Here is a 72,089-nt window from a genome sequence, read left to right on the forward strand (position 1 = left end):
GGGGATGCAAAGGAGCAAAACAGCCAAAAAGAAAAGATGGCCTCAGAGGAAACAGATCAGATGGGTGGGAGGAAAAGGGACATAAGGATATCTTCAAAGATTTTCAAAAAGATACTGCTTCTCTCAAAAGGCAGCAGAAAACAAGAAGAATCTTGTGAAAATGAATTTAGAGTATCAAAATGAAAGAAAAGCTTAAAGATAAGTTTGAGAAATTCATCTTGAATTTTTAATAAAATATAAAAATATGAAGAAGATAAAAGGTAAAGGAGACAGCAGATTTCTATCCAAGGACCTCCCAGAACTGAAAAATGCAATTAATTTTAATACTTTCATTAGAAAACAATTAAATTTTCTAAAAATAAATTGTATATGCTTTAGCAACTAAACATATTTTGGATTCATTTTTCAAGTATAAATATATATTTTTAATGTAAAATAATTGCAAATCTATCATCTATCTATCGTCTATTTATCTATCATCTATCTTTCTCTATCTGCTTGTTTATTTACCTCATCCATTAATCTACCATCCACCCATCTATCTGTCCATTTGTCCAAGCATTCAGCCATGCATCCCTCCATCTACCTGTCTACCCATGTAATGCATGGATCTTCTGTTTAGGCGACTTTTAGAAAATGTTTATTATTCCAGAATTATATATTCCAGAAATATAATATATATAAATATACATATATTCCAGAAATATAATATGTCAATACATTATACTGCAAGTATACAGTATACAGTATACTGCAAATATACTTGCAGTATAATGTATTGACACCTCTATTTTTGTTATGTTTTTGTTCATATCTGTTACTTATGCATAACAAACTATTAATCAGTGCATAAAATAGAGAGCATTTGTTTACTTCACATTTCTGTAGGTTTCAACTTTAGACTGATCTCCAATGGCTAGTACTTCTGATCACAACAGAGCTCCTTCATGTGTGTGCATTAATCCGAAGGCCTCCCAGTTGGCTCTGCTTCTGAGCATATTCTGGCTGTCTGCTGGACAATCTCACTTGTTCATATAACGAAGACCAAGCTTGTTCACATGGCAACAACAGAATTTAAAAGAGAAAGCAGAAGCCAGTAAGATTGGTTGATCACTATGATCAAAACTGGTATACTATCACTTTATGTCAGACATACATTGGTCAAGCAAGTATCAAAGCCAGCCAAGTCTCTATTGGTGAAGAAATACACTAATTTTTAATGAGATGATCTTCAAAGTCATATTTCAAAGGATGCGTGTTGGCTGTTTTTGCCATCTCAATTATTCCAATTACTATCTTATCTTGACTTTGTTACTGACTTAGAAAAGTTTAACAGGTTACCTTATAAGAGTGCTAAATTGCATTTCCTACCTTATGAAAGTGATTAATTGTTTTTTTCTGTTTTGTTCCTTATTTTTTTTAAGATTTTATTTATTTATTTGAGAGTGAGAGAGAGAGAGCATGAGATGGGGCGGGGAGGCGGGGAGTAAGTGGGCATAGGAAGAGGGTGAAGCAGACTCCCAGCTAATGGGAGTCCCAGAGCAGGTTGCAATCCCAGGACCCTGAGCCAAAGGCAGACACTTAGTGGATTGAGACACCCAGGTACTGCCTCTGTTCTATTTCTGCTTTGGTTTGAGTACACACTTCATAATGATTTCAGTAGTGCCTTGTTTCTTGCAATTGGTGCCCAGGGTTTCTGCGTTTATGTATAGTGTGTGTGTGTGTGTGTGTGTGTGTGTGTGTGCATACATCATAGCTGGATTATTTTAAAATTATGGGTAATAGCAAACTTCTTAAAAGTAATGTTTCCAACATATTCAAAATCTGGTGCAGAATCCAATTTATTACTTTATGTCTAAATTTTAAATAAATATACAATAAATCTCATATAATAAATATTTAATATATATATTTAAAACCAAATCTATGTCTCAAGAACATTATACATATATAAATACATATACTTTTATAAAATAAATGCATTCATGTGAGATATATAAGATAATATACATAACAATATACTATATAATATAAAAATACATATATTTGTTTGTTTAAACAATTCCCGTTCAGTTTAGATAGTAATGCAAATGAGTTACCTTAATTATAAAATGGAAAAAATAAAAAGCAATTCTTAAAAATAATATAAAATAAAATTTTTAAATATTAAGTCTATATGAGATGAAAAGGTTAAGTAAGCTGCCCACTGAAATAAGTTTATTTCCTCTGAATTTCATGACTTGCAGGAAGTGACATTGATTCTCATTTTCCTAGCCAAGATGCATAATCAAGCTAAATGTTTAAAAATAACCTAGAAGGTGTACCTTGGGGGATTTAGTTTAATCATGCATATATTAATTTTTTATATAATAAGAAGTTAGTTATGATCAGGAAATTGATATATTTTCATACAGAAAGGATAAGTGCATATTGAATTAAATAGTGATGACATAAAAACTCAGAATTAAGTGACTAGTATTACACTTCTATTTTCTATCCCTAGACGTCAGAGATAAAACAATATATAGCAATATATATATATATTTTTAATATATGTATGTATATATATATATATATATGAATATATATATATCACAAAATATATGAAGCTTCCAATTAAAAAACATGAAAGTAACAAAAAAAACCCCACTAATTCTTCTAATTGGGTTATAAGGACAATCTTATAGCTCAGTAAGTGCTGTTATCTCTATTAAAAACATACATTTATATTTAAGTTAATTATGGTTACTCTCTTATGGCAGTATAATTTTTTTTTTTTTTAAGAGAGAGGAAGGGGAGAGGGGAGAGAAGCCCAAGCAGGTTCCACGGCCAGTGCAAAGCCCCACGTGCGGCTAGATCTTATACCTCTGAGCCGAAATCAGGACGCTTAACTGACTTGTGGCGGGATAATTTTGAAAACAAAATGTCTATTAATAAATAAACTTGCAAATTATAGAGTTTTATAGAGTTTTTATTATATTTATTTATATACTGATTTTTAGAGCAGTTTTAGGTTAAATAAAACTTGATTGGGGAGTACAGGGAGTTTCTGTATACCTCCTTAAGCTTTCCCCATTTCCCTTATAATTTATATCTCATATTAGTGTGCCACATTTCTTACAGTTGGTGAGCCAATATTGATAAGCTGTCATTAGTTAAAATCCACAGATTTCATTTGGATTCACTCTTTGGGTGGTACATTGTGTGGGTTTTAAAAGTATATGATGACATGTCTCCAGCATGATAGTATCATCAGAGTATTTTCAATACTCTAAAAATCTCCAGCAGTCCACCTATTTATCTCTCCCTCCCTCCCCACAAACCCCTGGAAACCCCTGATGTTTTTGCTTTCTCCATAGTTTTGACTTTTCCAATATGTTATACAGTTGGAATCAGACCACCGCCTTTTCAGTTGACCATATGTTTTCAAGTTCTCCCTTGTTTTTTGTGGCTTTACTGCTCATATCTTTTTGTGTGTGATCAATATTCCTTTTGATAAATGCACCACAGTGTGTTTGTCCCCTCACCCATGCAAGGCCATTTTGGTTGCTCCTGAGATGTGATGATGATAAGTATACCTGTTATAAAGACCCTTGTGTAGGTTTTTGTTTGGGCATGTTTCAACTGTTTTGCATAAATATAAAAAAGTGTGGTAGCTGGATCCTATGAAAGAGTATGTTTAGTTTTCTAAGAAACTGTCAAACTGTCTAAGTGGCTGCACTACTTTGCATTCTCACCAGTGATGAAGCAAAGTTCCTATTGCTTCAGATCCTTTCTAGCGTTTGTCAGTGTTCTGCAATTTTGTCATTCTTATAGGTGTGTAGTGATGGTTGTTTTAATTTGCAATTCCCTAATGACATGGGATGTTGAGCATCTTTTTATATGTTTATTTGCTGTCTACAGATCTTCTTTGGTGAGATGTCAGTTGAAATATTCTGCCTATTTTTAAATTGAGTTGTTCATTTTCTTATTGTTGAGTTAATAAAGATTCTTTGGATATTTTGGGTAACCGTTGTTTATCAGATAAGCCATTTTTAAAATATTTGCTTCTAGTCTGTGGCTTGCCTTCTCATTCTCTTGACAGTGTCTTTTGCAGAGCAGATATTTTTAATTTAATTAATTAATTTAACATTTTGTGAAAATTAACTTATTTATTTGAAAGAGAGTGAGCATGATCAGGGGGAGGGGAAGAGGGAGAGAGAGAATCTTAAGTAGGCTCCATGGAGCCTGACAGACGACTTGATCTCACAACCCTGAGATCATAACCTGAGCTGAAACTGAGAGTCAGATGCTTAGCTGACTGAGTCACCCAGGTACCCCAGATAATTTTAATTTTAATGAAATCCAATATATCTGTTATTTCTTTCATGGATCATGATTTGGCATTGAATCTGAAAGTCATCACCAAACACAAGGACACCTACACTTCTATTTCTTCTAGGAGTTTTACATGTACCTTTATTATCCACTTTGCATTAATATTTTTGTGAAAGGTATAAAGTCTATGTCTAGGTTTATTTTTTATTTAAACTGCTTATGTGTTTTTGCATATGTATGCCCAGGTGTTCCAGTACCATTTGTCGAAAAGACCATAGTTTGCTTTTTGAATTTTATATAATCATCAAAACCTCACATTAATGAACTCTATATGCTTTCTATAGGGAATAAATGTCATAAGTAAGTTCCCTCTAGCTATTGGACTTATATAGTCTTAAGCTAATAATTCCTTAAAATAGGGAGTCAGAAAATTTGTAATAATAAAACAAGTGGGGAAGATAAAAATACCTTTGTAGTGACATACAAACATTAACTTTAGCCTCAGAAGCTTATTGTTAATGAACTTGATTTGTTCCATTGCTGAAATCCATTCTATTAACCCCTCAGGAATCCTTTAAGTGTTACTTAAGTGAAGTGGATCTGGGATTCTTGGGCATAGACAAACAAACAAAAAACTGTAGGACAACGTTCTCAGTCCATTTTCTATGTGTTTATGATGAGCACATACTCTATCACAAGCCTGAGGAAAAGCATCTCTTTGTGGTCCATTCAGCCCGTTTACAGCTCCTTTCTGCCTTTGTGCATTGCTGTGAGGGTGAGGACTGGATTAGGTCACCCCTCTGTGTTGCATGTAATGTAGATATCATTCACATGATTTTTGTGGGTTGAGAAGTCCCAAGATCTGCCGTTCACCAAGCTGGAGACCCAGAGGAGCCAACCGTGAGTGTAGTTTTGGTCTGAGTCCGAAGACCTGAAAGCCAGAAGCACTGGAGAGTTACTATCTGAAAACCACAAGTTCAAGACCTGAGAGGAATTGAATTTATGCTTCAGTTCAAGTCTGAAGTCAGGAAAAGAACAATGTGCCAGCTCCTGTCGGGAAAGAGGTAAGGTCCTCTTAGCCTTTTTGTTTTATTCAGGTCTTCATAGGTTTGGCTGAGGCCCTCTCACATGAAGGAGGGCAATACGCTTTACCCTGTGTACTGAGTGATTTAAACATTGATCTCACCCAGAATCACTCCCATAGACACACCCATAATAATGTTTAACCAAAAGTCTGAGAACTCCAAGGCCCTGGGAGATTGCCATGCAAAATTAATTACCAGAATGGGCAAACAGTGAAGTCACATGAAGCATATACATAAAGAAGGAATTTCTCATTCCTTTTTATTTTTTAATCTTTTTAAATTTTCAACATAACAGCATTCATTGTTTTTGTACCACACCCAGTGCTCCATGCAATCCGTGCCCTCTCTAATACTCACCACCTGGTTCCCCCAACCTCCCACCCCCCCACCTCTTCAAACCCTTCAGATTGTTTTTCAGAGTCCATAGTCTCTCATTGTTCACCTCCCCTTCCAATTTCCCCCAACTCCCTTCTCCTAACTCCCCATGTCCTCCATGCTATTTGTTGTGCTCTACAAATAAGTGAAGCCATATGATAATTGACTCTCTCTGCTTGACTTATTTCACTCAGCATAATCTCTTCCACGCCCATCCATGTTGCTACAAAAGTTAAAATTTGCTTAGGAATTTCTCATTCCCAAGCAAATTTTCTTGTTTTATCAAATAGAGATGATAAAATCGGCATTAAAGTTTTTATAAGTATTGAAATCACAAAAAAACTAGATATGTATTAGCATTTGGCACAGAGTGGTAGAAAATATATCTATAAATTTCTAAGAATTTGAATATTCAATAAGTTTCTGAGTCTATGAAATGTATGAAGTATTGGTCTCTTAATAGGACTCAAGATAATGGCTCTGGATTATTTCTCTCCATTAAACATATACAGACATCTCACAGCAATGAGTTTATCACTTTACTTTCATCATATGTAGAGATATGTTTTTGTAAAAAGCAACATTGTATTTATCTTATTTTATTAATTTACATAAACATTAATCTCATCTTATTTCAAGAAATTGAGGTAGCTATATCCTAGCATAATTCATTTTGTTATTACTCAATAAGGTTTTTATTTGCAAATAATATGTAGTTAAAGCCACATGACCCCTTTAAAGCCATAATCTCACAAGTTAGAATTTTTAAAAGCTAGAAGGACCTTTCTAAGTCCCAAGTGTATTATTCAGTATAATGAGTGCTAATTTCCTATATACTACCCAAGTGGCCTAAAAGAGCACAAAAATGCTTTTAGCCTCCCTGATGTGGTTTACACAGTGAGAAAATACAGTAAATTATGTCGTAAATTTACATTATAGTATAGAACACAATGGTTGCAATTATATTTTGATGTTTTAAACTAAGTAATTTTAAAGGAATGTATTTCTAATAATCGAATAAAATCCACATGCTGATAATGCAATTTTAAAAGAACATTTTCCATTTTCATGAGTTTTACCAATAATGTTTCTGTTAATCATGAACCAATATTTATACTACTTTTAGGACATGAATGAGTATCAGGAAATAAGGACCGTATCAGGGCAAATTTCTTTAGTGCACATGGAATAATGATTTCCTGTCTTCTGTTGCTCTCTGAGGCCTTTTCCAACTCAGCAAACTGATATTTTGTTCTTTTAAAGCTTGAACAACAAATGCAACATCTTATTTGGCCCAGCGAAATTTGATGCCGACAAGTCTTTGTTGTCTTGCATAACCATTTCTAACTTTCTTAGTGAAAATATCCCTATAAAATCATCCCCTGCGCCGTAAAGAAAACTATGATTTATTTGATTGATAGGTAACCAATAGTTGAATACTGGTTGTGCAAAATATGTTTCTATCATATCACACACATTAGCCCAGTTTCAGCCCTTCAATAGTAATGATATCTTCTTCGCAATAGAGAAAAATCTCTTTTCTCGTGCATTTTCTTTCTTCTTTTCTGCTTAACCTGAGTAACATATGAATTGTTAAGGTTATAGTCCCATTTAAACCATATTTGGAGGTGCCTGAGTGACCATTAAGCCTCTGACTCTTGGCTTTAGCTTAGGTGGTGATATCAGGGTCATGGTATCGAGCTCAGGTGGGGCCCCCGTGTTCAGTGAGGAGTCTGCTGGAGGTTCTCTCTCCCTCTCCCTCTTCCTCTCCTGCGTGTGCTTTCTCTCTCTCAAGAAAGAAAAAATAAATTAAAAAAAAACACTATTTAGAAGTTAGTAATAAATAATATATATAATTTAATTTATAATATTATATTTCCATAAAGGAAATTTTTAGAAGTAGATCAAAAACTGGTCATTCTTCATAGAATTTGGAGATGAGTAGGCAGGAAACTCCTTCCTTTTTTTTTTTTTTTTAACTTTTAAAATCCCACAAACGTTTTCCTACTCACAAGGTCATTAGGAAATACAGGTTGGAAAAATTGGTTCAAGAAAGGATAAACATGCACGCTGTTATGTAGTATGGACCAGTGCCTCTCAAACTGTAGTATGTATGTGGTTCACCTAAAGCTCTTGTTTAAGATACAGATTCTGACTCGTTAGGTCTGGATGGGGAATGAAATACTGCACTTTTAACAGGCTTCCAGGTAAAGCTAATGCTGCTGGTATGTATATTTCATATATAATAAAATGTATATTATATTTAAAAAAATAAACATATATAATAACAGTTATATTTCTAAGAGTTCCAATTAATTGATTAAGTAACAAAATGTATAGATTATTTTATATTAAGTATATATCTTCCAAGTGTTGCTTTGGATATAACGTATACAAGAAGTAGGCTACCTGCTTCACTGGCCTCTGGAGCAGGAAGGACTGCTATGTTCCCATTCTCCACACCCTGTTATGTAGCTGGAGACTGCAAAACATAGAAATGTTTTTAGAGTTTTTGCTATCTTGGAATGTTTCTGCGAAATACTCTGGCTTTAGTCTTTCTAGTTTACTCCACTTTCTTTCTTTCTTTTTTTTTTTTTAAGATTTTATTTGTTTATTTGACAGAGAAAGGTAGCAAAAGAGTGCAAGTGGGGGAGCAGCAGAGGGAGAGGGAGAAGGGGGCTCAGCCAACGTGGGATTTGATCATGACCTGAGCCAAAGGCAGACCCTTAACTGGCTGAGCCACTCAGACACCCTAATTAACTTCACTTTCTAAAAAGCTGTTTTTGTGTATCTTATTAATTTAATTTACTGAGCTACATAGTCAGTATTGGCATATATGACTAGTATGTGACATTGGCAGGTTGATTCCATTCTAAGTCTTGTTACTGATCCTATCCTAATGTCATAAATTTTGCATGGATGCCAATGGTGGTGATAAAGTGGCACCAAAAAAGCCTGATTTCAGTGGGTCTGAGTCTTAGAACTTTAGCTCTGCCATTGATATCCATCCTTCACTCTGTATCATCTGTATCTATATCTCTATATCTCCTTGGTTTCAGTAGAATTCAATAGCATATCTGTAGCACGAAATTTACTCCTATCTTAAGAGACATGGTAGCATTCTCTGGTTTGCTGGTTTTAGAGTTAAATATATTTTCATGAGCGAGGGAAAAGCACAGACTGATTATTTTAAGACAACAATTTCCTGTGAAAATTCCATCTTAGTGCTCAGTTCCCTCTCCCTGGTTAGTGACATCAAACCTTCTTTTACATGGTCATCCAAAGCATAGCACTGAATCAACACATTAATTCAGAGCTATTGTCATTTCCTTGTGCGACTGTCTCATTTTTTCCCATTATGTAATGATCCAGATGGCAACAAGATCTTCTGAGATAAATAATACAACATAATTTGGACAAGATCATACATGATTATATCTATGCTACTGGGAAAATGAAGGTGGTGGGATGTATTGTGGTAGAACTTAAACTTTTGGACACATCAGTTCTTTTTCCAACTTTGAATTGGTTGTGGTGTCAATTACTACTTTTTTTGTTGTCGAGCAGATTTGTGCATCTAGAGTTTGGATCTGGAGTCTCATCGGTAATATAGGAACAATAAGAGTTACCTCTAATGGTTTTTTAAAACCTAGGGAAAGGGCGCCTGGGTGGCTCAGGTGGGTTAAGCCACTGCCTTCAGCTCAGGTCATGATCTCAGGGTCCTGGGATCGAGTCCCACATCGGGCTCTCTGCTCAGCAAGAAGCCTGCCTTCCCTCTCTCTCTCTCTCTGCCTTCCTCTCCGTCTACTTGTGATCTCTCTCTGTCAAATAAATAAATAAAATCTTTAAAAAAAAATAAAATAAAATAAAACCTAGGGAAAATATATATAAAATGTCTGCCTTGCAATTTATACTCCATTAATTAAAGTTTTTTTTTTTTTTTATTATTATTACGGTCTTAAAGTAAAACCAGTAACGTTATCATACTAATCATCATAATGTACAACTATATATGTATATATATGCATGTGATTTTAAGATAGTCAACATGACTTAAGTGCTTCAGGTTTTGGGAGGAAAACAGTTTTTCCTCATACATGTTTTCTAGAAAGTTGACCTGCTACTTCATCATGACCTCAGGTATAACCCCTCTCTACCCCCTCCTTCCAGAGTTTTCCCAGGTAATGTTAATAAGGCTGTGGATTTTACTCTGTCTCCTGCCCATCAGTTACATTCCTGCTGGCCTTCAACCTCGGCGTTCCTGGACAGTGCAGCTTCCTGTGGTCAGAGTTCTTTCTGATAAAGCTCTCATCATCCACGATCCACATCTGCACAGGCTTCATCACCACAGATGACAAAGTTCTGGCAGGCCATCTACAAATGTGACCTGGACTGAAATCTTAAACTACTTCCCTCAGACTTGTTTGGCTTCTCTATATACACCTTCATTCTATGATAAGAAGAAAAAAAATGCATTCAATTCTGGGAGCTTAGCAATCCGTTTATGTAGCTTCCAAAAGAAAAACTCCAATCACAGTCCATAAAAGCTGTCTTTAAGGGAGTTCAATTATAGCATGTGAAATAGTTGGCCCATAAAGGCCACCCCAACATATTCTTACATTTCTTTGCTGATATCTTGTGGCCTGACCTGTCTGTCTGTCCTGCGGAGAGAGTGCCGGAAGCAGTTTATGAGGTTTCCTCTACGTCTCCTCTGCATGATTGCTTTCACACATTTGTTTCTTTTTTTTTTTTTTTAAGATTTTATTTATTTATTTGACAGAGAGAGATCACAAGCAGGCAGAGAGGCAGGCAGAGAGAGAGAGGGGAGGAAGCAGGCTCCCCGCTGAGCAGAGAGCCCCATGCGGGGCTTGAACCCAGGACCCTGGGATCACGACCTGAGCCGAAGGCAGCGGCTTTAACCCACTGAGCCACCCAGGCGCCCCACACACATTTGTTTCATCTGAGAGAGCAACCATTGCAGTTTACATATTGCTGCTTCTTGGCTATCATGAGAAGACAAGAACAAGGAAATTTACTTTAAAAGGTGACATTCACTGGGAGAAATGGAAGTGTATACTTTGGTGTGGAAATATAAACAAGTCAGTAATTTTAACAGATACAGTTGGACTTTATTACAGGGTGTTCAAAGAAACAACATCTTCCAAACATTCACGTTGTCAGTACGGGTCATCATCTCGATGTTTAGAAGCTAAAATGAATCTTTAGACAATTCAGATGAATTTATGCCAAATGAACAAATGATGTTTATCAACTTTGAGTTAGTTTGACCAAATTGGGTAAAATTAAACTTTAGCTACATTGGTGACTAAGGTGCCAGAAAAGTAAGTTGATTAATTGAAAGGTTTACCATTTATTCAGAGGAATAAGACATGTACTCTATACTGTAAGTCAGGAAGCCAAAACCTTAAAACTTCTTGCTCCCCAAAACTCTCTCTCTCTTTATTTCTCTCTCTTTCTCTCTCTCATACACACGTATACTTTTCCAACTTCTTGTAGAAATTGAAATTTACATATTAGAGTGAATAAAATCAGTTCTTGAGGATAGACATAGGAAAACATATATTAAAGATTAGAGCTTTTATGGAAGACATACATGACAATCTTATATAAAAGTGGTCTGGAACAGGTGCATTCCTACATTCTTTGCTTTTAGTAATAAGGTGTGATATTTTTCATTATGCTCCATGCCATAGGGAACACGTATGAACATTCACAGACACATACATGTGCATCTAAACACACACACATATCGTTTTTTGTTCTCCTTGTGCTGCTTCTTCTCCATCTGAGTACTTAGCAGTGAAAACCAACTTCATGGCCAGGAAAAAAGAAAGAAAATCACTCTTTTCTAAAGCTTGGCCCCTGGGGCGGCCTGGGTGCTCAGTGGGTTAAGCCGCTGCCTTCGGCTCAGGTCATGATCCCAGGTCCTGGGTTCGAGCCCCACATCGGGCTCTCTGCTCAGCGGGGAGCCTGCTTCCTCCTCTCTCTCTGCCTGCCTCTCTGCTTACTTGTGATTTCTCTCTGTCAAATAAATAAATAAAATCTTTAAAAAAAAAAAAATAAGTTTAAAGCTTGGCCCCCAACTCCTGTCTTCCACTCCCCTGGGTACTTTATCCTCTATAGTTTCTCCGAACCCAATATTGCAATGGGTCCTGTTGGTTGAATTTTCAAAATTCTCAGTATGAGTTTAACATTTGTTAACTATGGGATGGTGAGTGATTTAGGAGGAAATGTTCAATTTTATAGGCTCAAAACTAACATCAACATCCCTTAAAAAACATTTCTTCTAATCATCTATCATTTAGTTTAGTAAGCTAGAATCTTAGCAACATGGTCTCCTTTTTTTTTTCCCCCCTTACTCTCAGTGGTGGAGTATGTTTTTCAGACATAGCTTCAGAATCCTTAGAATCCCCAATTTTCTATCACTTATCATCCACTTCTGATATATTGCTTTCCTGTTGCAACTGCTCCTGTGTCAAGAAGTGGTCCTTACCACAATGAAGATGTTGGGGGCTCTTTTCTCAATATCTCTAAACAGCCAACCTCATTCACAACTCCAATATGATTTTAGGTCTATAAATTCCAGGGTAGGGAGACCCATTCCCCTACCCATCCTGTACCACACTATTAGTTGGGGAAAAACAATTCAGCATCTACATTTTTAAGGGCACATTTTATTAATGAAATTATGAGGCTATTCTATGAGGACCAAATGACCATCCTGATGAACCTGTGCTATATCTCAATTGTGCTTAGTTATTTTTTTTTTTTTAAACTTCTTATTCTCCCAATCAGCTCAAGGTGAAGGGACTAAGGCTTTCAGCCCTAATCAATGCAGACTCACTTAACCTAGGGTGGTTGAAGGATGTTTAGTGACTCACAGTGAATTTCTGAGCTTTCTTGGCTGTCATCATATCCAGGGGTCCAAGACCATCTTCCAGTAGTGCATAGTCAACTGTTGTTGAGGAGAATCTAATCAGAGATCAGAATCCAAAACACCCACATCTTAGGGTGCCCAAGTGGTTCAGTCGATTAAGGGTCGGCCTTTGGTTCAAGTCACAGTCATGGAGTGCCAGGATTGAGTCCAGGATTGAGTCCTACACTGGGCTCCCTGCTCAGTCTTCTTCTCCCTCTGCCTCCTACCCTGCTCTCATGCTCTCTCTCTCTCAAATAAATAAATCAAATCTAAAAAAAAAAGAAAAGAAAGAAACAAAACAAAACAAAACCCAACCACATCTAATAGCAATGCAGGTACCCATTGCAGGTGTTACTGTTTCAAAAACATTCCTGGATGTGGTGGATTCATTTTTTTTTTTTTTTCTTTTGCAGATGGTCTTCTTACAGAACATACTAAGCTTCAGATTAATAGGGACAATTCCACCTGTTACTGGGGATGATGAGGACAGTGTATGTACTGTTCAGCCAGTGAAAGGCAGTCTTCAGCCATCTCTGACCTTCTGCTGGTGTTTGCTGAATTGAAGCTCAAGTTCTGTCTTCTTCATTATGAACCATCATATACTGGAATCAGATGTCAAAACCTGTGTTCATGCGATGGCCTCCACTCCTTAGGACCATGTGAACTGCAGCCTTTTTCCACCTGACAGTAGGATCTTCAGGCTTCTTTTCTTTGCTGACCTTTGGGCTGCCCATCTGAAGTTCACAGGTGTGTGTGAGACTACCAGAAAGCCTTTTTGTGTCCACTTCTAATTTGGCTATCACTCATTACTTCCTATTGAGGTTGGGCATTTTGTTAGATGTTCAGTTACCCCAAGTGAGTCTTTTGAATGTAAATATAATGTTTTCTATTCTCTAACATCCCCAGTTTATGCCTGGACTTTAGTCTGGAGTCGGGTCTCTTTCACCCTCCTCAGGCACTCAGGTTTCATAAATTACTTCTTTTATCTTCTGTCTTTTCCTAGTGGAAGGAAAACTTAGTTTTCACATATTCTTCCATTGCTTCCCACTCTATGGTTTATGGTATACACTCTAGGCTGTCAGTCTTTCAGGATTGTAGCACTATTGTGTGAAAATCAATCTCCAAAACAGCCTAGCTTTCATAATAAAATTGTATCTGCTGTAAGATTAATATTTCTGTGAAACATGAAAAGAAAGCTATTTAGAAATCTGCTATTCTCCTGAAGCAATGAATGCCACAGATTGATTGGTTTGAGGGACACCAGAAAATATGAGAAATTCAGGATATACCATTTTCAGATACTATATACATTTTACTGTATTTTTGCCTGCAAGTAACAGGAATTTTGCCACAAATTGTTGTCATCAATAATAAAACATATGCTCCTAGATGGAGGGATGTAAGCTGGGATAGACTTCAGTGGTGGTTCTGCCAACAGTTCATCAGCATCACTAAGGACCCAGATCTTTCTACCTGCCTCTCTTCTGTAAGTTCATTCTCAGGCTGGTAGTAAGATGGCTGTATTCACTCCAGTGGTCACATCCCCAGGCACAAACATAGCCTGAAGAAAATGAAGACTTCTTGTAGTCTTTTTTCAAAGTGAAAAAACTTTTCCTGAAGTTTCTGAGTCCCCTGCCGCTAGTTATGGTAATAGGATGATAGCCTGCTCCTGCAACAGTCGCTGGCCAAATATTGGAGATTACCCCACAATCAATTAAGCCACTGGATTCGGCTTCCCCTGAGGCATAAGGGGAGAGGAACAGCAATTTATCTGCAATAAACTGGGGTCTACTGGGAATTCTATTGGTGAATGGCATGAATGCTTACTGGGTAGGCAAATGATAATGTGAGCAACAATCTTAAAACAACATTATTCCTCAACATACACATGCATTGAATTTCAAGACGTCCTTGTTTCCCATGATAAAGATTTTAACATGAAGTATTTCAGCACAAAGCCATAAGATGACCATGTTTTCATTAAAAGGATAATCTTTGCAAAAATATGGAAATGTGGAGTTAAAGTATGGTGCTTGTGTTAGGTACGTGTGTACCTATTGGGGAAAGCTACACACAGCCCGAAAAGTTTTGTTACTGTTTTTAAATGAAGAGAAGTGGCACAAATACAGAGTGAGGAGAGAAAACAGAAGTGAATATATTACTATTTTTTTCCTACTGTACCTTCATTTAGAGGAAGCAGTTTCTGCCTGGAGTTGCCTCTTCAGGGACAAGCTTCTGTATGCGAGTGGGCTGCCTTGTGACTGAGGAATGGAGAAAGGTCAAATAAAGTGTAAGTCCCAGAGAGCATGGACGTGAGAAGCAAAGAGTTTCAAACACAATAGCCACATAGACAGGAAGAAAGCAACAACTGGATTTAAATAGAAGTTTCAACAATGATAGGCAAATTGAATGGAGCCTAAGAGAGATGTGCTTGGACAGAATCCAGACCGGTTCAGATCACATACCTTTAGATCCCTTTTTTGACTTTCAGTTGAGGATGTTAGTAAAGAGCTTAGACTTTGGGATTAGCCTGACCTAGGCTTTCATCTTGTCACTGGTAGTTAAATGTGGGAATACCCTGTTATCTCAAAAGATGTTTTTAGCACGGACTTGGGTTTCAACCCTCTCCCTGTTCCTGCTGGCATGTCACAGCCCAGTGATTTAGACCATGGATACGGGAGAAACACTGCCAAGGTTTTATTGCAGTTTCACCGCTGAGGGGTTACGACCGTGAGGAAGATGTTCGACTTCCCTGTATATCTTCATTTTCTTATCTGTAAAATGAGAATAATGATAGTACCTACAACGCCAGGTTGTGTGGATTAAATACGAGATATACTTTACTTGTGCTTGTTTATACTCCATGAATTTCTTCTTCCTTTTTTTAATTTTAGAGTTGCCTCCTGGTCAGTGTGGAAAGATAATTATATATTTAATGATCTATTAAAAAAATTATGACAGTTACAAAAAAATGAGGAAGATTACCATACCTATGATAATTTAGGTGTTATGGGGCCTTTAATGCCTTTTTTTTGGTTCATTTATATTCCATATCACCACATTAAATTACTGTGGATGGGTGGCCTTGTCATATGAGTTTTTATAAAGTATGAAAAGAGGCTATTAGTTCATGATATACACACACACACACACACAGAAACACACAGTGGGTTATACTTGGTGATCTATGAATATGACTTGAAATAAATTGAAGTTTTTAAATGATATTTAACTTTTTGAGGTCTCTTTTTAAAATCTAGTGGGTTAAAATATATATCAATATATAAATACGTACATGCATCACTGAAAATGTGCTATGTACTAGCAACACTGATGTACCATTAATCTAAGAATACTTTTTGCACGTATTCACTTACAAAGTTTTTACTTAAGAAATAAACTTATTTATGTATTTCTTTTTTATGGTCTATTCAGATTAAAAAATAAAATGTAAATGAAGGTTTATGTCCCCCCACCCCCACCCCAAGATTAGGAAACCTTTCCCTTGAGGCACCTGGGTGGCTTAGTGCCTTCAGCTCAGGTCATGATCCCCAGGGTCCTGGGATGGAGTCCAGCAACAGGCTCCTTGTTCATCAAGGAGCCCGCTTCTCCCTCTCTATCTTCCTGCTACTCTCCCTGCTTGTGCTCTTTTGCTCTCTTTCTCTCTGTTAAACAAATAAATAAAATCTTCAAAAAAAAAAAAAGGGAAACCTTTCCCTTGTCCCCTCTCCTGTGCTCTTTCCGATTTCTTCAGGCCCTGTTCAACTCTCTGAAAGTTGCCTAACAATACAGAGTTGATGACACCAATTACACTGTTACCAGTCACAGATAAAAATCCCAGTTTCTACACATCCTTAGCAATATTTGTTACAAGTATATTTTAACTTAGGTTTTTATCATTTTTTTAAATATGCAATTTGGGCCTTAGTTATTTTCTTATTTTTTTTTTAAAGATTTTATTTATTTGAGAGAGAGACAGTGAAAGAGAACATGAGCAAGGAGAAGGTCAGAGGGAGAAGCAGACTCCCCATGGAGCAGCAGACTCCCCATGGAGCTGGGGGCCCGATGCAGGACTCGATCCCGGGACTCCGGGATCATGACCTGAGCTGAAGGCAGTCGTCCAACCAACTGAGCCACCCAGGCGTCCCTATTTTCTTGATTTTAATGAGCTAAGACACATTTCCATATATTTATGGTCAATTCATGTTTCTACTCTGTAAAATACCTCTTCAAAATTTCTCATCTTTTTAACACCTGATTATTGGATCTATTGTAATGACCCGTAGGTCTTCTTTATATTCAGAGTAAAAATTCTTTGTTTGGGTACAGTATTTTCCTGACGTATGGAGTTTTTCTCTTCAACACATATTTATTTTAAAGTTTAATATAGTTCATGTTATTAAATATTTCCATTAGGGCGCCTGGGTGGCTCAGTGGGTTAAGCCGCTGCCTTCAGCTCAGGTCATGATCTCAGGGTCCTGGGATCGAGGCCCGCATCGGGCTCTCTGCTCGGCAGGGAGCCTGCTTCCCTCTCTCTCTCTCTCTGCCTGCCTCTCTGTCTACTTGTGATCTCTCTCTGTCAAATAAATAAATAAAATCTTTAAAAAAAAAAATATTTCCATTATAGTTTGCATTTCTTTCCTTGCCAGCAAACCTTCCCTGTGAAGAGTGTAAAGGTCTTCTTCTGCATTATCTTCTGAAAGTTTCATAGTTTCATCTTTCTAATTACTTTAAGCAATGAAACTGAGTTTTGAACACACTATGAGGTAGTGTCTGGTTTCAGTCTCTTCTATATGGAGAACTAAGTGTCCCAACAGCACTTATTGCCTTTATATTATTTTTTGTACAATAAACAACATCATTTCCAAATTACATAATTAACTGTTAGGATCATACTCCTATAACTTCATAGATAATTAAACATTTCCAAATTATCAGAAATACCTGTTTTGGAAAAAGTCGTTTCCCACATGTTCTTCTTTTTGTTTTTTTTTTTTAAGATTTTATTTATTTAATTGAGGGAGATCACAAGTAGGCAGAGAGGCAGGCAGAGAGTGAGCAGAAGCAGGCTCCCCGCTGAGCGGAGATGTGGGTCTTGATCCCAGGATGACCTGAGCCAAAGGCAGAGACTTTAACCCACTGAGCCACCCAAGCACCCCTCCCACATATTCTTTAATGTGATCCTGGGCTCACGTTTTTAAAACCAATGCCTATGTTTACATAAATATCGCAGAAATTACTAAAATTACCAAATAATAGTAAAAATCCCTAGCATTTCTATCATCTGTGTGAGTAATTGATACAGAAGATATGACTGTCTTGTTCTTTTCTCACATTCTAATTCTTGGTTATTCTTTCCTTCATTTTCTTCATTTTTTGCATAAACACAAACATCCTGCTGTGATTTTTCTTTTAATTGTATTGAACCTAATGGTCATTTAGAAAAGAACTGTCCTCATCTTCCTCTTAAAAATCTTTTCTCTACAAGAACATGTTATATCTTTCTTTCTCTCTGCATTTATTTAGGTATTTTAATATCTTTGAACAAATATTGGAACTTTCACCATTGAGTCCAATTTCACCTTAAGATTTTCTGCAAATGTCTCTCTCTCTTTTTTAAAAGATTTTGTTTATTTATTTGACAGACAGAGATCACAGGTAGGCAGAGAGGCAGGCAGAGAGAGAGGGGAAACAGGCTCCCCGCTGAGCAGAGAGCCCGATGCAGGGCTCGATCCCAGGACCCCGGGATCATGACCCGAGCTGAAGGCAGAGGCTTTAACCCACTGAGCCACCCAGGCGCCCCTGCAAATGTCTCTTATAAGATCATCTACACTGATAGATGCTATTAAATGTTATATGATTTGTATGTTAATTTTAAGGACAATCCTATTTTCCTCTGTTAATCTCTTTTATTATAGGAAATCACATTAATCAGTTGGTTGATACTAAACCAATCCTGCACTCATGATATTCACTCAAATGAATCTTTCTGTATGAACACTTTTTCATGCATTACTGAACTCAGTTTACTAATATTTATATTAGATACGTGAATCCATTGTTATGACTGAGGTAAACAGACAATTCCCTTTCTTCCACTTTTTTGTTTGTTTTTTGTATCAAGATTATTTAATACTTACATAATAAATTTTTATTGTATGTATATATAATAACCTTAAAGAAAAAAATTAATTACTGACTCATTTTTTTTAAGTTTTGGAACTATTTAGGTGTTCAGTATCTTCTGGAATAAAGATTTCTTCCATTTTGTTATATCATATTCTTCTAGGAATTTATCAATTAATCTGAATTTTCCATTGAACCCATGTTTTAACAGTTTATGTCTGTAGCAGCTCATTTTATGTCTCCTTTCCATTCCAATCATGTGTTATATTATTCTGTTTTCTCAGTAATTAGTAATTAGTCAGAGGTTTCTTTAATTTGTTAGGTTTTTTAAAAAGGAATAAATTTTTAGCAGGGCAATTTTTGTTATCAAAATATGTTTGCCTACTTCATTAATTTTTGCTCTGACCTTTATTTTCTTCTTTTTCCTTAATTTGGGTGTACTCTGCTGTTTTGTTGTTGCTGCTGTTTGAATTCCCTAATGCCCTAATTTGGAAGCTTACCTTAATGCTCTGCAGCCTTTGGAAATGCCTCACTATACTATATCATAATCTTAAATGCAATTTGATAACATATATATGCTCAAAATTTTGTAACGTTTATTTCACATTGGAACACATAAATCTTAATGTTAATAAGTGTTGTAAATACTGATAATATACCTGATTGTCTAAGAAAGCATCCTATTTCTGCCTGAAAAACAACCCTGACTTACTGTTATTTACCCTGTAATGTCAAACACAAGAGGGAAATGGAATGTTATTCTGTCTGTCAGAGATGCGGTAGATGTTCACTCAGCTGACTGAGTGAACCCCAGAAACATGTATTTAAGCATGTCTGAGACTACAGAGACACTTTGGTTACATGCATCACTTCTTCACTGGCCCTCCCCTAGTGTCCACATGAAGTTAATCATATCAAATAAAAACGTACAATTCTGGGCCCCCTGGGTGGCTCATTTGGTTAAGCATCCAACTCTTGATTCCAGCTCAGGTCATGATCTCAGTATTGTGGGATCCAACCCTGAGTAAGCTCTGGGCTCAGTGGGGTGCCTGCTGGAGATTGTGTCTCTCTCTATATATCCCTCTGCCCTTCCCTCTGCTCTCTCTTTCTAAAATAAACAAATAAATCTTAAAAAATATGGTTATCTCCATGCATAGTATGAAGTTACTTTTTTCTTGTCCACTGAATTGATGATGAACTAGCGGAGGGACAGATATTCGAATTAAAATAAAAACTAACTAGATTTATTTTTAGAGGGAAAGAGCCATTTTCCTAAATGAAACTATGTTCAAGACTCACTAAAAAGCAGAGGAAGCAGAAAAGTCTTTATGATGCAGACGCTCAAGCCCCTGAAATGATAAAGCTGCAAGAAGCTTGAAAATTGAAGGAATATGTAATTAGGTAAGAATTTGCTGATTACTTGGGCACCTTTTTTATTAAAAGAAAATACATTGGAGGATACATCTTCTTCCAACTGATATATCTATATCTTTATCTATATCTATATATACACACATATACTTTCATATATATGAAAGATTTTATTTATATATCTTTATATATAAATTTATATATATGAAAGATTTTTAAAATTTATTTGAAAAATATTTTATTTATGTATTTGAGAGAGAGAGAGAAAGAGAGAAAGTGAACAGGAGCAGTGGGGGTGGGGCAGAGTGAGAGGGAGAAGCAGACTCCATGCTAAGCAGGGAGTCCGATGTGGGGCTTGATCTCAAGACCCCAGGATCATGACCTGAGCCCAAGACAGATGCTTGACTGACTAAGCCACCCAGGTGCCCCACAACTGACTTAATTTGAAAGGATTGAATAAAACAATATCCCTGCGATTTGGAAAATTTGGTCTTTTTAGTTAAGTATTTCACTCTTCTTAATGTTAAGTACTTCAAAAATAAATTGTTTGGCCCATTCATTCATATCACAGTTAAGATGAAATAAATACATTTTGAATTTTCATTACTGTATATTTATAATTTTTTTAAAAGATTTTATTTATTTATTTGGCAGACAGAGATCACAAGTAGGTAGAGAGGCAGGCAGAGAGAGAGGAAGGGAAGCATGCTCCCTGCTGAGCAGACAGCCCGATGTGGGGCTCGATCCCAGGACGCTGAGATCATGACCTGAGCTGAAGGCAGAGGCTTAACCCACTGAGGCACCCGGGCGCCCCTATTTATAATATTTTTTATTTTGCCACTAATATTATAAGAATATGGTCCCCATGGCCCTGTGGGCTTTTTGTAACATGCGAGTATTGTTAGATTATTTACTATTACTGTTAAAAAAGTAAACACTGGAACTTATTAGGTTAATGTGTAATTCAAAAGCTATTATATATGTATTTGTGTATGTATATGTATATACTCATATACGAGTGAAATGGAATCTTTTAGACCCCAGATTTTTTACCTTTCGTTGAAATCCCTGGATCTCATCCCAGGAACATAAAATAACTTTACAGTTGTCCAATAACTTTCCAATGATGAGCTGGAATTAAAACCTCAGTCTCCTGCCCCTTTAACTGGTGACATTTCATGACTGCCATATAGGAAGAAAGAAACTTGAAATTGAAGCCAATGGGCTCAGATTCCAGTATCACTCCTGTTTCTTTCTCTCTTTTTTTTTTTTTTATCTTTTTTTTAATTTATTTACAACATAAGAGTATTCATTGTTTTTGTACCACACCCAGTGCTCCATGCAATCCGTGCCCTCTCTAACACCCACCACCTGGTTCCCCCAACCTCCCACCCCCCCACCTCTTCAAACCTTTCCGATTGTTTTTCAGAGTCCATAGTCTCTCATTGTTCACCTCCCCTTCCAACATGGACGGGACTAGAAGAGATTATGCTGAGTGAAATAAGTCACTCCCGTTTCTTAATATATTTGTGACTTTGGGAAGGTCCTTCACATTTTCAAATTTCACCTTTCTCATTGGCTTTGTGAAGCCTATAATAATTTAGATTTTCATGGAGATCCATTGGTATAATATATATATATAAAATTGTTTTTTTGAACTGCTCTAGTGTTATTCAGTATCAGTTATTTCAATACCATGAACAATTTTTTTATTGGAGGTATTTCTAATATAAAGTTACAAATATGGAGATACTGCTCTGTGCCTCATTAAGTAATGTTATTTCTATTTTAGATGTATCCATGTAAGGGTACAACATATGATCTATATTTAGTCTCAAAATCTTAGCCATGGGGCTTAAAACTCAACTGTATATTGGGAAGATGGAAACAATGTATCTTATCTAATCTAGACAAGATCATGGCCAACTCTTACCTCTTTGCTTCTCTTTATGCACCAGATTGTCAGCTCAGAGTGTTAGAAAACTGTACTTGTAAAGATAGGAACGTCTGGGTGAATCCATTTCACAAGTCTTTCTTAACATTAGTCTATGTTTCAGTGAGGGTGACTGGGTAGTGTCAGATACGAATAAGATTGCCTCAGACTTGTGTGCCCCCAGGTTCAGGCCCTCTGCATTAAAGCTCTCCCCACCGCGGCGTCTTGCAGGGAAGGTAAAAACCACAGCCTCACACTGTGGGTGGGGGGGGGGGTCCAATTGAGCCTGCAAAGCTGGTCCCCCCACGGAGTTCACTCACTGTTGGTTTTTCCCTGTGGCTTGTTTCTTACTTGTACAACACATAATCAACTATTAGAAAATAATGAAGAAAACAGCTCCTCTCATGTGGGAGGGAAAATCTTCCTGCATAAAAGAAGAAAATGAAATTGAAAAATAAGGCAGCATAAACTTGCAGGAGCAGTCAATGAGCAAAACAGCTGCAACCAAGCTGGTAATAAGAGAGAAAGCATAATTAAACCAGATGTTTTAAAACATGTAATTTTAAATGATCTACAACACTGATTTAAAATATAAGTGTAAATAAAAGTGGATGGATTGGAAGCATAATTAAAACTGAGAGAAACAAAAATAAACTTGGTGAAAACTGAATTAGAATGATAGACAATAACTGACTTTGCTTAGCCAACAAAATATTAGCTAGGGAGGAAGATTTTTCTTGATTTTAATTTTAGTGCTGTTTAATCAAACATGCATCTAACAGGGTCTCAGTAGGCATTTTCAATGATGATGAACTTCAAAGAAAATGAAACGAGGCAAATGTGCCTTCTTAACATTTTAAAATACAATTCAAGTTACTGTATTTAATGTCTGCAAAAAAAATATGCTATCCTGGGTACTAGGGGGCTCTCGATAATGAGACTAATTTGAGAACATTAATTTCAACCCCAATTTTCTCTATAGCCTCACCTTACCCCCAAATTCTCTTCTCACCGGGACTAGAAATTTCCTTTCATCCTGAAACTAGATCTAGTTCTATTACCTGGGCAACCACAGGTCCCTACCTGTCTGCTGTTGATCTCATTTCTCCCACAATTTTTTTTCAGTGTCATTCCCTACTTGCACTTTATTGCGTTCCTGCTATCAAGTCTGGGGATTGTGGCGCTTCCTTGGGTATTGCAAAGCTGTCCACTTCAGGGACTGTCATTCAGGCAAGGAGCAGCGACTGAACTCACTGGGAGAAGAAAGGGAACACACTGGGAGAGGAGAGGTGGTGGGAAAGCTGGGCTTGCTTCAAAGGAAAAATGTGAGTGCACCCAGAGGAGGAGTGTGCATTCCACAACCTGGGGATAGCCAGGGACCCCTGAGGAGGGAGTAATTTCTTGCACAGATTTTCTTATTAGGCATATGATGTTTGAATTAGCTTCAATCTCAGAATATATAAGCTCTTTTCCAAAATAGCAATTTTTATTAGGCATGAAATTTTAGCAAAACCAATTCAGCCCCAGTCATATCTCCAGGAGAATGTGATACAATATTAGCTGTAACACAATTTAGAATAATCCAAATCAAGAGAATGCTGAAAACTGTATTATATTGTTAAAGCTGAACAAATATATTATACAGAGCCTAGGTAGTGAGAAAGCCACTGGTAAGCTGTCACTGCAAATGTAGGGACAATGGAGTGACACAATAGACCTGTTCTCAAATTGCACCTACGTTTAATTTGTGGAGATATGTTGATTGTTGACATGCAGAGGCCAATGACATTGAAAGGATTTATTTGAGTTGTATGACATATTTGAAAGTAAGGGAAGGGCACCTGGGTGCTTCAGTCGGTTAAGCAACTGACTCGATCTCATGGGTTATGGGATCCAGCCCCTCATTGGGCTCTGTGCTCAGCTCGGCAGGGAGTTTATTTGAGATTCTCTCCCTCTCCCTTTGCTGCCCCCTCCCCCCCTCTAATTAATAAATCTAAAAAAAAATACTAAGAGATTAGATCCTAAGAGTACTCATATCAAGGAAAAAATATTCAAATGTATATTTTTTATCTATGTGATAATGGATGTTAATTTATTGTGGTAATCATTTCACAATGCATGTAAGTGAAATCATTATATGGTACACCTCAAGCTTATACAGCATTGCATGTCAATTATATCCCAATAAAACTGAGAGGAAAAAAGAATTTATTACTTAGATTTCTTGGAGACAAGACATGTACACCATACAGGGAGATGGGGAAAAGTCCCGATGGTCAAAGACAGAAGACATGATCAAGAGGAAAATCTCAGTCAGAGCCTTTATTGAGGTTTCAGTGGGAAAGTCAAGGCAAGTCTTTGGGACTTTGGGTTATTCCTAGCTATCTGATACTGGACCCTCTCATGTTGAGAGCCAGGGAAATACTGGCTTGGTGTGTAAAGTTGAGATGAAGAGGTAATATATAAAAGATTTGCTCATAGGCAAGTTGTAATTATCTCATCTTTAGGAATTAGAGAGCCCTGGGAAGGACAGTTTCTCCTTGGATTTGTATTTTCCCAAATCCCAGAGTATCAAAAACATAGAAAATAACAAAATATAGTTAATAACAGTTGGCCTTGTGGTAAATAGATGCCAAATAGACAAAAAATCTGCATAAACAGAGCAAGAACATTCCCCTGACAGTCTCTACCTGAATAGTAACTGGTTTCCTCTTTCCCGTAAGTGATTAAGTTCAAACAAGACACAGGGATCCTGAGGTCTCCCTTGCAGAGTCTGGTGAAGTGAGCATATTAGAGACAAGGGTTCACAGAGAACAGTGGCCATCTGGAACTCAAGGTCTACTCCACAGAGTGATATAACTGGGACATTGGTGATTGCGATGTTCTTGGTAAAGAATTGACGTTGGTGAAGTTTTCAGGACATGTCACACTGTCTGCCTACTCCTCCCCTTAATCTTTCAGGTTTCTTAGTTCACAAAGAGAAGCCTGCATGATCATTCACTTCCAACTGGCCACTTCACAAAGGGTGAAACCTCCCCAAGGATGGTTGGAGCTTTCCATTGTGCTAAGACAATATCAAGGGAGAGATTTGAATTAATTTCAGTGACCCACACAGTATCCATGTTTGTTCCACAGGCTGCAGATACTGACCAAACTACAAATTCATTTAACATTTGAGCATGTACCAAAAAAAAAAAAAAAAAAAAAAAAAAAAAGTTATGGGGCAAGCTAAAAGAATTAAAGCAGAAAGAACCAAAAAAATGATAGAAATTTTAATATGAGGAAAATAATTTAAAACCAAGTACAGTTGAGCCTTGAATAACTTGGTGGTTAGGGACACTGATCCCCTCACAGAGTTGAAAATTTGTATATAACTTTTGACTCCCCCAAAACTTAACTACTAACAGCCTACTGTTGACTGGAAGCCTTACTCATGACAGAGACAGCCAATTAACACATATTTTGTATGTTATATGCATTATATACTGTATTCTTACAATAATACCTAACTTTTTCTTATTTTTTTTTTTTTTTTAGTATTTTTAGGCTACATGTTTTGTCTGCAAGTGTTTTCAAATTAAAAAAAAATTCCAATATATTTATTGGAAAAAAATTCATGCAGTGGACCCATATTATGTAAGGGTCCTGTAATTGTTTTATCAGTAATATTTCTAAACTGAATTGAGGTTTGAAAGAAAAATACTTTGCTACAAAAAGGAATAATGAAAGAAAAAGCAAAAGAATCCTTTAAATTAAAAAATAGTAGTAATGACAAATAGCACAACAGATGTTGCTGAAATCTAGTTTGGCAATTTAGAAGGCCAACTCTTGGAACTAAGAAGTTCATTCCCCTACTATTTGTTAGGACTGAAAATAATTCACAAATTGTTTTCAGTGATTAATATAGTTAGGACCACATGAACAACATCTGCCCTGATGGACAAAAATATTTTTGTGTCATTACCACAGAAAAGGAAATTCAAGTTATCTTGGAAGCTTCTCTTAGGTGGGCTCTTCCTTGACCCAAGATCTGGGTCACATCTGGGTCAAATTTGTTATAGTGTTATTGCACGTAAGCTAACTTGACCTTCTATTAGCCACATGATCTTGGATCAGTTTCTTAGCTTATTATGTTTCAGGTTCCTCAGTTAGAAATGGCAACAACTGTACCTAAAACATTGTGTTTTGTGAGGGTTATATGAGTTAATAGACATAAAACATTTAAAATAACATCTAGGGGATAACAGATAATAGATGATTTAGCTTTTAGCTTTTTTATAGTTATTGTTTTCAAATATTTAATCCATCCACAATTTATTTTTGTATTCCTTTTGTAACTAAGACCTAATATTGTCCCCATATATTTCCTGCTATGGGCAAAATGTTAACTGATTCATATCCCAAATGTGTATGTGCGCGTGTGTATTCTGAAGTTCATTTTATAGGGTACTTTATTATTTGCTTTTAGCATATATATATATATATATATATATATATACACACACACATATATATATCTGTGTGTGTATGTGTGTATATATTTGATATACATACAAGCACATGCACACACATGCTGTCATTTATTTTGATAATCTCTATTGGGTTATGCTAATCTGTTTTCCTAATCATGAGCAGCTTTATTTTTGATTAAATTAAGATAACAGCACAGTACAATAAAATCAGATAAGGTAATTTCTGCAAACAACTATTTATGCACTTTTTTAAATAAAAGGATTTATCCTGTTTTGATTCTTTAAACTTAATCTTAAAATCACTGTTACTTCTTGTTTGCCAGAAGAAAAAAAGGCCTGTGGTGTCTTGAATTGTATATATATGCCCATGTATGTGAAGAATTCGCTTCTTTGTGATAAATATTTACACAACATAAAGCTAGTTATTTCTCTCCTTATGTCTTATCTAATATACAGCATTAGATGCATTATGTTTTTTGTTTAGGAGTTTTAATTCTAATGACTTCTCAGGAATCTTTTATTCTGTAAGTGGTAGCACTTTATTTCATAAACCCTTATGTAGTATTCTTTGCACTTAACAAACAGTAATTTATTTAATTCTTCTTACAACTTCATGAGTCACGGACTGTTGTCATCTTTACTTAACAGAAGAGGAATGAAAGAAAGCCACAGAGGAAGAGAAGTACATCGCCCAAGGTCACATGGCTGGTAAGTGGGAGATCTGAAATCTGAGCTCGGATTGCCACTCCAGACTGCCTTTTCATTTTTTTTTTTTTAAGATGGTACACTAAATAACCTTTATTAAATTAATTAACTAATTAATTAGTGTTTTTTTAAATGAAACACCTACATAATATTCATTATGTGCTTGGAGTTCACATATACCAACTCTTCAGTTCCCATGACAACCTTATTAGTCAGGTACCAAAATCTTGTGAGGATAGTACTGAATTTAACTGTCTAGTAACTCTACTATCCATCTCCCTAGTTCCTTCAGTGACTAGCTACAAAGTTGTTACAAATGTTCCCTAAACTTTAAAAGGTGGTTATTTCTTGAGGTTTTGTGGTGGGGGATGTGGGACTAGAATGACAGGAGGATTTCATCTTTTTAAATATGTGTACACGTATGCATACATTTTTATGTGTACATTCATATACATATAATAAACAATTATAACATTTATAACAAGAGTGCCTTTCAAAATACATAAAGTCACGAAAATGATCTATTTAGTTTTGTGACTCTTTGAAATTTTACTGCATTACTTGTCTTTCCCTGTCTCCTTTGGCTCTGAGCAAATCACCTTGGCCAATGGTACAATGATCTCAGTGGGATTCCTGTTATCTCTCATGCTCAGAAGCAGACCATTCTTAAATTGTCTACTAACTGCCAAGCTATGGTGTGAAGTACAGTTAATACTCTTTTTCAAGGAAAATACAGACTTTAATTTTAAGGTCTCTTCCTGTGTGTAAAAAAAAATGAAACAAGAATTATGACCAATAAATTGGCAGAACATTTTTCTAATCTCAAAAGAAAGGATTTTATATTTGTTTGCTGTTATGTGCATTTTCTCCTACCTAAATGAATTTAAGCATAGTGTTTCACAGATGATCCAATGGAAAAGGAAAATGTCTTGAAAGGATATGCTTCCATGAGCCCTTTGAGGTAGTATCTAAATTGGAGGTTTTAGAGGAAATAGGAGATGGGATCCTATTTGTGACTGTATGGCAGAATAACATACAAGATATTTAAATAAAATAGAAACATAAAAAAATAATGCTTCTTGTATATTGGTGTACCACTTTCTTTAAAATTCATCTAAAATGGTTCAAATGGAAGAATGAGAACGGTCTTAAATTACAACAGCTATATCTGAGAATTCTGGTGTATCATAGAATAATTTGAGAATAAATACTATTACTCTGCAATGGTGTGACATCACCCACAAGTAGTTATTTATATGGAAACTGAAACATTATGAAAAACTTAGCTAACGCATTTCAAACAGTAATTTATAAACCACATGTCATATTCTCACTCCCTCTCTCTCTCCCTCTCTCTCCTCTCCAACTAATTAAAGACACATTTTTACTAACTCAAAAAATTGTTAGTTATTTGTTTTGTTATCACTAATTATAAAAGGGGAAGTATATGTTGATGATATAAATGCTAATTACTGTTTTAGGGTTTATTCATTGCTGTTTTCTGATTTTAAAATTGAGAATTAATGCAATGTTCCAAAGTGTATGTTAGAAAATGGTCATATGTAAGGCATAAAATTTCTATGTATTGTAGCAAATGGCACAAATCTATGAAATCCCTGTGCATTGAAATGATTATTCTCTTTCAGTATGCTCTGGTGAATGCAAACTGCACAGGCTTATTGGTCAGGAATAGTTCTTTTCTTGGACAGTGCAGCTCTGTTTTAATTCTGTGGGAATATATTCTGCTGCTTTGATATTTGTAAGAAGAGAAATTACATTTCTTCATTAAAAAAGATATTCTTATTTTGGGTGGAAGTTAAGAATTTGGGGATACTTCTGCCTTTAAGAATCCCATATTTCTTTTAGCTAAAAAATCTTATGATTTATTTATTTATTTTTAAAAAATATTTTATTTATTTATTTAACAGAGAGAGAGAGAGAGAGATCACAAGTAGGCAGAGAGGCAGGCAGAGAGAGAGAGAGGAGGAAGCAGGCTCCCTGCTGAACAGAGAGCCCGATCCCAGGTCCTTGGGATCATGACCTGAGCCGAAGGCAGAGGCTTTAACCCACTGAGACATTCAGGCACCCCTATGATTTATTTTTTAATCCAGTTGTTAAAGTTCTTTTCACTGTATTTGAACATTAATCTATATTTTGTGATGTCTGTGTACATAGTTATATTGTGCAAAGTTATTCTGGCATTTCATTATTCTCAATCCTTAGACTCAATGTGATTTCACTTAACGCTTGTTTCTGGCACCAGAGATCCCCAAAATATAGCGATGTTGTATTTTCAACATCTTACAATCTATCAGTTCAAATATGTTGTACTTGGTGTTTTTGACCTTGGCTGATATGAAGGTATTTTGAGAGGTTTGCTTACCAACTAATGACTTAGTGATCAAACTGTACAGTACTTTGTACATTCTAGATTTTAAAAGTTTTTTTTTTAATGTGTTATATCATCTCTGCCACTGTATGAGTAGAAATTTAAGGCTTTCTATAGTTTTTATATGTTGTAGTATTCCTTCAAATAAATTTCTCTTATAAGTAAAAAAAAAAACAGAGAGAGAGAGAGAGAGATCCTTTAGACTCAAATCAAAGTTCTGTCCAAAATTAAGCTATTGAAACATGTGTATGCTTTCTGACTAATTATTAAATGTGCCATACCCTAGCTATCCACTGAAGTTAGTGGTATGGTTAAATCATTGGTCAAGTTGGTTTCTTAAGATAATTGTATCCCATTAGATCAACAAGTGATCTGGGTTTTGGTGGAGATTATTTCTGTATTCTCTAAATTAAATATCACTTTCTAATACTGTCTGGTGCCTGGTTTCAATCCATGTACATGATAACAAAGGGGGAAGATGGAGGGTCCAAGCATGTAAACATATAGACAAACGGAAGACTTCATCTGTCAATTGTTGTTCTCCTTATAATTTGTAGATAAGTGATATAAGGCTGTACAAAGGACACACTACTTACTTATTTCTCTGCATGGAGGGGAGAGTTGTGTCTTTAAGAATCTGCTACAATCAAATAGCTCTTTCTTTTATTTTCTTTTACATTTTTATTTATTTAATTTTAGTGATACAGAAAAGTGAGAAAGATTAGGGACATAGGAGGAGGTACTGACATTTACTGTGGGATCGCTACCTCTGGTTTATATGTAGGAATACTGGGGCCGCATGAATTACTTTGTCTAAGGGCACAAAAATAGAAATAAAACTGGAATTGAAACATAAATCTTTCTGATTCCAAAGTCCATGCTATTGATAAATCTGTGCTATTATTTCAAAAATATTATTTTAGACAAAAATTAATATATCTTAATAATATCTCATTAGCTTAGCTAATATTTTATTATACAATGTTATTAACTTAGACCATATTTTAAATTTCTCTTTAAATACTTACAATCTTATTATATTTCAAGAATATTTCATTTAAAACAAGATGAATATATAATTTTATTCTTAAAATCAAGACTATTATGGGCATAACTTTTTAATTTTTTAAATATTTATTTATTTTACAGATAGAGCGAGCATGAGCATGAGGAGAGCAGAGAGAATCCAAGCAGACTCCTGACTGAGCACAGAGCCAATGCCATCCCAGGACCCTGAGATCCTGACCTGAGCTGAAATCAAGAGTCCAATGCTTAACCAACTGAGTAACCCAGACACCCCATAGGCATAATTATTTAAATAGTTTGCGTTTTTAAAGAAAACCATTCAGGGGCGCCTGGGTGGCTCAGTGGGTTAAGCCGCTGCCTTCGGCTCAGGTCATGATCTCAGGGTCCTGGGATCGAGCCCCGCATTGGGCTCTCTGCTCAGCAAGGAGCCTGCTTCCTCCTCTCTCTCTGCTTGCCTCTCTGCCTGCTTGTGATCTCTGTCTGTCAAATAAATAAATAAAATCTTAAAAAAAAAAAAAAAGAAAACCATTCAATGATCTTTTTATTCTACTTTGTTTTACAAAGGCATTTGCCAAAAAACAAAACAAAGCATTTGCCATAATTTCAACATTTCATTGAGAAACTAATGATCTACACATCAAATATGGTCATTCAGTAGCACAGCAAAAGATCTTGACTCATAAAGGATCACAGTGATTTAAATTCAATTATAGATTTTTCATGTCTACATAAGAAATATTCAATTTTTTTTTAAAGATTTATTTATTTATTTGAGAGAGACAGAGAGCAAGTGCAGGGTGGGGAGGGGCAGAGAGACAGGGAGAAGGATCCAACCAGACTCCACGCTCAACAGGGAGCCCCAGTTGGGACTCAGTATCTGGAGCCTGAAGTCATGACCTGAGTCAAAACCAAGAGTGGTTGCCTAACAGACTGTGACACCCAGGCATTCCAATAGATGCTCAATTTGCATAAGACTATGACATTTTTCTAAGGATCAAAGAAAACTATAGCTAAGACTACAGCAATATGACAAGGAAGCAACCCATTATTTCCCCCCAATTCCAATCTAATCTATGTAATTCCTTTAGTTTAGCTGTTTATGTGTCCTAGAGTGGGAAGTACTCTAGGTTTTGCTTTGGTCAAGGAAAAGGAGGCCAGTATAGAAATGTTCTTCTCCAGATGAGAGGAGGAGCTAGAAAGAGTTCTGAAGAAGTTTCCAGAGAGACCCGGATTGCTGAGTCCTCCAGAATTAGGTTCCTTAGAATTATGGGTGGATGCCGCCTGCTTCAGTATGTTTTTAAAAAACAGATCATCTTTGTTAAAAGAAAGTTAACAAATCATTACAGGAAAATTCTCGAAATGAACTAAGGAGATGCTCAATGTTGAGAGTTGGGTAAGGGGGATGGGAATCAAGCAGAAGAAATGATTTGGAGTAAACATACAATGAGTGGCAGTGATTTAGGGGAAAAAGAAAGAATTAGAGGATAAATATTAAAGGTGTGATATGTGAGTAATGGAAGGTGAAGAAGTGTAAGAAGAACCAAATGGAAAGAGATTATAGTTTTTGTTTTGTTTTGTGGGTTTTTTTTTTTTTTTTTTTATGCTCTAAGATTTACTCTCTGAGCTGAAGAATAGACTTAAATATTCAGACTGAAAGGGTTTACTGAGGTTAAGGCAGAGCTACTCAGGGGAAAAAAAAATCACATTTAATCTTATTTAGCAAAATCCAACACAACAAAAATTACATTTAAAATTTTCAAACAAGTTAGTGGAGGAAACTGGCTAGCAACTGATCCTAGTTAATTGTGTGTTCTGCTTAGAGATGACTAAGGATCAGGTGCTTTGCAGAATACTTCTTATAACTCTTACTTAAGGAATTCAAGATAAGTGAGAATTTGCCTTATGCACCTATAAACTTGTGCCCATTTATGAGATTTTTTCTAAATCAAGAAATGCATTGTGAATAGTAAATAAGATACAGCTGTGCCAAAAAACTGGATCTAATCAGTATTTCTGAGAGACTTCATAACTAGCTAGGTTTGAAATCCAAATGGTTCCTCGAGTTTATGGCTTGCCTCTCTATATTGGTGTTCTTGGTATGCACTCAGGTTTCTCTTGTGACCTATGGGTCTGAACCTCAGTGATTTAGGGACATTTGGAAGCTCTTTTTGGAAATTACAAGAATTCCAATATACTATTGATGTGAATGCTGCATTTTTTTCCTGTATTTTATGCTTTCATACAATTAAAAACTGTTGGGGCACCTGGGTGGCTCAGCTGGTTGAGCGACCTGCTCTTGGGTCAGGGAGTGATATCAAGGTCCTGAGACTGAGTCCTGAATCAAGCCTCAGGTAGGGCTCTACACTCAGCAGGGAGTCTGCTTCTCTCCGTGCCTCTGCCCTATGCAGAGAGAAGCTTGCATGCTCTCTGTCTCTCTCTCTCAAATAAGTAAGTAAATCTTGAAAGAAAGAAAGAAAGAAAGAAAGAAAGAAAGAAAGAAAGAAAGAAAGAAAGAAAAAAAGGAGCACTGCATGAAGCCTGTTTTGTCCAGACAATTTGATCATCAGTTTGATCTAAAGACTGCTGGTACTTATAGAGTGAGAGCATGATACAGAGTGGGGTGAGAAGCAGGAACAGTTCTCACATTCTCATATCAATAAGTCAGAGGCAGCCTTGACTAAGTGAAAGCTTGAAGAGGGAAGTTCAGTTAAGACTTTGATGGAAGAATGGGGTGCCTGTGTGCCTCAGTGGGTTAAGGCCTCTGCTTTCAGCTCAGGTCATGATCCCAGGGTCCTGGGATCGAGCCCCACATCGGGTTCTCTGTTCAGTGGGGAGCCTGCTTCCCCCCCCCCCCCCGCCTGCCTCTCTGCCTACTTGTGATCTCTGTCTGTCAAATAAATAAATAAAATCTTTAAAAAAAAAGACTTTGATGAAAGAATATTTGATAAAGTACTGTTGGTTTGATGTGATGAAAGTTTTGTCAATGATTCCTGGAGCTAAATATTAAAAGTGGAATTTGGATAAGACAACTGCTGGTCCTCAGCAGAGGAGTCCAGTTGCATCTATAATAAATAAAATTGAATGTCTGAGGCAGATACACAGAGTCCTTTGGGATAATTAGGAATTAGCACACAGTGAACTGTATTCCTTATAGGAGGATAAAAGAACAGTAATGGAAGATTGAAAGTAAAATTTGAAGGTACAGTATTTGTGTAATGGGAGGTAATATAATTATTATAAAAGAACCTTTGTAAAATCAGGAAAAATAGCTATATGTCAGTGCATAATTGAAATAGATATATTATAGGAATAGAGAACATAACTGTTCTTTGGTTAGAAAGTGGACATTTACATCTTTTGCTAACTTTTATTGATCACATTAATTAGGGAGCTTTAGAATTGTCCCACATCTTCTCTGTGGTGAATATCAAACACTAGTCATAAGATAAATGTTTGAAAGAGGGGATTCAATTGTCAACAACACCCTGTAAAACAGACTTGCTAGACTTAGGGTGAAAAATGCAGACGGTTCCCACATAGCTTTTAGGACTTGAATAATCTGGTTCCACCGACAGCCTCTGCTTCACCATGTATGGTGAAACTGTTCATGATGTTTAATAGTTCATGTTGACTGATACAGGGTGTAAGGAAAACCTCAAAGACTGCCTCAATCTGGAGTAATGGGAAGTTTCCCACCTACTCGTCTTCTTCAGGTAAGATCCCCTGTAAAACAGCCCTTCTCATCAAAAGACTCAGGCAGAGTTTCAGCTGATCACTGAGTAGTGTTTATAGGTTTCTACAAAAAAGCGTGGAATATCTGCTCTGCGAGGACGTGCAGACTGGAGGCAGTGGCAGAACAGTCCTGTCATGCAGCTTCCAGCGGGATTTTGGACTGACAACTTTCCTTATGCCACGGTTCGCTAGAATCCTCTTGAGAGTAAATTGCTAGCCTGTGACATAGCTTTGGTAAAGACAGCTCAATTACTGAGAGACATGAAATAATTCTGAGATTCACGGTGTGCTACCTGCGCTGTTGCACACAGCACCGTGTTCAGAAGAGCTCCATGTTTTATGTTCTGCTGACATTGTCTTGAAACTCTTAATATATTTGGATCAAAAGGCCCCGTATTTTGGGGACCTGTATTATTTTGCCCTGGGGCTCATGAATGATGTAGCCAACCTGGATTCAAAATTTCCAATATATCAAGAGTCACGTCAATGTGCTATTCCACTAAGGATGGAACAGCTTGGCAAAGTTCAAAGATAAAATCAAAATGGTATATATAGAAGTAAATCATTACCACTGGTTCTGGTTGAGAACATCATAACCATGATCAGATCTTTATTCGGAACTTACACTAAAACCCTCAGAAGAACCGATGGCATCTATTGATAAATTATCTGAAACTGACCAACTTTCTCCTCTGCCAGTGAAGTGGATGTATTTCTGCTGGCATTCACCCTGTAGAGGGTAAAGTTCAGTAGGCAAGAATAAGTCTATACATTGGACAGAACAGACAATATAGCTGATGTTATAGGAAGGATTGGGCTCTCAATTCCAAAGTGATGTTTACAAATGTATGGCTTTGTTTTAAAATCACATTTTACAAAGTGATGTTTTCAAATGTACAGTGAGGCATATGACCCCTAGGTTGTCAGGTGGCAGGATATTAATGTGCAGGGCAATAAATTATGAATATTCCATGAGAATTCCAAAAAAGAATTAAAGTGTGCCATGCTTATGCCTACTAGAAAAAGCTAGTTATTTACTCAGAAAAGCAAAAGCAACACACACACACACACACACACACACACAACTGGGATGTAAAAACAGACACCTTATTCTGGTCCATGGATTTTCCTACATAGGAAGATATTGTGATTGGTCCTTGAGACTGTAAGTTATGTATTTTTACACTGAAAAATGATATATTTCCTGGTTGCTCACTGAGATGGTTAATTTGGTTAAAATGTTTGTAGAATTCTAGCAGGAAATAAAACAGCTAAAGATGGCACTGGGTAAGGAGTATTCAAGACTGAGTCAGCTCTCCCCCCAAAAGCAGTAAATTACATAAGAGCTTTTGAAGTAGTTCCTGTTAGCTTTAAATAAATCCTGATATGAATAGACATATTCTACTTACAGTTTCCATTGTGACTAAAGACACTGCTGAGAACTCCTTTAAATGTAACAACATATTGTGTCTTAATTTTGTACTTGAGGCTACATTTCATCAGACCATTTCATTTCAAAGCTTACAGTGTACAAAAACAAACTTAAAAATGCAAACTTATGGGGCGCCTGGGTGGCTCAGTGGGTTAAAGCCTCTGCCTTCGGCTCAGGTCATGATCCCAGGGTCCTGGGATCGAGCCCCGCATCGGGCTCTCTGCTCTGCAGGGAGCCTGCTTCCTCCTCTCTCTCTCTCTGCCTGCCTCTCTGCCTACTTGTGATCCCTCTCTGTCAAATAAATAAAATCTTTAAAAAAAAAAATGCAAACTTATGTGGGTTTATCATAAGTTTTACCACCCATGCAGAGCTGGCTTGATTGAGAATTTAATGAATGAGAGCTGGCCAGGTACCAGTGAGAGCTAAGTTATTAACAATAAGCAAAAGCTAGGAAAACTTAGAAAGGTTTCTCTAACTACATGACTCATGCCCACTCAATCTGCATGTGTGTGTATGTGTTGTGTGTGATCACATAGATACCAAATACAGAGTGGCTAGGATAGCTGAAGCTTGGCCCTTAAGTCCTAAGATCTCACTCTGCTGACCTATATTCTTTTATAAACCTAAGTAGGTATGGTGGTGGGTGAGGTACATTGTGTTTATGAGTTTAGTTCAGTAGTTAACCTGAATCTGAGTTTGTTGGTATTAGTTGAACAGAGCAAGTGATGCAATTATGTCATATATATTTGGGGGGACTAATGAGATACCATATGTGAAGTCCTTACTACAATGATTAACACATATTTAATCCTACATAAATTATTTTGTTTGTTGTTGGCACACATGCTTTCCACTTATTCTTGGAGTTATCATATTTGTCAAATTCCAAGTTACAAACTCATTGGACAAATGCAAATATTGAGTCAAGTTTAAAATGTGCCTTGTTATAAAATTTTTATTTTAAGTGTGAATTAATACTATTTTAATTTTCTTTCTTTTTTTTAAGATATTATTTATTTGACAGACAGAGATCACAAGTAGGCAGAGAGGCAGGCAGAGAGAGAGGAGGAAGCAGGCTCCCTGCTGAACAGAGAGCCCTATGTGGGGCTCGATCCCAGGACCCTAGGATCAAGACCTGAGCTGAAGGCAGAGGCTTTAACCCATTGAGCCACCCTGGCTCCCCCTATTTTAATTTTCTAAAAAATAGCTTAAACCGGTGCCTGGTTGGTTCAGTCAGTTAAGTGTCCAACTCTTGGTTTCGGCTCAGATTATAATCTCAGGGTCATGAGATTGAGCCCTGTGTTGGGCTCAGTGCAGAATCGGCTTGATATTGTCTATCATTTTTCCTCTGCCCCTACCGCCACTCACATTCTTTCTCTTTTAAAATATAGAAAATCTTGAAAAAGAAGTAAAAATACATCGAAATAGCAAAAGTTTAAAAAGTCTATCACTCTTTGGCATTTAATACCACTTCTGCCACTAGGAGACTATGAAATACCTCTGTTAGAAACCTTACATTGGCCTTTCAATTTTCTTTAGCCTTTATGATATACTTGGGCAGGTATTCAACACTGTAGTTTCTATAAATGTGACCACTTCACTGTCTATGATACCAGCCCATAAAAATTAAACAATTTTAGGACCTCTGAAATGTGTATTTTGCTGTTCTTCATAGAGAGAGCCCTTTAATAGCCTGTAATACTTGATACTAATTTAGCTTCTAAAGATTCACTGTGGTATCAAGAACACATATGTGCATTTTCATATGTGCATATGAACAACATGTGTGTATGTATAATGATGTACATATACATATATGTACTGTTTTATTATGCATTGCCTAGTACACACACAATGTTTATTTAATGTGTTTTATATTTATAATATAATGAATATTATATTGTACATATATTACATATTATATTTATACTTATGTATATATTTATACACACAAATTTTAGAGGAGCTAGGGAGTAATCACCTTTATTATCCCCATTATCTGTTCCTTAATGCACATTTCTTGTAGAATTTGAGTGATTTATCCCCGTGATTTTTTTTAGCTGTAACAGTATTTAGAAATACTGTTCTAGAAATACTATTCATAGAAATATTTTAGTTAAAAATGTCTTTCTGAAAATAGACCTTCATACTGAATATGGTCAAAATTATATTTAACTACATAATTAGAATAGAAATGCATCACATTATGTCAAACTACACACATGATGCACACAATGACCAGATCTAAATGGCCCAAATCTCTTCATTTGCTAGCCTGTTACTGATACCTGAAATAATATGACTAGAACTTATTTAGGATGAATCTTTGTCCCTTAATGATTGTGGTTTCCCATTTAAGAGGTGAGCCAATAATCACATATTAATCATAAGCATCTTAGAGTGAATGAGTCATCATATCATTTCCAGCAACCTGACTGCTAGCAGGAGTTTAAAATGAGGATGAGGACTATTTGCTTAGTAAAATCTAGCAAAGTGAGACAGGTCAGCCACCTATATGATTTGTTACATTGGACAAAAAATGGAAAAATAGTACCTGACATTCTTTTTCCAGGAAAGTGGAGTAAACGCTATTAATGGTTCTACAATGAAACTGAAAAATTAAGAGCAATTTGAGTATTGGGTGTTTTGTTTTAGATATTTGCTTAGGGACAATTTTAATATTGAACCCCGGCTCCAATAACTATTTCAATTGCTCCTTATTGGTATCTAACAAAGTTATAAGACCAAGAATCTCCATTCATTTATTGTTTACAATTAAAATGTTATTTCTAGGTATCACTTTAATAGTTTAAAAAAATTAAAAGATTCCTTTAGGGGGTCCAATAATTGATTACTTTATCTTAAATAGTTTAAGTGCAGATTTCAAAATTTCTCATAGTAGGTTTTTCATAAACTTGAATAAAAGAATGGGCAAAACATTTTAAAATTCTGTATTTATGATTAAATCTTACAGAGTACTTTGAACTTCTTCAAACAGGAAGAATCACATCCTCCAGGTGGCTTCCCTCACAAAGAACTGATAAAATGAGAAATGTTGATGGTTGGAGATCAGCATAGCAAGGCCACCTCAGAAAAACTGACAGGGTAGCTTTCAGGAAACCAAGAGTCGCTATAGCTGATGTGGGAAAGGCCTACGTGGTTATTTGTGTTTATTAGTTCTATTTCTTGGTTACTATTTTTTCAATGCTTCTCAGAACACAGTACATGAAACAACTCTGGAACAAATTACCTGGAGGGGATGAAAATGACAAATTTCAGATTTCTAATGAGATTTCATAAATCAGTGCTCTAAATATTTAGGTTATATTATCCAAAGTCAACTTTTTGAACATTTTATCTAATATTTGTTAACGGTTGTACTTGAGTTAAAAAAATATATACTGTCACACTAGTTCATTGTTACCTTCTTGATACAACAGTCATGAAGGGATCATATTGTCATGAGGAAACCTGATATTTGGGACACTAGCATATACTTTTCCCATGGTAGGCAAAAGTGGCAGAAGATAAATGACTTAAAACTGAGCATTCTTGCAACAGGAAATTTAGTGTCTGCTAATTTCTACTCTTAAAGAAAGGAAAACTGCCCAAGGGTATCACCAATAGAAAAGAACAGCAAAAATGTATATGTTCTTAATGAACCACGCTTTCCATAGAATCTTTTGCCCTCTTGCTGGGAGTAGGATTTTACACCAACAGTCTCACCATTTCATTCAGATTCTCAGAGAAGGCCAACTAAGCAGATTCACCTTGACCTACTTCTCTTCCTCATCAGGTGTAGCTGCAGGAAACATCAAAGCAAAAATCATTTTATAGCTTTGCCATAAAACTTTGGTGAAGGACCTCGTTTTCTTCCATGCTAAAATTTACTCTATAATACTTGGAAATATAGGTTTAGGGGAAAAACAACAACAACATATCCCTTACATTTTATTCTCTTTGTTCTCTCTGGCTTTATTTATTCACTCATGACAACAGTCATTCCAGCCTTGGGACTCAGGTCATGTTTACCATGCCTCTGGCATTAGGAAAATTTTCTTAGTCCCATTTCTGATTCAAACCCTGGGAATAATAGTAATAATAATAAAGCTTCCTTGACAAGGTTGGGATCATTTCTTTGACTTTTGTGCCAGGACTTTTATCTTCTATGGATGGAAACCAGGCCTTTCACGTGCCTAGAGATGATCTCTCCCTGAATGTTCCAACACAACTTTTGGTTTAGAAAATCTGACAAAGAAAAATTAGTTAAGCACTTGAGCTCCAAAAGAATGGGTCAAGTTTGTTGTTTTCAACTGCCTAACTTTGCCGAATTATATAAAGTGGCTGAGAAACTAAAAATCACCAACTTTTTTATATTTAAGTGCCAAAAAAGAGGGCTCTGTATCAAATTCACACCTTCTTATTCAAGTCTATTCTGCTTATTTAATAAATTTAAGTGCCACTCGGAGATATTAGATTAGTAGACTCAGGATCACGAAGTTAATTTATGGCGAAGAGAATGGAGAGTTTTCAGCTTCCAGTTCATAATTGCTTTTCTTATCATGTCACATTGATATATCCTTTTTTTTTTCTTTCCCCCCCCCGGACAATACTTTTCTTTTCTTTTTTTTTTTTTTTTTTAGATTTTATTTATTTATTTATTTGACAGACAGATATCACAAGCAGGCAGAGAGGCAGGCAGAGAGAGAGGAGGAAGCAGGCTCCCTGCTCGATCCCAGGACCCCGAGACCATGACCTGAGCCGAAGGCAGCGGCTTAACCCACTGAGCCACCCAGGCGCCCCAGGACAATACTTTCTTGACACAGCTTCTCTTACTTTGAAGCAAATATTTAAAGATAATGCACGGCATCACTTTGCTAAAGTTAAAATTTAAAAAAAAAATGCATTGGATATTAGATGTTACACTCATAGTCATTGCAGTATTTCATTTATGGAAATATCAACAAAGCACAATATTGGGCAAACACCCGTGATTAACTAGTGAGGTATCTTTTTTTATGGGTAAAGCAAATATTTGTATAGGACCCGCTAGGAGCTTATGTGTAAGAAGAGCTGACCGTTTACATTCAATTCAATTCAATATACATTCTGATTTTTTTTCCTAGATAGTGATTCGTGTTTATGGTGATGTTCAGTTTGCATTCCTGAGAAGAAATATTTTTGAGTGGGACCAATTTAACTTGAAGAATCATTCATATAAAAAAATTTATTTGACTCAGAAATGTAACCAGATTGAAAAAAAACAAAAACAAAAACAAACTAGCTTTAATTACATATTGAAGCAAGAATGAAACAGCACGGATCTTAATTACATCACTTCACAAAGATGTTGATGCTTATTCAAATCCTTTTCTGGAAATGACAATTAGGACTCTACACATGGACTCTTTTGGGAACTCTATAGGACACTCATTCTCATACATTTATATAATTTTCCTTATGAAAAATCAAAACATTTGTCTGCTAAGTAGCTTATTCAGCTTATTAGAATAAAGCTAAAAATACAGTGTTTTTAGGAGAGTACAAAACTATACCATAAATCAAAACCATGTGGACTTCATCTCTCTCATACATATGTATTTAACATGGTAAAAATACATAAACTGAAGTTTGCCATTTTAATTATTTTAATGTATGCAGTTTTGTAACATCAAGTACATTGTTGGGCAACAATTACCCGCATCCATCTCCAAAACTTTCTCATCTCCCTCAACTGAAACTCTGAATCCATTAAACATTAAATCCCCATTTCCCCCTCCTCCCAGTCCCTGGCCACCACCATTCTACTTTTTATCTTTACAGATTCGACTAACCTAGGAAACTCCTACATCATTTGTCCTTTTGGACTGGCTTATTTCATTTACCATAGTTTCTTCAGTAGTCATCCATGCTGTAGTATGTGTCAGAATTTGTCCTCTTTTTCAAGGCTGAACAATATTTCTTTCTACGTATATACCAAATTTTATGTCAACAGACACTTGGTTTGTTTCCACCTGTTGGCTATTGTGAATAACGCTACTATGAAGATGTGTGTATAAATATTTTTGTGAGTCTCTGTTTCAGTTCTTTTGGGCACATACTCAGAGTGGAATTGCTGTTAATTCTATGTTTAATTTTGTGAGGAATCACCATACTGCTTTCAGCAGTGATGGCACCATTTTGCATTCCCACCAGCAATGCTAGGGGTTCCACTTTCTTCATATCCTTGCCAATGCTTGCTATTTTCTGGGTGTTTTGTTTATTTCTGTTTCTGTTTTGTTTGTTTGTTTTAATAATAACCATGCAAATAGCTGTAAAGTGGCATCTCATAGTTTTTACTTGCATTTTTCTAATGATTAATGATGATGGACATCTTTTCATTTGATCATGGACCATTTGTCTATCTTGTTTGGAGAAATATCTATTCAAGTCCTTTGTCCATTTCCTAACCTCCTTGTTTGTTTTATTGTTGTCGACCCTGCTTGTATCTTGGTAAACAAATATTTGGGATGCAATACAATTTTACAAATAAGTGAGGATGATATCTCAACAACCAAACTCAATCTCAATTTTTAGAAAATTTAGAATAATCTTGAAGTATATTTTGTAGGTGAAATTATAGATAAATACTAAATGTTGCTCATATTAGGTATAATCTATCAATTTTCAATGACCAGATGAAAATACAAATGATATGACTGTTTTGAAGAAACACCTGGAAAAAAACAACAGAAGAAATGAGTTCTAACCCAAGCTCTACCTTTGACCAGCTATAAATAAATGAATAAATAAATAAATAATTCTTAGAGAACTTATTGCATCTGTTTCATTTTTAATTAATATATTTATCTAATAATTTTAATTTGTGAGACGTGTACTTACCCACATTGTGTCTGATACTCTCAATCTTTGTTTTATTACTTTATGCCTTTTATGACAATCTTTTAAAGTGCTATGTAAAGTCTTTAGTCAAATGTAAATTTGATATAGGTATCACATGTTTTAACATTTGAAACTTGGAAGTTCTTTCAATATTAAGAAATTCTTTTTGCATGTTAACAGACATGTTTAAGTGTTAAATTAATTTCTTTTAAAGTATCAACAAAATTACATTGACAAATTCGTTTCAGACACTGATTGCAAGTCTGGAGACGGCCAAGTAGTTTATGCCAGAATCTTTGTGACTTGTAGCTTTTAAGGAAAAAGATTACCTAGTTGTCACAATCCTGTTGTAAATTAAATTACTTCAATATGAACTGTAACTAAAAATGTTATTAAGACAATGAGTGGTTAATGTGCTAAAGATTATCCAATATTTACCCTCAGAATGAGACATCTGTGAAATGCAAATTCTACTTCTGAGGTAATTTATAAAGAAAGCTTATTATTGCCAGTATTTTGTTAGTCTTCATTTGAAAAATAGTTTTCACATTGTATAAATCAAAGTTTAGAATCAGACTTAGAATCACTTTCCTGCTTTTGTATTTTTGTCATTTGGATCTTTTGAAAACTGTCTAATTGATGGATGTTGGCTGGTGCATCTGCAACATTCCAATGAGTGTTACAGAAAATATTTAGATACAAGGAAATATGAATATACATTTTCAGGCGACTTTAAGAATGTCATTAAATAGAGTGTCATATACAATCTGTTTTTACTGATTCCTTGTATCCTCCAGTGATTTTTGAATTATATTTAATGACCATATTTACTTCAATGATTAGGAAAAAACCATGAAGAATAATCTTATTAATCTCCTTTTATCGAAAATGTGAAGTAAATCATATCTCAAGAACAGAACAAATGCATGAACCTAAGAACAAGAACGGATATTTTCCCCTCAACATGACTATTTAAGAATAGACGTCTTCACACCTGTAAGAGCAGCAGTGTTTCCAGTGCAAATACCCACCTAATGTAGCTACTGCATTATCCTTTGCTATCATTTCTTGACGAGGCTTTGATTAAGGTAGAATTTGCTTTTCAAGTCAGACTCTGCAGCTCAAAAATTCTGCTGTAATTGCCACCTTTACACTCTGCTGGGAATCTTCATTAACTGTTAACCCAGAAGAGAATGAAAAGACCTGACAGTTTTAGACGTGAAACAACTGAGTATCTCAGAGTTAAAAATAATCTCTAAATATGATATCATTTTGTGAATGTTGCAATAGAAGTATATGCAGGATAATGGGAGAAAAATGAAGGTGATATTGACTTATATAGTCAGGCCTCAGTGCATGTTAAAATACAGATGTGTAAAAAAAATACAGATGTGTAATTTTAACAATAGTTAATATGTACTGAATTGTCAGCATTGGTCAGTCACTGCACTGAGATTTACATGTGTTAGTATATTTAATATTCATTGGAAGCTTGCAGATGAGCAAGCCAGCATCTATAAATTAAATAGTTTCCCCCCAATATAAATGAAATCATGTAAATAAAAAAGAATGTGATGCTTGTTCTGGGGAAAATATTTCAGTAAGTTATACAAAACTTTATGAAATAATTATTCTAGAAAAGTTAATAATAGACTAAATTTCTAGGACTTGAACATTTTTATACTGACCTCCTAATTTGCATTTTATATTTGTCTGGGCATTTGTCTGGATATTTAAAGTAAAAGGCTAACCATTGTATTATGATTTTAAAAACATAAAACATGATCACCATCCTGTAAGCCCAATAATTGTTCCTGTAGAAAATTCTAGATAAGTAATATGTTAAAATAAGTGTAAGAGAAATTGCATTATATAATACTAGGTTCATATGAAAAGATATGTATCATGTTCTCTGTTTAAATATTCTCACATATTTTTTAGTTTCTTTTCTTTTCTTTTTTTTTTTTTTAAAGATTTTATTTATTTGACAGACAGAGATCACAAGTAGGCAGAGAGGCAGGCAGAGAGAGAGGAGGAAGCAGGCTCCCCGCTGAGCAGAGAGCCCGATGTGGGGCTCGATCCCAGGTCCCTGGAATCATGACCTGATCAGAAGGCAGAGGCTTTAACCCACTGAGCCACCCAGGCGCCCCTTTCAGTATCTTATTTAAGAAAAAAAATAGGAGTAACTCCAAAGTTCAGTAGACTTCAAAGAACAAAGGCAAGGCAGATAGTTAGGGGAATGACAACCCATCAACACCTAAATTCTTATGCACTATCCAATACTGCTAGTTCACTAAAACAAACAAACAATAAATAAATAAATTCAGTTTATCTTTTAATATTGCTACTATATAAAATTATATTTTATGCAAATATTAGTTCCTATATTCAAACAAAAATTGCAGTTTTACTTACCATACAATGAGTTCACTTGGTATAGGTTTTCAGAATCACTGCTGCCAAGATTTAAGAACTTGAGATATTCACATTCTGTACAATTATAATAAATAACCTAGGCAACTACATTTTAATTCATCACATTTGTGATTCTAGGTGATAACAATACATTTTATCTATAATACTTATTAGACAATGATATCTAGATTCATTGAACTAAATCAGTTAAAAATAAGAAAATTAGTAAAATAAATTTTTCCAGATTATTTAAAAAATTATATCAATGCATGTAAATGTTAGTGCAAGTTTATAGAATTTCAGCATAAATATTAGCCTGAATGTATAGCTTTAAAGATTTACAGCACCAAAGATTAAATGTGCTTTATAATTTAGAATTTTAAATTAATTTAATAATCACATTTTTATTGATGTAAAAATGTCAAAAATTTTTAAAGATGACAGCTGGGCTTTTGACAGACTTTTAAGGGTTTGTGTTTTATGGTGAACAATTTTTCTGATCCCATAAAAAGTGTACTAACTAACATCAAAAACAAAGATCCCTTACTTGTACATTGGAAATTATACTGTACAGTCTCTAGAAATTAAATGTGAAAGGCACAACCTTCAATCTTTTCAAAACCTCTTTCTGGATAGCTCATGAACAGAGAACTTAAAAATACTTCACAAATAGCATTGCATAATGTTATGACACAAATATTGACATTTTATATGGATCTATATTTTTGAGAATAGAGAGGCAGTACCATTCAAAAATGGAGGGCACCAGGGTGTCTGACTGATGGCTCAGTCATTAAAAGTCTGCCTTCAGCTAAGGTCATGGTCCCAGGGTCCTGGGATGGAGTTCTGTATTGGGCTCCCTGTTCAGCGGGGAGTCCGTTTCTCCCTTTCCCATTACCCCTGCTAGTGTTCCCTCTCGCTGTGTCTCTCTGTTAAATAAAATTTAAAAAAAAGGCACATTTACAAAATGGCAAATGTATATTATTAAGAAGAGAATTAGAGGAATTACAAGAAACAACTTTTTAAGTAGAATAAATATAATGATACATTTATTAGATCAAATGAATGATACATACTTGGTTTGTGATTTTATTTTATTTGAAGAAAAACGCTACTTACCATTTGGACAGAACTTTACTTATTATGTTCTAGTCAATGGAGCTTTAAATAGTAAAATAAATACAGTGTTCCTGAGCTTGGCACAGGAAGGTTGTAGTTACAAAAATCCTTATGGAATGGTAGAAGGAGAGGCTACAATATAACACCTCCCACTCAAATTGAGCATGCCACTTTCCAAAATTTTATAGCACAGTCTGCTCCAGTATTTGTACAAGAACAACCAGCAACCAACAAAACTCTCAGTGTGTGTGTGCGTGTGTGTGTGAGAGAGAGAGAGAGAGAGAGAGAGATAACATTCACAGGAGTTAACAATAAGTTTTTGAGAAATTGTAGGAAGATTGTAGTCCTGGAAAGATACTATTACTTGTCTACTTAAATTCATAAAATATACATTTTTGCCATTGTAAGCTGTAATGCATTTGTTTTCCATTGCCACAAGAAATCTGTTTTTACTGCAAAAGTGAAAATGTAAAGTGGACATATTTTGGTTTCAGCAACTTAAAAATGCTTTTAGTACAATTCTCCATGTCAAACTAACATCCTACAAACTGTGATTAATAAACTATGTTAGCATCATAGAAAACTATACCTAGTATCTTGAAACTGTAATTATTATAAATTTTTATAGTTTAGCTGTCAGTGATAACTGTATTGTGGATAACTGAAGATGAACACCATGTTCTTGCATTTCAATGTTTTTGTTTTTCCATGGTACACTTGGGTGGAAATTTAAATGGAAATATTTTAAAATTATCTAAAGCTCGGTATCATTCATTTTTTAAATTTCATATAAGGAAAATTCTGCATAGTAAAGCTTTTGAGTTCTACCTCCCTCTTTATATTATCTTATTAAAATTAACATTTGTAAAATTTTATTTTCATATACAAAATACAACCTCCTTTTGAAAACACTCTAACATCCATCTCTGTTTATAAGACTAATGGTGTTGATTAAAAGTAATCATTGATTCCAGATAACATACAGAAGCAAGTTGTTGTATCACTCCGTATCAATGTAAATGTTTGGGAATGGTAATAGAAAGCTAGTGTCTATTTTCATTAGGTAAATAATCTCCCTAGGTTTGTCGCCATTAGTCATCAAAGACTTTGTTAATGCACTAAGCACTCATTGTATGTTCCTGTTTCTTTAATATAATGTCTTTTTTTTTTTTCACTGCTCAGCAAAGCAAATAATTTCTGCCAATGAAAAGTGGGGGTTCAGCCAAGACAGGAAAACATTGATGGTTCTTCTCTGTTTAGTAGTTACTAGATTAATAATCAAATAGATTCATCAAAATAGGAATATTTGTCTGCCATTTGTACTTCCTTATGGTAATTATTAAGAGGCTGTGTCATATGGGTGTGACTTAAAGATTATATGTAAACGTCTGTCAAGTTACAATGAGTTTTACAAATATATGAATAATGCTTTTTCTCTGCTTCTGAAAACAAGAGACTGTGATCAAGGGAAACTCTCAGTATGGCTATGGCTATTATTGACTGTGGAAACACAAGGCCATGTACTACTCAAAAAGCAGGCCTGTTATTTGTCTACCTGTGCACACTATGGCCATTGATTAGTTGACAAACCGTCGTTTGTACAATATTTTGTCCATCTGAAATTTTATCTCAGATCTATATAATAAAGGGGAGTTTTTATTAGTGATAACACATGCTTTTTATGCATCAGTAGTTTCAATATTGAAGCATGATCCATCACCAAATAATATTAGGTCAGTGTTCCCAGTGGGAATCTTTCCTCTAAACAAGATAAATGTCCCTAAGTAAGTATCACATCAGTGAGTATCCTATTCTGGTAAGGCCCGGAGAGTGGCAGGATTCAGAGTGTCATAGTGGGTAATAGTAAAGTGACAGAGATGACAATAGATTCTGATGACAGGTTAATCTACTGGCTTAAAAGTGTTGCTTCCTCAGTGTGGTAATACATGAACTGCACGAAGAACTATGAGATAAAGTGGGGACCTTGGAACTAGCCAGGTAAAAATGTTGATTATTTTTGGAGCTATTGCCCTAAAACAAAGGATGCAGGCTTTTTCAATCTGTTCAAGGATGAAGTCAAAGTAAGCACGGATTTTTATGTCTGCCATGAGGTTGAGTTAAAATTCCAAGGCTACCGGGTCACTCATATATAGATAAGACTGTCGTGATAGGGATGCCCAAAGAAGGTGACTGTTGAAAAGCCTTCTCCAGTTCTTGAAGTCCTGTTCATGTGTAAGCTCCCCAAGGAGAATCTTAATGTGGACTTAGTTAATTAATTAGAAAAGTTTTAATCTCAGAAGAAATTGACTTTCACACCAACAGTACCTAGTTAAACCCAGCACTGTGGGCTAAATGTTTGCATACCTTCAGCAAATTCATAATTTGCAACCTAACCCCCAAGGTGATGGTATTTGGAGGTGAGCTTTGGAAGACGATTTGGTCATGGGAGTGGAGCCTCATTAATGGGATTAGTACTTTATAAAGGAGACCTAAGAGAGATCCTTGGTCCCTTCTACCATGTTGAGAACAGAGCGAAAAGAAAGCCATCTATGAACCAGGAAACCCTCCTTCAGCAGATATAGAACCTGAACCTGATCATGTGGACACCTGATCTTGTGTTTCCAACCTCCAAAGTGCAATAAATAAATTTTTGTTATTTCTAAGCCACTGAGATTATGGCGTTTCATAATAGCAGCCTCATCAGACTAAACGTGTAGGAATATTTTTGGCTATCAGTTTATGAGGTGTCTAATATAAGTTTGGAAAGTCTTTGGCTAATCAGGAGAGACTGTTTTCCTTCTTTAGGTAGGACATGCCCTTAGTGATGGACATTAGGTTTTTGTAGTTGCTATTAGATTCTTTAAGTCCTGTTTTGTTTTTCCCAGTGCTGTGAGTAAAGTGTGATGGAATATATATGCAGTATATAGCCTGTGCTTCTCTTCTTGAGAGTGGGGACATGGTAAATGATCCATTTTGTACCACCTTTTCTATTCATGTCTTTCCATACCCTCTGCAGCCTTTTCGTAATTACACTCGATTGCTTTCTCAGTTAGCTTCCTGCACTTAGTACCTTACTTCCTCTTTCTACCAGGCAGGTACTTGTTGGAACCTCCAACTCATTGGTGATTCTCTTAACCATCTTGTCCAGGAACTGAAGATACCTTTACTTTTCCGTAGAAGTGGCAATAATCTATTGTACATTCAATCTTGTTTTCATTTTTATTATCAACAAAACTTCTTAATAATTAGCTATCTTCTTAAATCATTCATATATGGCCACAACAAAAGATCTGCTTGTCTGACTCTCCTTCTTGGAAAAGAGCAAAATGCAAATGGTAGAAGAAACTTTTTCCAAAGGACTATATTTTGGGTAACAGAAGGAGAACAGGACTTAACACATGTGAATAATTAATTCATTTTAAATTTAACGAGTGCAGTGTCTATTAAAGAGAGTAATTGCACTACATTTGTTTATTATGGTGCCAGCATATTTTGTGTTTATCTACTTTCACTCAAGAATCAGTGATCAAAACACTTATAACATCAATATTGTATGGAAAATGCTCATTTATCATGCTGCTTTTCAATATTTTTCTTAGAAACAACTGAGAATTATGAAATTGCCACATTCATTTTGTATACCATATTTAATTTTTTTAACTAAGAATTTCCAAAGATTACAAAATAAGAGAAAAAGTTGATATAGATGTGGCATTCAAGAAATAAATTTTAAGGGGCGCCTGGGTGGCTCAGTGGGTTAAGCCGCTGCCTTCGGCTCAGGTCATGATCTCAGGGTCCTGAGATCGAGCCCCGCGTCGGGCTCTCTGCTCAGCAGGGAGCCTGCTTCCCTTCCTCTCTCTCTGCCTGCCTCTCTGCCTTCTTGTGATCTCTCTCTGTCAAATAAATAAATAAAATCTTTAAAAAAAAAAAATAAATTTTAAGTAACCATCTATCACAAAGACCATCTTATAAACTTGTATACACACAGTGGACCTCACACTGACAGGTTTATTGCAATGGCCTTGTCACTAAACTGTGGGTACTCATTTGTTAAGGATAAAGCATTTTAGAGATGAATGATAGCAAATAGTAAAACAGTCATAAACACTTTAGATAAATTATAGACAATCTGAAGAGAAAAATCAAGGTTTTTTATTAATTGGTATAAATATTAGATACTCTTAGGATGAGAATTTCCAAGTGTATAAAGATTCTTTAAATAGCAAGCTGTGTTCAAATGCACCCATAAAAGTAAAAAAAAGGCAAGAAAAATACAAAAGAAAGTTTGGCCTTGAGAAATTAAAATCCAATACAACAGTCATTCTATAGCCCTTTGAAAAAGGGAAAGATAACCTGATTTGTTTAGCATCTTCTCATTTCATTTAGTGAATTCTGATTTTGCTTCAATTTCCCCCCTGAAATTTAGTTGCTTTTGTTCAAAAGAGGGCAGTGTGTCTTCACAAATGTACAGAAAATTATAAAAATAGATTCACATGTTTCTGAATTTCAATCTCTGAGGAATATTGAGTGGAAATATATTTGAATATAATGAATATTATAAGAACATGTTGCTTAATTTAAGTACCATTCAAAGTGGATGTTATTTTTACTTAATTTGTTTTAAAATCATGTTAACTCACATACTTAAGCATGTAACATAGACGATTGGTTTTAGACAATGGTCAAAGATTAAATCCTTAGTTAATCAACAGAATTCTCAGTGTAAATTCTATTAAAGTATGGTAAAATGCAGTTAATGCATTTTCATATCTTAACGTGTTTTAGTAGACTTTTGTTTATTTTTAAATTACAGTATTAGATAAGCATACACTTATTGTAGTGAGCCCTGAGTCACATAGAATTGTTGTCATTATATTGTGTATCTGAAACTAATATATGTATGATCTTTATAATCCAATTTGAATATGTTTTAAATAAATTAGTGTTGAGATAATTTACACACATTCCTTGACTTTATCATTCCTTTCCACCCTACATACTAGAATTTAACCCAAAATTGGTGTTTCTGAAAACATTATTAGCATCTTTTGAAAGATTTATCCATGAGGAGATGAAAAAAATGTACATTTATGGTGATCTAGACAAAATTCCCTGATTCTGACTTGCAATGAGTTAGCTCAAACCTTATTATCAGCCCTACTATATCTAGGTGCTGGATAATGAATGAGAGAAGGTGCTTAGCTATATTGAGAGACAAATTATTCAAAAAGACTTTATCCTTAAATGAAATATTGTAGTGCATGAAGGAAACATTTCTGGAATTCCAATGATTTATAAGCCAGATAAAGTAGTGGAAGGAAGCCCTGAACTGGGCATCAAGTGACCTTAAACTCATACATTTTTGTCTCTTGGTTCAGTGTAGAATTTTCTTATGAAATCTATTATTCATACCAATGCATAGATAATTTCTATGTGCAATTGAAGCAAGAACAAAATGAACCTGAGTGAGTTCACCATTCAACTTAAGAAAAATAATGATGTTATGTCTCTAAAATGCCCTGGTCTAGATTCCTGATTATGACATCTTTCCTCCCACCTCCCTTCTCCCAGGACCGCTATTATAATGACTATGTTAATGATGCTCTTTTATTTCATTAGAGCTCACATTGTGTCTCTAAATCACATTTTATTTAACTTTCTATATTAGAAATGTAGGTATTTCTTTTACAAATATAATCACTGCAACAATACAAAATTATTGCAGAAGAACATTGAATAGAAGGTTGATAGTATACATGCTTGTCTGTACCTGAGTATAACAGCAATGAACTCAATATTTTTTTTTAGCTCTGTCTTATTTCCCTCATTTTTTAAAATTTATTTTCAGCATAACAGTATTCATTGTTTTTGTACCACACCCAGTGCTCCATGCAATCCGTGCCCTCTCCAATACCCACCACCTGGTTCCCCCAACCTCCCACCCCTCTAACTCTTCAAACCCTTCAGAATGTTTTTCAGAGTCCATAGTCTCTCATGGTTCACCTCCCCTTCCAATTTCCCACAACTGCCTTCTCCTAACTCCCCTTGTCCTCCATGCTATTTGTTATGCTCCACAAATAAGTGAAACCATATGATAATTGACTCTCTCTGCTTGACTTATTTCACTCAGCATAGTGAACTCAATATTTTATCTTTCAGTATGATGTTTATTTTATTTAAAATTTAGATGATCTTCTGTTACTGAATTGAAAAGGATTTATTTTATAGAATTTTTTTGCACTTAAGGTAATTTATGGCATTTGTCCTATTTTGTTTACCATATTAATTGTAAATAATTTTATAATATTGTATTGGCATTTTATTCCTATCATTCCCAATCTGATCATAACCTAATCTCATTTTTATCCATCTGAGAGAGAATTTTGCACCAGTGTCTTAAATGATGGTGATCTGTAGTTTTAATTATTTGTACAGTCCTTGATTCATTTTGATAACAATATTAAATTGTTTTTGGAACATAGTTCAGTCTTTCCATTCCTGTTTTATTTCTTGCAGCATTTTACATAATTTTCAAGTTTCTAGACCCTAAGTGTTTAGGAATGTTGTCTGTACAATCATTTGTGTTCAATCTTTTCTTCGTGGGAATATTTGTAATGGATGAAAAATTTTGTCAGTTTTAGGATGTCATGGTTATGTCTTAGTAATTTGTATGTTTCCAGACATTTGGCCCAATTTTCAAATTTATTCACACAGTTTTACATAACATTCTCTTAAACATGCTACCTCTTCAATATATGAGTATATATGTCTATACATGTAGATATGGAGAGAGAGAGAGTCCCTCCTTGTATATATTCATTTACAGTTGACTCTTGAGCCGGGTGGGTTTGGACTGTGCAGGTCCACTTATATGTGGATATTTTACAGAGCAGTATTGTAAATGTATTTTTTCCCTATGATTTTTTTTTAAGATTTTATTTATTTATTTGACAGAGAGAGAGAGAGAGAGAGAGATCACAAGTAGGCAGAGAGGCAGGCAGAGGGAGAGGAGGAAGCAGGTTCCCTGCTGAGGAGAAAGCCAGATGTGGGGCTTGATCCCAAGACCCTGAGAACATGACCTGAGCCGAAGGCAGAGGCTTAACCCACTGAGCCACCCAGACTCCCCTCCTTATGATTTTCTTAATAACATTTTCTTCTCTCTAGCTCCTTTTATTGTAAGAATACACTGTACGTACACATAACATTCAAAATATATGTTAATCAACTATGTTATCTGTCAGTCTTCCAGTCAACAGTAGGCTATTAGTAGCTAATTTTTTGAAAGGCCAAGTTTTATATATATTTTCCACTGCCTGGTGGGTCAGGACCCCTATCCCTTATATTGTTCAAGGGTCAACTTTAATATATATAATATATAATATAAAATATAATAGTAATATATAACTCATATATGTGTATGTGTATATATGTGTATATATATTTTTATATATCCTAATGCTATTTGTTCTTCCTCTATTGTTATTAAAATACACAATAATTGTGGGGTATTGAACCATTTGCCAGAGATTATTAATTAGTGTCAAACATTTTTTATTTTTTATTTTATTCTTATCAAGTTATTTTCACACATTTCTTTCTTCCAAGATTCTTTCGATTTCTTTTATTTCATTCTACATTTAACATATAAGTTTTCAGCCATTTTTATTTTTCTCTAAAATGAACATTTAAGGAAATTCATTTTCTCTAAAATTTGGTAAGAATCTAGGTCATGAACAAAAATCAATGCCATTTTTGAGGTCTGGCTCCAGGAGATTACAAAGACTTTACTCCACAGGCATAATGGGGAAAAGTTGTCCTTACACAAACTGGGTGCCCAATCAGGGCACTGCTCAAGTCAGTCTCTGAATAGAGTTGTAGTCTAGGACTTGGGTTTCCCTGACCGGCCATGATTTTGGATGTATCTGCTTTCCTAGACCAAGCTCTACTTGGTTTTATTTCTATTTTTCTGGTTCTTTTAGGTTTAAATTTCTCTTCTTTCTTTAGTTTCCCTAGATGGAAATTTAGATTATTGATTTCACATATTTCTTCTTTTCCAACACAATCATTTAATGCTGTAAATTTTCCTCAATGCACTGTTTTTGTTGCTTTCCACACATTTTGGTAAGTTTTATTTTCCTTTTAATATATTTTTTCAATATGCATTTCAACATGTCTTAAAATTTGCCTGGTGGTGGGTATTAAGGAGGGTACATATTGCATGGAGCACTGGGTGTGGTGCATAAACAATGAATCTTGGAACCCTGCATCAAGAACTAATGATGTATTTTATGGTGACTAATATAACACACAAAAAAATGGTCTTGAGACTTCTTTCATGAATTAATATATTATTACAGAGTATTATTAAATTTCTTAATATCTAATTTAACATTTAATTTTCTAATACTTGGTAATTTTCCAGCTCTTTCATTATTGACTTCTAGTTAAGTTTCATTAAGATTTGAGAATATATGTTGTATGACTTCTAGTTTTTTTTTTTTTTTTTTTTTCCTTTGGTAAGGAGTAGCCAAGAATGCAGGTTATCTTAGTCAACGTTCTGTGTGAGCTTCAGAAGAATGTACTCTGCTGTTCTTTGGCGAAATGGTCTAAATGTTCAACTAAATTAAGTTAGTTATAGTGCTCTTCAGATCCACTATATCCTTACTCATGTTCTGCCTTCTTGTCCACCAATTACTACAACAGATAGTTCTTCAACCATAATAGGGGTTTTATTCCTCCATATAGTTTATCAGTTTTTGCCTCATAACTTTTGATGCTTTGTTGTCAAATGCAAGTGTGTTACAGATTACTATAACAATTAGAGAATTATTTTTTTTAAGATTTTTATTTATTTATTTGACAGACAGAGATCACAAGTAGGCAGAGAGGCAGGCAGAGAAAGAGAGGAAGAGAAGCAGACCTCCTGCTGAGCAGAGAGCCTGATGAGGGGCTTGATCCCAGGACCCTGGGATCCTGACCTGAGCTGAAAGCAGTGGCTTTAACCCACTGAGCCACCCAGGCGCCCCAGAGAATTAATTTATCATTACATAATTACCCTATTCATTCCTGATGACTTAGCCTAGTCCAAAGTCTGTTGTGTCTGAAATTAATATAGCTGCTCCAGCTTTCTTGGAATTAGTGTGAGGATGTATATCTTTACCACTTGACTTTGTAACCAATCTGAGTCAATTTTAAAGTAGGTTTTCTATAGACAACATAATTTGGGTCCTTCTCTTCCTCTCCCTCTTTCTCATCTATTCTGCCAATCTCTGTCTTCTAATTGGTATATGTAGACCATTATTAATTAGAGTGATTATTTAAATAGTTAGATTAGTATTTTCCATGCTTATAACAGTTTTCTATTCATTGCATCTGTTCTTTGTCCCATTTTTTCCCTCTTTTTCTGCTTTCTCTGGTTTTGAGGATTTTATATTATTCCACTTCATACCTCTTCTTAGCATATTGACTATCCTTCATTTTTAAATTTTCTAGTGTTTATCCAAGGATTTCCAATAATCATTTGCAACTTATCATTCCCACCTCCAAACAACCTGCTTGCTGGTTGCTTCTCATGTTTAGTAGCCTCATGACTGACCATCCCCAGCTCCTCCTTCCTGTCCCTATGGCATTTCTGTAATTCTTTTCACTTACTCATGCTATTATCATTCAATAAGTTCTTAATGTTATTATTTTAAACAAATATATTTTTTTTTATAATTTTTTTATTTTTTTCAGCATAACAGTATTCATTATTTTTGCACTACACCCAGTGCTCCATGCAATCCGTGCCCTCTACAATACCCACCACCTGGTGCCCCCAACCTCCCACCCCCCACCCCTTCAAAATTCTCAGATCGTTTTTCAGAGTCCATAGTCTCTCATGGTTCACCTCCCCTTCCAATTTCCCTCAACTCCCTTCTCCTCTCCATCTCCCCTTGTCCTCCATGCTATTTGTTAAACAAATATATTTTAGATGAATTATGAATAAACGAGTTATTATTTAATCTTTATTCTTTTTCTAATGTTCTTCCTTTATTTAGATCTGAGTCCTGGTATATGTTCGTGTGTGTATGTGTGTGTATATATATATATATATATATATATATATATACTCACTGATTTTTCTGTATTAAGTATTTCTTTTGGTGTTTATTGCAGTGTAGATCTTCCAATGATGCATTCTTTGTCTTTTTTGTTTGAAAAGGTTTTATTCTCCTTATCTTTTTTTTTTAAGATTCTATTTATTTATTTGACAGACAGAGATCACAAGTAGGCAGAGAGGCAGGCAGAGAGAGTAGGGGAAACAGGCCCCCTGTTGAGCAGAGAGCCCAATGTGGGACTCAATCACGGGACCCTGAGATCATGACCTGAGCCTAAGGCAGAGGCTTAACCCACTAAGCCACCCAGGCACACCCTATTCCCCTTTTCTTTTGAGGGAAAAAAAAAATCACTGGATATAGAATTCTAGGGTGCTTTGTTTTGTTTTTTAATCACTTCAAGTAGTTCAGTCTATCCTCTTCTTTCTAGCCTGCTCATGATGGGAAACCTGCTATTATTCTTATCCTCCTCCTCTATGGATACATGGCTTTCTCCCCCAAATTCGAAGTTCTGGATTCTTTCACAACTTTGCATATTTCTTTGATTTTTGGCTTATACGCCTATGTGTATGTTTTTTGGTATCAGTCCTATTACATGTTCTCTGAGATTCTGGCATTTGTGCTTTGGTGACTGTCATTATTCTTTCTTTCTTTATTTTTTAAATTCTCAATCACTATTGTTTCAAACTCATTTTCTATAGCATCCTTTCTTCTTCTATTGGTGTTCCAATTATACCTATGTTTTTAGAAACTATCTCACGGTTCTTAAGTTCTCTGTGTTGTCTTTTCCTCCTTCTCCTCCTCCTCCCCCCTCCCCTTTCTTGCATTTAAGTGTCAGAACTTCTTCTAGCTCATGAATTCTTTTGTGGGTTGTATCTGGTCTACTGATGATTCCATCAAAGGCATTCTTCATTTCTGCCACAGTGATTTTTTTTTTTCCTGTGTTATTTCTTAGAGTTTCCATTGCTTTACTTATACCCTTCTTTTCTTTCTATTGTCTTCTTTTCTCATTGGAGCCCTTAACATATTAATCAAAGTTATTTATTTATTTTTTATTATTCCAACATCTGTGTCATATATGAGTCTGATTGTGTTACTTGCTTTTTCTTTTCAGACTGTCTTTTCTTCTGGCCTATTAAAATGACTTATCAATTTTTTGTTGAACTTAGACATGGATGTAGCCATAACATGTTATAATGTAAATGTGAGGTATTATGTCAATATTTCTAGGAGCTAGGCTATATGGAATGTTTCTTGTAGCTGTAGGTATCAGATATTTCAAATTTCTTTAATGCCTGTTCTTTTTTCTTTTTTTTTTTTCCTTCCCCTTAATAAGAGTATACACTCTAAAGTGTAATCCAGTACTGTCATACTGGTATAATGGTAGGGTATAAGAAAGGGAAACAATCTGTTGTTTTATGTCTATTGTCTTATGATTAAATCTCAATCTTTTAGTGGGCAGTGACCATCACAAGTACGTTCTTTGCTTTTTTTTTTTTTTTTTTTTAATTCCATTTTAGGTAAGACAATAAGTCTAAAAGGGGCTGGAGTTGGGTAAATGTCCTTCCAATCAGGCAGGTTGAAACATTTTCCATTTCAGAGTAGATCTATGTTATGGGGAAGAGTTTGGGTACTTCCACAATAATTATTCTTACTTTTTCCTGCTAGACAAACAAAATTCTTGGTTCTTTACTATGAGAACCTAGTGGGTCCTGGAAGTAAAATCCAGCAATGTGTGGGAGACCTCCTAAGACTATGGAGTTCTTAATGCTCAACCCAGTTTATGTACAGCCTTAAGTAATTCATCACAGCTCCTGTTTAAGAGTTTTTAAAGTCTATGGCTCCAGAGGCTCCTGCCTCTAGTAATCATATCCTGACTGTGATTCTGTATTTTTCTATCTCTCTAGATTTCAGGGTGCTGGCTTATTCTGTGACCTCAGCTTTCTTTCTACCAGAAGTAGTAATTTATTATTTCTAAAATTTAATTAAAAAATCAGGGTATGTTCAGTTGTATGCACTTATCAGTCCAGACTGGAACTTGAATAATCTTATCTGAATCTCCAAACTAAGGCCATTTTCTTTTTTTTTTAAAGATTTTATTTATTTATTTGACAGATCACAAGTAGGCAGAGAGGCAGGCAGAGAGAGAAAGGAGGAAGCAGGCCCCCTGCTGAGCAGAAAGCCGATGTGGGGCTCCATCCCAGAACCCTGAGATCATGACTTGAGCGGAAGGCAGAAGCTTTAACCCACTGAGCCACCCAGGCACCCCCACTTAGACCATTCCTTAGCTCAGGAAATTTTCTTGAGTTTTCTCATGTCTTAAAAATCTTCTTTCTCTCTTTCTTTTTGTGGAGACACTATTTTTGTTTTTTAAAGTAAGATCTTGAATATAACTTCAAAGACTATATAATGTCTTCGCTCCTAATTTCTATCTCTATATTTGCTTTGAGATTTGTGGTATGCCCCACATTTATTCTCTCCAAGTTTATCATTTAGATTATAACGTCAAATACTTTTTCTTTAATTCAACTAACTGAAAATTAGGTTAAAATTTTAAGTTTAACTCCAAGACATAGGTATTCTCTATCCCCTTAAGCAATTGTTTTGTTTTTAATGAGTCATGGATATTCTGTCTTGACAAATACAGATTGGTCTTCTCTTTCTTTCTTTTTTTTTTTTTTTTTTTTTTTTTTTTTTTTTTTTTTTTGGATACAGATATCCTGCAAGAAAGGACCTATTTTCTTCTGCTTGCATATTGACCTCTGGGCAAGTTGTTGATGTAGCTAAATGCCAGAAATAATGATGCTTACAGAATCAGACAGGATTTTAAACTTCCCTCTTCATGGTTCTGTTGAATATAACCACACAAACTCTGTCTCCTGGTACAGAAATTAACTGGAGGTTTATTTCCTTAAAACAACTATTCAGGCCTCCTTTGGTCTTTTGAGTCCTTCCTCTGGGATTTGAAGTTGTTCTCCAGACACTTACTCAGCTACTGGGTGATACATTCTAAGGGCAATAAATTTTTAGATGCCTTTAATCTCTTTCCTGGAGACACTTGTTTACATTCTAGGAGGAATAAAACCAAGGGATCTTCCACTCACCTCACAGAGAGGATTTCTCTGATAATCTTTCTCTCTGTCATTTTGGTGGTAAGGAGAGGACAAGGTGCTGGCTGCCCTAGAAAAACTCTGGGTCTCATAATTTCAAGCTTCCTCCCTGTGGTAGAAATTCCACTAACCTTATTTTCCACCTACTTTAGTGTTAGCAATCAATATTAAAAAAACAACCTTATGCTTTAAATATCTCCAATGTAATGCCTTTTTCAGAGAAGATTTAAACAATAGCACCAGGTTTGAGAAACCAGGCTAAGATATTTATTTAGTATGTATTCTAGTTTTATCACTCAGTAACTTTATTCCTTTATGTAGGGCATGTTTAGTACCTTCATAAATGTGAAGTATTTAAGATAAAACCTGACAAATCATAAACACAGGACATTTACTTACCATGTACTGAACTTATAATATCTTGCTTAATATATGATATACTGAACTAGTTTGGAAACTTCTAAGGATAGATAATATGTTGTATTGTTCAAACTCTCACAATGATCAGTACAATGTCTTTAACAGAGAAGTCATGAAGTAAACTTTCCAAATAGTATAAAGAAAGGACTCTAAAATGATTTGATTTGAACTGCTCTTCGAAAATAATTAAAATTCCACATAAAGGGAAATATGCAAGCTATATATATTATAAGGAACAATAAATATGTGTACTTTAATTTATTCATCAATCTCTAAGCCTTGTAGATATTGCAGTGACATTTGGTCTGAAACATATCCTATTCCTTTTATGTCTTTTGTCTTCTTACTTACTTCTATCTCTGCTGCCTTCATGGAGAACCTAACTTATTACATCAATTAGCAAGATATGTAAATGGTTACAACTGTGTATATATTCATTGTTTGCTGTCACAATGACTTTAACAATTTTTAATATAGAGCAAGATGTACAAGATAGGTGAGGTCATTAATAGATTATTTTCAAGTAGTCCATGCTGTTACTCTGGCCAATCCTGTAAATGACTGAAAGAATTTTCTAAAATCTACTTCTGTGAGATATTTTACAAGATGGTTAATAGATTCATTTTAAAAATAATTCCTAAGCTAATAAATTAAAGATGGTGTGTTATGAAATTACACAGCATTTTATATATAAGCACCTGTTTATTATCTGCTGTGGACTGAATGTTTGTGTCCTCTAAAAATGTATGCATTGAAATGCCAAGGTGATGGTATTTGGAGATGGGGCTTGGGAGATGATTATGTCATAAAGGAAGAGCCCTCATAAATGGGATCTGTGTTTTTAATAAGACACCTCACGGAAGGCCTTGTCTTTTCTGTCATGTGAGAACACAACAAAAATGAACCAGGAAGAGACCCCTCACAAGATAGCTGTCTTGTGCTTTGCTTGGACTTTCCAGCCTCCAGACTTGGGAGAAATAAGTTTCTATTGCTTATGAGTCACCCACTCTATGGTAATCTCTTATGAAAACCCAAACAGACTAAGATAGTGTTAATTCTGAGACTTCGATAAAACCACTCTGTGTTCTTTCATGTAATTTTAAAATTTTGTGTTATAATAGGAAAGAGAGCCAGTTGCCCAATGAAAATGTGCATTTTCTACCATTCAGAAACTATTATAATCATTTTAGAATGGATATTACCATATTTCTAAGGGACATATCTGTTTGTCTACATCAGAGAAAATTGATTTAAGAAAACCCCTTCAAACCTTGTTTTATCAACATTGTTTTTGCAGTCTTTGACCACTTGTTTTTTGGGGGGAAAAAGACACTGTACAATATCTGATAATCAGTGTTAAAATTATCTGTCTGTTTTCCCAATAGGGTGAGAAGATAAAGAATTTTCATCAGCAGCAGAGAATATCCTGGCTAATTCTCATTAGCAGAGAATATCCTGGCAAGGAGGTACTTAGTAGTATTATTTTGTGTAAGTCTACAACTTTGAACATCAATATTTAATTTGTCCTATGTGTTTCTTCTGTGGATAAGTGTCTAAAAATGACAATATCCTAAGGGTCACTATAATGGAAAAGGAAAAATAAGAGAGAGAGATTAGTAACTTAAAAATTGTAAGATATTCTAGGGACACCTGGGTGGCTCAGTTGGTTAAGGGGCTGCCTTTGGCTCATGTCATGATCCCAGCATCCTAGGATCAAGTCCCACATCAGGCTTCTTGCTCAGCGGGGAGCCTGCTTCTCCCTCTGCCTCTGCCTGCCACTCTGTCTGCCTGTGCTCACGCTCTCTGACAAATAAATAAGTAAAATCTTTAAAAAAACTTATAAGATATTCTAGTTATGTGTAATTGATATGCTCTTATAATCAATTACAAATGCAGATGATAAGGACATTCAAATGCCTCCAACAACAAATTAGTAAAACAGAGTAGATTAATAAATGGCAATAAACAATAAAAATAAGAGAATAAATAATTATACACTCTTATTTTATGTAACTTTATAACAACAAACAATTTGAATTATATGATTTTTAAAATTATTTCTCAAAATATACTTATTTTGAGTTCTTATATTTTTGCAGTAACTTTCACACAGTACTAAGTTTGAAAATAGTTAAAGTGTAAGAATTGATAGGTTTATAATAGATGTAGATTTAGCTCATTGTCACTTAGTGACAATCGCTCCAGTCGCTGAAAAGATACAGAAAATAAATGGAACACTGATTTCACTAAATTGTCTTCCTGAGGCACTAATCATCAGAAACTACAGAGAAGCCACCAAGGACCATTGTGCAAAAATAGAACCCATGTTGATGGCTTTTATTGTTGTTTGCATCTGCTTGTCTCATTATTTGTTCATTTCCTTTGATTTGTTGCCAAAATTTTATCAGAGTTTACAAAAGCATTTATAAAATGATTAATAAAACATCTATTTGTTTGCTTTGACAGAACCAAGAGATTTAGTGGAAAAAAAGGAGAGTGAAAGAAAAATTGATCACATTTTATGTTCAATTTGATGCCTTTTCTACCTACTTTAGCAGAAAATGAAGTATATCTCTTGGTATTTCAAAGAATACACAGAATGCCATACAATTGCCAAAGAAAACAAAGGTGACTTAATTTTTTCATAATTACTGAAAATAGTTGGTCTGGTAATTTATTTCGAAGTAATATCAGGGACTCTAGTGGTAGATAGTGTTTGATTTTTCATTCATATTTTCAGATTTCAAGAGTCAGGCTAATATATCAGAGGGAAGCTTCATCAAAAAACACAAAACTTTAAAAGTTGAGATTGTCACCGTATGTCAAACAATGCCTAGTTTATAAAGATGCTCACATAAAACAAAAAGAAATACTATTGTAAATACAGGTCATTTGTTATTTTTTCCCCATTTTTTCCACTGCTAAAGCAGCCAAATTGTAATATCACCTTCTTTGTAGATAATGTTTTGCAAGCCACAAAAAAATGAACTGCCCTTCAACCATTATGCTTTTTTGCCTAACATTGTGGACTGACTGGTCCTCCCCCCACCAATTCATATGCTGACGTTGTTACTGATGTAGTTCTATTTAGAGACAGATAATTAAGGTTCAATAAAGCTATAAGGATGGGACCCCAATATGACAGAACTGATGCCTTATAATAAGAGGAAGAGACCGAGATTTATCTCTGTGCACAGACAGAGGAAAAGTCATGTGAGAACACAGGGATAAGGAGGCCTTTTAGCCAAGAGGAAACCAATCCTGCTGGCGCCTTGATCTTGGACCTGTAGCCTTCAGAATTATGAGAAAATAAATTTCTGAGGTTTAGGCTACTCAGTCTATGATATCTTGTTATGAGAGCACAAGCAGACTAATATACCTAATATAATCTCCAAAATAGAATATTTTATATATTTATTTTTATTAAAGTTTAGGTACCACATGGTATCATATTAGCTTTAGGGTACAAAACAATAAACAATGCTGTACATTATTAGTCAGTGCTCATCAAGATAAGTGAACTTTTGATTCCCTTTATCTATTTTACTATCCCCCCAACCCACCTCCCCTCTGGCAACCATCAGTTTGTTCTTTGTATTTAAGAGTCTGTTTTTTTTTTCTTTTAAATTTGTCAAAAAGCAACATTTTTAATCTTTTATCTGTGGAGACTGGGATTTATAGCAAAAGCTGAAGTGATTGAATTAGAGCATCTGTCCCCATTTTATAAACTGTGCTCAACAGGCAAAGCCAGAGACCTGATCTTGATTCCCAATAAAAGGAACTAGGATTTCTGTAGGAAATGGCTAAATCTAGGGTTGGGAAAAGCAAAACAAGATGAACCCTTGACATCTTGTAGTGGCAGAAAAAAGGTAGCGATCAAAAGATAGAGGATGAGTACATGTCAAAGGGACATAGGGGCCAATTTAAAAGAACTCCCAATGGCAAAAACTGGAGAAAATTGAGTAATAAAATAAATAAGGTGGTGTGGGATTATAATGCAGTGTATAAAACTAAAATACATGAATTGATAGTTATAGTAAATGATTAAATAAATAAGTGGAGGTAAAGAAATGCATATTACAGAAAATTCCAAATAATATAGATGATGTTGCTAGCTAGCTAGCTATACCCTGCTCCAGGAGACTGAATATAACTCCTCCCTCCCTTTGAATGTGGTCTAGACTTGGTGATTTGTTTTCATAGAATTTAAAAAAAAAGGGAAATAATACAGCTATTTTAGAGTGGGGAAAAAAATAACAAATGCCACCTTAACCAAGTGATTGATATTAATACAATCAGTGATAAATCATTTTGATATAATGTACATTCAGATAAATGTGATGAAATGTGTACTTCCTTTTTGTGGTATTCTTCCCCAAATTCCATAACTACAGTCTAATCATGAGGAAAATATGACTCAAACTCAAATCAAGAGGCATTCTTCAAAATCCCTGATTAGTACTCCTCCAAATTCTCAGTCTTTGGAAACAAGTAAAGACTGACAAAACTATTTTAATTACAGGAGATTAAAGAGACAGGGTGTTGTATCCTGGACTGGATATTGAAACAAAAAATATAACCATTGAAAAACTGGCAGAGCTCCAATAAAGTCTGAATTTTAATTAATAGCATTTTCCAATACTTGTTTCCTAGAAATGACATTTCACTTAAGAATACAACATGTTAACAGTAGAGGAGAACTGGGTGAGGGATATATGGGAGCTCTGTGTATTATTTTTATGACTTTTTGATAAGTTTGAATCCATAGCAAAATATAAAGCTTACTAAAAATAATAATATAGAGTTAGATGTGTATAATTGCACATTTCAGTGAGTATACAATGTATATATTATGTGTATATGTCTATTTTCGCATATATACAATCACATCTGTGAAAGGACACAATGAATCAAAAAATCAAGAATTCAAAGTAGAGTTAATAAAAGTACTAGAAAAAATAAAACAACAGTTGCCCAAACTTAACAAAAAAGCAGAAGTTGTTTTAGATTAGTGAAATTTTCAAGTTTATTACTAACACATAGGGTAATTCATCCTGAAATAAAGTGGTTACCTTCAAGTATAAATCCTAGAGAAAAACTGATTTGAAAATGCAAAAAGCTTCTGGCATCTGGGTGGCTCAGTCAGTTAAGCATCTGCTTTCAGCCTAGGTCCCAGGGTCCTGGGATCAAGCCCCGCATAAAACTTCTTGCTCAGTGGAGAATCTGTTTCTCCCTCTCCCTCTGGCTCCTGTTGTGATGAGCACCAGGTGTTGTATGAAGTATTGAATCACTATATTGCACACTTGAAACTAATATGACATAGCATGTTAACAGGAATTTAAAGAAAAACTTAAGAGAAAAAAAGAAAATGCAAAAAGTTAGAAAATATTTTTCCTTTGAGTTCTTAGAGATTTCTACTGCTCTAAATCAGATAAGAAATGGCTGGGGAAACAAAGGAAAATATACTGGCATTGAGTATGAAGTACACACACACACACCAGGGAACTGAGGATATAATATATAGGTAAAATGTCATAGGCTGGGTGGCTTATAAAAAACAAACATGTATTTCTCACAGTTCTGGAGGCTGGGAAGTCCAATATCAAGGCCCTGTATTTAAAAAAACATATTTTAATTGAATTTTTATATGCAAAATGGCCTATAATGGACAAAGTTCCAGAAGATTAACAAAATATGTTGGAAATAGTTCTGTAGTTCATTGAGCGTCTATGTGTGTGAGATTTTATACACACACACACACACACACACACACACACACACACAATCATCAAGACAATAATATCATTATACATGAAGTTTCTCTATGGAATCTCCCTTATTTTCTTGTTCCTCTTGAATTGCATGTCTATGCTATAGTGAAGGTAAGTGAGTACTATCCACGAATTGAGAAACAAATCTCAAATGGGTCTCCTGTGGTCCTGACCTGAATGTCTTCTGAATAGAGACACTGAGATCATTGATACATTTGTTTAGAAGGCTAGAAATGCTTCTTCTCTCCAGGGCAGCAAATGACAGATTTTTTTTTTTCACCTCAGAATTAAAAACAAACAAAATCTCTCTCTCTCTGGAACATAGGTTGGACATGCTTCCTAGCAGTTGCATTTGAAAGATTGTGATTCCCTAAACTTGGGGCTGCCCCTCAGTCATGCAAGCACGTAGTATGTGCAGCATGTTTCTGAACTACTCTGCATTGCCAAGTGGAACGTGGTGATAAGAAAAAACATTGTGAACAGAAAACTCCCGTTGCCTCTGTGTCATGAGTAAGAATGTCCATTTTCTTCAATCAAGAAGTCTCATGTCTCATGTCTTCTGCCAGCACATACTGAACCGTGATAAACTAACTTGTTTGTTCTTTTCCAGTTGTTGAATCCTTGGCATTGTTAGTCCATGCACAACTAATTTACATCAAAGTTGAGGCAAACAGTGACATCCAAGAAGGTTGGTCTTGCTGTTTCTAGTCTCCCCTTCCTTATATTTTTCTCATTCAGTTGGATCTGCTCTAGCTCTTAATCAAACAAATTTCTCCTAATATTCTGGAAAGTTTTCCATTAAAAGTTCAGATAATCCTATGCTTACGTTTTAAATTAAAAAAGAATTACTTCTGTAACAAATGGCTCTGTCAGTGACACAGGGATGACGAATGAGTATTTTCACTAGTGCGCCTAATTTTCTACATTAACTTTCTGGAGGAGTAAAGCCTTCGAAATAAATATTTTTTGACTGCCACGACAGGTATTCTGCCTGATGCTTCCCTTCAGGTTGTCCACTGTGCAAAAAGTGTGATTTGAAGGAGATTAAATCTAAGTGTTTTTGCCCAGCAGTTTGCTGAACAGCCTGGCTTGTCATAAAGACAGGTATCTCTGGTTACAGTCTGATCCTCAGCTTAGTCCTATGGCACTAGTAAGAAAGGTTTAGTGTTTTAAGAATTGGCACATGTAAGTAGAACTTACAAACTGGTATTAAACAGGATATCAGTTTGCTGAATTGTAATGTGCAGTATAAAATTTATGAGAATAACCAGCACATTTTTTTCATTATAAGAAACAAATGTTTTAAGATCTATTTTTTTTAAAGATTTTATTTATTTATTTTAGAGAGAGAGATCACAAGCAGGCAGAGAGGCAGGCAGAGAGAGGGAAACAGGCTTCCCGCTGAGCAGAGAGCCCAATGTGGGACTTGATCCCAGGACCCTGAGATCATGACCTGAGCCGAAGGCAGTGGCTTAACCCACTGAGATACCCAGGCACCCAAGATCTATTTTAATCAGAAGTTTGAGGAGGATGACATCAGGCTAAAGAAATATCACAGTCAATGACATCTGGCTGTCAGAAGTGCTGAACGCCTCCATCTCTAATGTGAGAATATGTGCCTGCTACACAAAGTTTATACTAAAATAAAATGATGAGATTGTACATTTCATTGGATCTTGCTGATGGAATGCCATTTTTCCCTCTGAAGATCTTTGTCTTGCATTTTTATTTTGTATTAGATACTCTATAGTAATTATTAGTAGAGTTTCTCTTTTATCAGATTTTATTTAAGGTGCAGTCATATATCCAGCACTTGCTTTAATGGTTTTTAGAATTGTGTGCATTCCTTAGAATGTAATTGGCTAAAACCTCTAGAATAGCTCTGGATGTCACTTCTACTGCTAACTATCAAAAGAATATTCATAGCAGTTATATAAATTGTGTAAACTACTCATGCCTAGAAGAATTTTTAATCTTTAGTGTTTCCATAATTTTCATCACTCTTAAATAAAACGATACAGTAGAAATTGTGAACGGGGACTATAAATGTCAGAACATTCCTTAGAGGTACATGCTTCAAACTTTCTCTTGTGATATTTTCAATTCACCTGTACCGTGCTGACATCAGAGTTTTCATTAAGTCTGAAAAGTGGGCAGAACTTGTTTGCCACTTCCAAGAAAGATGTAAGGAGGAGTCATCCTACTGATTTTATTTCTAGCTCTTCACTTCAAACAAAGAGAGCAAAAAAGGCCTTCCAAGAGTCCTAGCTACTTTGAGGGAATGGTTTTATAAATAATTGAGTTACATACCCTAGGAAAAAATTCTTCCTTCTTTCCTTACTTTTTTTTTTTTTTTTAACTTTTCTTTGAACTTTTCTTTGACATTAATACTTTTTATTTCTAAATGCTGTAAGAATGACCAGGATTCTGGACAAGTGAGTTAACTGTGTCAGGTAATAAACAACATACAAAACATAAAAAAATATATTATTAGTTTATTCCTGGTTTATTACATTTGGAAAGGTATATATAACAAAACTTCTCTTTGCCTAAGTGGTTTTACAATAGATTACTAGGTAGTTTCAAGCGAAGAGTATCAGAATGGAATGTGCCACCTGTTTGATATAAGAATTGTTTTGTACTGAAGACAATCAAGAGGAAGCAAATGCAAGAAAAATCTCTACCCTCCCCTGATTTGCCTAAAGGAAGGACATAAATTTCTAAGTGTTTCCCTCTCTTTCCCCCACCAAGAAGAACAGAAATTAATTACTAGAGACAACTCTAGACCCTTATCAGCTCAGAGTCGTCACCAGAGGAATCTACATAGCAAATCTTTATAAACTAATCCCTAACTACCATTTCTTTCCCCATATATTTCCTTCCTAGATTAGACACAATCCTAAAAACTCAAAAATTTTTTTTCCTTTGTCTTGTCAAAACGTTTTGCTCCTTTGTTAACATGCTAGTTAAGCTTAAGTTCTAACCTCTTGAGTGTATGCCTGATGCTCATGTTAATACATTTCAGCTTGTTTTACTTTTTTAAATATCTATTGTTAGTTCAATTTATAGGACCCTAGCCAAAGAACCTAGGGGGAAAGCTAAAAGATTCTTTCCCTCTTCTACACAAGTAAAAGCATTTTGAAAACATTTTGCTAGTTGATTAAGGAAATGATTTGGTGGCTTTTGTTAATATGACTTTATTTTTAAATAATAAAACATTGATTTCCAGCAGTAAATTATTTTTTTCCTCTTGAACACTTACAAATGTGATAAATTTTTATAAATATCAAAGCTTTATTAGAAATTTTAAAGGCATAAAAACCAGCTTTTATTTGTCTCAAAAAACAAAACAAAACAAAACAAAAAACCCAAATCTAAAGACTATGAATAACAAATTGATAAAATCAGAAGTAGTGGGAAAAAAAGGAAATACATTTTCACTGCTTATAATTTTTTTTTCTCTTACAGATGATTCCAAAAACTTTCAGTAAATTTTTCCTCTTATTCTTTGAGATTCAGTTCAATTATTTCCTTTCCTTTAGGTCCCACTGAACTTTGTTAGCACTCCCTTTTATCTATCTGCCTCCCTGAACCACAGCTATAACTTTTTTACCTAACTTGCATTCATTTATTACATTATTGCATTCATTAGTAAACTACATGTTTTATGCCCGGCCCCTCTGGACGGTGATACCCTTGAGGGTATATACTGTATTGCTATTTTATTTATTTTCAAAACACCAGCATTTGTTGCAATTCATCTAGTAGTTTGTATATAAATATATATATATAAATAAATATATATATATATATATATATATATATATAAATCCGTATTTAATGAGTTAACATATTAAAAAGATTATCAAGGAAACATTTAGGTTAAAAAAATGACTTTCGTTTTAATCATTCTCAATTCCAGCTATATTAGGCTTAAATTGTGAGATCTTGAGTAAGAATGTACATTTATTAGTTTTCATTTTCTTTTTTATAGATTTTGATAATTAAACTCACTATAGCACACACACACACACTACTGGAGGCATACCCACGTCCATCTTCCTCTATCTATATTAGTAACATTCTAGACTTGCCTGAGGAGACACTGTGTTCCCTGAGTCCGGTTATTTGGGAAACTGAAATCTCTCCTTGGGCTTGAAAAAGCTATCTTTCAGAAATGAGGATGAGATAAGACTTACAGAGAAAAAAAAAATTGCTGAGGAAAGTTTGTCAACATTAGATCTGCCTTTGAAGAAATGACAAAGAGTTTTTCAGGTTCAAACAAGAAGATGATAGTAGCCACATAGAAACATGTGAAAGTAGACACTCACTGTTAAAGGTATCTAGTCTAATTTAAAGCACTTTAATACTGGAGTAGGGTCTATAGAACACTTTTACCTCTAACATAAAATTATAAATTACTACAGCTATAGTAATTTGTTAATGGAAATGCAGTATCAAGTCATATAAATTGTGACAACAATACCAAAATGTGTGAGTGGGAGAAAAAAGGTACAGAGTTTTTGTATGCAATTGAACAGGCCATTATGACCAAAAGATATTTCATGATGATCACACACACACACACACACACACACACACACACACACAAATCTGTAGTAAATTTACAAAAGATGAAAAAAAAGGAATCAAATTATACCATTGCAAAACAAAAACAAAAAATCAATTTAGAAAAGAAGATAATAAGAGAGGAAGAAAGGAAACAAAGGAACTATAATATAGTCAGAAAACAATGAACAAAAACATCAATAGTAAGTACTTACCTGTGAATAGTTAACTTAAATGTAATAGACTAAACCCTCCAATCAAAAGACATAGACTGGGGGCACCTGGGTGGCTCAGTGGGTTAAGCCTCTGCCTTCGGCTCAGGTCATGATCCCTGGGTTCTGGAATCGAGCCTCTCATCAGGCTCTCTGCTCTGCAGGGAGTCTGCTTCCTCCTGTCTCTGCCTGCTTCTCTGCCTACTTGTGATCTCTGTCTCTCAAATAAATAAATAAAATCTTAAAAAATAAAAAGACATAGACTGGCTGAATGGATAAAAAAATTAACAATAATGATAAAAAGACCCATTTTGAGCTGCCTATAAAAGACTTACTTTAGGGACGCCTGGGTGGCTCAGTTGGTTAAGCAGCTGCCTTCGGCTCAGGTCATGATCCCAACGTCCTGGGATCGAGTCCCACATCGGGCTCCTTGCTTGGCAGGGAGCCTGCTTCTCCCTCTGCCTCTGCCTGCCACTCTGTCTGCCTGTGCTCACTCTCGCTTCTCTCTCTATGACAAATAAAAAAAAAAAAAAAAAAAAAAAAAAAAGACTTACTTTAGCTATAAGGACATGCATAGGCTTAAAGTGAAGGAAAAGGTATTCCATGCAATGGTAACCAAAAGAGAGCAGAGGGACTACTTATATGAGATAAAATAATTATGTATAAATTAGTTATTCTTGAAATTATTAATTATGAATTAATTCTTGAAATGACAAGAAGAATTTCGATTACCTTGGAAATAGACTAATCTATCTTAATAATCCACAAATTCTGTGAGTAGACTGACTGAACTAAAAACACAGGTACAGAATAGACACCGCTATGTTCCAATAACTTTTGAATACAGAGGAGTGGGCCTTTGATTTTATTTTTCCCCTATTTACATCCTTTCATTTTAAGATTTTTTTTTTTTTTTTTTCTAATTTACCAGCAAACTCTCTCCTCAGTTAGTCTAAGCCTGGTATTCCACGTCTTTTTTTTTTTTTTTTTTTTTGTCCTTTCCAAAATCTAAGGCACCTTGTTTCCTTTTTCAATATCAGTAAGGCATAAAAATAAACCAAATAAATCATAGTAAGGCAATAAAAGTCAATACAAAAGATAAGTCTTTAAATTTCACTAGAAAAACCTCTAGAAATAATCATAATAATTAAAATAAAGACTGAGGAGCTCCTGGGTGGCTCATTCAGTTGAACATCTGACTCTTGGTTTTGGTTCAGGTTGTGATCTCAGGGTTGTAAGATTGAGCCTCCCCTTCACCCCACGTTGGGCCCCATACTCAGTGTGGAGTATGTTTGAGCTTCTTTGTCTCTGCCCATCCGGTTCCTATTTGTGTGTACTCTCTCTGTCAAATAAATACAGGAAATCTTTTAGAAGATAAATAAAATATAATAAATAAAATAAAATGAAACAAAATATAAAATAGAGACAGAGGTTGAGTGGAGATACGGTCCCTATTGTTGAAGCTGTATGACAGGGAAATTAAAGCTCATGATACTATTTTCTGAATATGCTTGAAAATTTCTAAAATATGTAGTTAAATTTGCAGAAAAGAAAGTATAGAAAAACAGTAGGATTAACTGTTTGATGTGAGATG

This window comes from Lutra lutra, chromosome 1 (genome assembly GCF_902655055.1).
Source record: "Lutra lutra chromosome 1, mLutLut1.2, whole genome shotgun sequence".
Taxonomy (NCBI): domain Eukaryota; kingdom Metazoa; phylum Chordata; class Mammalia; order Carnivora; family Mustelidae; genus Lutra; species Lutra lutra.